We start from the raw sequence: 72,089 nt of genomic DNA, 5'->3' as shown, positions 1-72,089 counted from the left end.
TGTGCACCGCAACCAAGAGTAGCCCCTGCTCGCCACAACTAGGGAAAGACCGCACGCAGCAGTGAAGACTCAATGTAGCCAAAAATAAAATCAATTAATTTAAAAAATTGTTTAAAATTCTTTTTAAAAATTAATGCTAAATACAGTATAACTGCATTTAAAGAATTATTCAATAAACTAATTTCATTATAACTTAAGGATGCTTAAATAAAGCTAAATATCATAATTTGAGGATTAAATTCTTCCAGAACAATGAGCTTAATTTTCATGACTTTTGGAAATCAATTGCCTCAATTAAATTGGAGATATAATCAAATGACTAAGGCACAATTGAAAGAGCTGCCATTTTTACCTTTCCTGAGCAGGTGTCATTAATTCCTTTACTTATAGCACACCTTTAAGGAGAGAATCATTTGATCAAATGTTCATTTACCATCCAGTTTAGGTATCTGTATGTATAAAATTTTGTGATCAATGAAGAAATAAAATGTGATTCATCCCAGCTTTGTTGGTTTTTTTTTAATCATTCAAGAAGAAGCCACAATTTCAAAAATTGTTAGATACACTACAACTTACTCTTTTGAGGCTTCAAAAAGAATCTACACTTCCAGACAAATACATCATTTGTTTCCTCATAGTATTTACAACTACATTGCTATGTTTCTTGAGGACCCAGATTGCCTTCTTTCCATACACTCTCCTGCATCATGACCAATTTGATTCCTTACTTTTTTTGCGGTACACGGGCCTCTCACTGTGGTGGCCTCTCCCGTTGCGGAGCACAGGCTCCAGACACGCAAGCTGAGCGGCCATGGCTCACGGACCCAGCCACTCCGCGGCATGTGGGATCTTCCCGGACTGGGGTACGAGCCCATGTCCCCTGCATCGGCAGGCAGACTCTCAAACACTGCGCCACCAGGGAAGCCCTGATTCCTTACTTTTGATTCCTCTCTCATCAACCTCTTCCACTTCCTTCTCCTCTTGCACAGAGTGTGAATTTTTCCCTTATTGTTTGCAATCGGTTTATCCTGAAATTTGATTTTCTCAGTATCTGCTACCTAATTGTGGATTCTTCAAAAGCTATATAGGTTTCTGAAACTGGCACCCACAGACATCTGGCTTTGTGAAAACAGAGGGGATTTTCTTAGCTTTCCGCTGAGTGATTCTGATGACCTTGGGGGTATAGACTTCTATGCTTTTTTCCCATTATGATTCTGTTTTGCCTTATTGACTTGGTCTCCAAAGAGTTCAGCAGCTCGTATCAGCTGGGCAGGATTTGAGATTAGATGTGTGGACCCTATTGCTAAAACCCTGGTACTGGTTCATTACTCTCAAATACTGTTGCAGACCCTACCTCAATTGGTGGCTATGGAATTTCTTCTTCTGTGGGAAGGCAGTTTCTATGGCTATCTGACAGTGAAAAGGAGAATGCAGAATTGAGATATTGGCAGAAAGCAACAGATTACTCTTTATAGAGAAAGCCTTTGCCCCAAGTAAGGATCTTATTAGATTATGAATTTTCTTCCAAGATTTGGAGAAATTTTTATTTTGAGACATTTAGATTAAAAAATGCACAGATATAGGAATTCCCTGGCGGTCCAGTGGTTAGGACTCTGTGCTTTCACTGCCATAGGCCCTGGTGTGGCCAGAAAAACCCCACAGATATATTATAAGAATGCAAAGTTTACATTGATTTAGGTATAGAACATACACTTTCAAAGAACTCTTACTTTTGTTGCAGGGCACCCAAATGTATGATTCTAGGTCCTAGCACTAATATGCATTGTTTTCAGTGTCAGTGGAAATATTTAGAAAATTATAGCGATAAGAATATCTTAGATGTGAGGATACTTTGGTGACTTGAACATGCAGTGTTACATTGAGAACATCATAACCCCTCTCTGGTCCTCACATCCTGAACCTGTGAAGTTGTTGGAGAAGGTCATCAAGAGGATGTGACTACTGGTTTACCCACGAGCTGTACCTGGGTAATTGGAGGGTCTTCACCCTTTCCCCATCCTTAGAATGTACATTCAGCCCACTGGTCCCACAGTGGGAGCTGTTCCAAGGATGTAGCCTTGAGAGAGTAAGGTATTGTTGAGACCATCTGGACTGAATATGTGATTAAACCCAGTTAAGGCCTCTCTATAAACTTTTTTTTTTTTTTTTTGCGGTACGCGGGTCTCTCACTGCTGTGGCCTCTCTTGTTGCGGAGCACAGGCTCCGGACGCGCAGGCTCAGCGGCCATGGCTCACGGGCCCAGCCGCTCCGCGGCATGTGGGATCTTCCCGGACCGGGGCACGAACCCGTGTCCCCTGCATCGGCAGGCAGACTCTCAACCACTGCGCCACCAGGGAAGCCCCTCTCTATAAACTTTTAAGATTCTGGCAGGCAGGTGCAGAGAACTACTTGTCTTACAGCTGCCCAGGATAAGCCTGGTATGTAATTAAACCTGCCACCTACTGTCTGCAGTGGTGTCTGCCTCTTTCTTTGTTCTCTCTTTGCCCTCTATATACAGGGGCCAGTTTCAGATTTTACCCGGGCAGCTCCTGAGGATGTAAACCAACAGAAATGAGTAGCACAGCGTAACTTCTCAGCTTGATTCCAGCTCTGACAGCCTCTAGATATACTTCTGTTACAGTGGTGACATGGGACAGAAAATCTTACCAGCGAAAAGAATGGGCCTTGGGACATCTGGAATAAGATAGCTTCAGACAATCTGATGAGTAGATAACTGTGCTGCTTAATTTTATGTGTCAACTTGACTGAGCCATGGTGCCGAGATATTTGGTCAAACATTATTTTGGATGTTTCTGTGAGGTTGGTTTTGGATGAGATTCATATTTAAATCAGTGGACTTCGATTAAAGCAAACTATTCTCCAAAATGAGTGGGCCTCTCATCCAATCAGTTGAAAACCTAAGTAGAACAAAAGGCTGACCTTTCCCAACAAGAGGGAACTCTGCCAGCAGATGGCCTTCAGAGTTCACCTGTGAAATCAGTCCTGCCAGCCTCCTCCATCAGATTTTAGACTCTGATATGTGTGTGTATATATATGTATATATATGTATATATACACACACATTTTATTGGTTATGTTTTTCTGGAGAACACTGACTAATACAATAAACCAATTTCAGTTCTCCATCAGGGTTGAGATTATGTGCAAACTGTTCACTAAGCTAGGATACAATGAAACAAAACAAAAACAGAAGTGTTACGTGGATTGAGTGAGTGGTTTGGAAGAAATGCTGACTCTCAAAGTCTAGAGAAGTCTAGAGAAGCCACATATCAAGAAATGTGTGAGTCTTGGGCTTATTGTGACCCAGTCAGGTCCTGGAGCTTGTGCCTATAGACCCTTGGCTAACCCTAACCAAGGCAAGACACTCTTGGAGGGGTAGCCTAACCTGAGTCTAACCATGAGGAGACATCAAACACACTTAAATTGGGGGACATTCTACAAAATAACTGGCATGTAATCTTGAAAGGTATCAGGGTCCAGAAAACTAAGGAAAAAAAGGAAACAGGAGGCTAAAAGAAACATGAAGGAGTTATATGCAATGCATGGTTTGAAATTGATTCATTTTCTTATAAAAATGACATCATTGGAACAACTGAAAAAATTTGAATGATGTCTGAGGAAGAAATGTTAGCAATGATTCATTGTTGAGTTCATATTTTTGAAAGCTAAACTGAGAAGATATAATGAAAAGTTCTTTTTTGTAGGAAAATACATTAAAGTATTTAGTTCTAATGAGACATCATGTGGGTAGCCTATAATCAAATGGTTCATTTAACTTTTGCCATTTACCAATGGTACCTGCAACTTTTCAGTGTTTTTAGTTGCTTAACAAAATAATTTTATTCTAAAAGAGAAACATATTTATAATACCATGAGACATAAAGAAAAATAAATAAAAAACTTTAACACTCCAAGATAGAAAGCATCTGCCCAACATCATGGAGTTCTAAACTAACTTTAAATAAATAGCTGAGTTCCCTCAGGTTAAACTCTTGGCCCATGCATTGCCGCCTGATGTAAAGAGAAACTATTTCTTCATGAAGAATTTCTGAACTTCCCTCTGACTGAATCTAATCATGTAGATAACATTTCAAAATGTAATTTCTACTGATTATTTGGTTATTTTTATGACATAGCTTTCCTCTAGTAAAATCTGGGTCGTAGAGTTTAAGGTTTAACAATGTACCCCTGAGTCCCTGTCAAATGCATTTTTTTCATGGGAAAAATAGAAAATGGCACCAAGCACAGATCATTTAACCATTCAATTATTTTTGAAAGCACACATATAGTATATGGTTACAGAACAACAAATAACAAGAGTCCCTTCCCTGTAGTATCCTACATTCAGTATATTAGAGAGATTTATATGCAGAGAAGTGAAAAGTGCCATAATGGAGATGGGTGAAACATGCAAGGACAGCTGAAAGTAGAAACCGTAAATCTACCTGGTGAAAGAAATTAAAAGGTGGAGATATATGAGCTAGGTATTAAATGAGGATTCATCTGTAGATCTGAGAAACCTGAGTTCAGATTTCACCTCTGTACTTACTACTTACCTCATCTTAGAAAATTAATTTTATCTCACCGAAGCTCAGTCTAATTACTTGCAACACAAGGTTGAAGACCAATTACAATTGTTTTGAAGAATTTCTGAAATCATGCCTATGAGGGTTCCTAACACAATATAGCCACCAAATTGATTATATCTTAATTTGAGGCTCCTGTGGAGGTGGGGGGAATGAAGCTTTTGCAAAGTGTAAAGCTTGGAAAGAATATAGGTAAAGCAGAAAGCATTTACATAGCTGTCCTTAAACTAATGTAAATAGCTATCTCTGTTGCAGATACTTGTACATATCTGAAGTCTTGATAATGAGCCACATCTCTAGACACTGTAATTTCCTAGATGCGGGTCTGAATTTTCAAAAATTTCCCACAGGTAATTCTGATGTATAGTGATAATAATAGCTACATTTAAAAAAAAATCTACTTTATGCTAGAGGCTTTGCATGCATTATTAATAATTCTTACACTCATCCTATAAAATAGGCATATTTATCTCTATTTAAAACATAAAAAATACAGGGTCTCCAGGAGGTTAAGCATTTGTCCTTGGTCAGACAGATACTGAAAAGCCGCGGTTTCATTCTAGTTCTGCGTAACCACAAACACTGTGCCAATTTTAATTCCACCTAACGCTTTCCAGCGATTAAATTTAACACAGAATCCACAGAGAGGATTATAAAGTTAAGCAGAATGGGAAGCAGAAAATAAATACTGACATTTCAGTGAATACAAAATATTGATTATTAAAGATCTCATTGTGTGCTTTCAGATGAGCTGTTATTTATGCCAACAGATGTTTCCTCTTCACAAACCACATCAAAGAAACTGAAGATAATATATGCTAATTTCTCTAGTCTCTTATTTCACAGTTTCTGAAGGTGGTCTTGTTAGTAAAACCCACAATATATTTGTTTTTAAGTATATGATTTAAGAAATTATATTCAAATTAAGGTTTTTATGTACTAAAAAGAAAGTCACATCTTAGATGCTGTAAAAATTGTTATTTGCTTACATGTAAGTTTAAATATTTTCAGTACTCTGAAAATTTTATACTTGAAATTTTAGTCGAAGCCATCAATAATATGTGGGTTGTCATTAATGTTTATACAAAATATATGGAATTTATTTCTCTCTCATCATGGTTATGTCATTGAGTTTCCAAGCAGAATTTAATAAATATTTAGTTTAAAAAATATTTTCTCTATATTCCACAATAAACTTATTTTTTTTGGTTTACATCTTAAAAAGTGATTAATTTTCTAAATTCTGTAGTGCCCCCCCATTCATTGTCGTAAACAGAAAAAAGCAACACAAAAGTACAAGCATCCAGTAGTGTGACACTGCCACCCCTGGTTGAGAACTGTCACCTCAGAGGTGGACAGGTAAGGGTCTCTGTTTCATTCCCTGCCTCAAGGGAGCCCCATGTCTTGTATCTCCAATCCTTATACCTTTGAAAACTCAAGTATTTTAGGTCTAAAGATAGAAATTCACCCTCAGTGTAGCTAGGTTAGCACCCACTGATCCCCTTGCTATTCAGTTATCTCTCATATTTTGGGAGCTTAGGTATTTCTGTTCTTTTCTTGCAAACTCAGGCATGCATTGAAATGAATGTTTTATATTTTATCCAGCTTTTCAATTGTATTGCTCTGGAAGCGTTTACAGATTATCTGGTCTGTCACCATGTTAAAACGGAAGTACCCTTTTCAGAATGAATCTCTTCTATATGTATGTACTTTCTCTAACATCTACATTCCGTGTTTCCCAATGGACTGAAACCTCCAAGCAAGCAGTGTCTTCTCCACAGACATTCATTTATTCTTTCTATATTTTGTGTGATACTTTGCAAAGGTTGATCTGAAGCACATGTTTACATGGAGGCAGTGTGGCACAGTGGAAAGAACATGTATTTTCTACATGGGAAAGAAAAGTGTTCAAATCCTAGATAAGTTGGTATGGTTTTCAGTAAGTTATTAACATGCTTGCAGGCTTATTTGAAAATCTAGAGATGATATATTTTTAAGTGCCTCACAAAGACATAGTAGGTGCCTGATAAACAAGGTGAACTTACTCCCCAGTTTATCTGAAAGAGATTGAGATTTTGCTGTCTTGGTAGAAATTTAACTATACTTTCATATGTGTCCCAGGTAGGTGATAAATTACAAGACTACTAATTTATTATAAGACTACTGATAAAAGACATCATTTATTTTAATTGTGTTTGTTGAATTCAACCAACATAATTTCTAGGGAAAAATATATTTTGAAGGAGCCTGTGGTACGATTGCTGTCAACTTGTAGTGCAGTGACCTCAGGGTTTGCCTTTTCACAGCTTATCTCATCAGAAACAATGACTGGCAATTCAGTGTGTGAACTAATTTATTAATAGTTATGCAAGAAATTGTTGTGATAAAACGTCATCAATTATACTTCTGTACTCTGAAAAAAAGCACCATGTCTTAAAAATACACGAGTAAATTTTCAGGCAAATACACATTAGTATGTTCCTGTAAACCAGTTTGTTAAAGATCCTCTATCTTTGATTGCATATTATTTAGAGTAAGAATAAGTTGCTACTCTGCGGAATGTACAGAACACCATGGAGAATCTGGACTCTTTGGTAGAAGATAATAATGGAACCAGAGAATCCATGGTAAAAAGAGCAAGGCCATTACCAGATCTTTCAAACTCTGGTGTTCGTATTTCTAAAAATGAGATATCAAGGTCAGTAAAGAAAAGACATGTTGTTGTCCTAGCATTAAACAGAAAATAATTCATCCAATACATCATATTGACATAGGACATCTCAGATCAGGAGCAGTGTGTCTCCTGGAAAGAAATTGGGGGATAAATGTGTGTTATGCTCAAATGATGTAATTTGATGGTGACTTTATCTTATTCTTCAGTCATCCCAGAATTATGATACAATGATTTTGGAATACTAATATTTCATTTCATTAGCCATTTTAGGAGCCGTGTAGTATTAGGGACCAATACTGTCAAATAAGAAACTGCCCTTCAGGTGTATGGAAATGATCTAATACTTTCACTATCTTTATTGAGAATCACTAACCTTCTGCCACCTTCAGGTAAAGTGACATCTTTAAGGGTATTGGCTACTTAATATAAATCTATCTTAGATACTTTATTAACTGTATATCAGAACCTCTTGGAGAGAAAAGTATAACTATCATTATAGATGAAGAAATTGTGTCTGTGAGCTGTAAAATAATTTTTCTCCGTTTACATATCCAGTGAGGCAAAGCCAGATTTCCAATCCACGTTAATAAAAACTCTATCCATTAATTTATACTCTTTGGAATATCTCTGGTCAGGAGGGAAGTGTGATTTATAATCCCTCAAGGAAATTAAAAACAAAGTACCTCAGAGTGAAAATGTTCAGATCTGTGTTGTAATGCTCTCATCACCTGCAAGAGTTGGGTTTGGAGTGACAGGATGGCGGACTCCAATCTAGTTGGATAAGTATTGCAATGATAAATGAGATTTTTACAACATCTGAGAGGTTATAAAGAGTTGTGATTTTTTATATCCACAACACACATATGGTTTCTGGACTTGATTATTCTACTATTTTATTATTCTACTATTTTATAGCTGAGAAACCTGAGTACAGAGGCTAATTGATTTCTCCAGAGACAAATAGTAGTTGTTTAAAGTTAGAATTTGAATGCCCATCTGTCTTCCACAGAAGTCCCTGGATTGTCACTATTTATAAATGCAAACAAATATTTTTCAAGCCCTTAATTTGTGTAGGTAATGGCATAGACACTAGGAATGCAGCAGTTTGATAAGAACGCCTACCCTCATATGTCCTCACTCTTGGGGGAAATGGAAAATATAAATAAGTAAAGTAGGAGGTAGGTTAAATGGAGAGACACTGAGTATTGGGGATAGAAGGGTGAGCATGGGGATGAGTTCTGAGCAGAGAGAGCACCAAGTACAGAGACTTTTGGGCTGGGGAATATCTGCTATGCTTGAAAAATGACAGAGAGTCTGGAGCTATGGTGAGCGAAAGGTCAAAGAAGAAGCACTGACCAATCCTTGTGGGGACATGTAGCCTATTGCAATGATATTGTGGTTTACTGAAAAATGGGAGACCATTGGAAGGTTTGAGGTGAGAGTGACAGGATCTGACTTACGTTTTGAAAAAGGCACAGTAGAAGTTATGGCTAAAGTGAAGGAAAGGCAAATGTATACGACCAGTTAACAAGTTATTCCAGTTATTCTATTGAGAGATGATAATGGCCTGGACCAAGGTGATGACAGTATGTGACCACCATGAGAATGCGCCTCTCAGATCTCTGACCACTGGGAGCATTCTGAAATCCATCAATATGTTCTGGTACAGGCCATTTTCCCCATGGGCTACCCAGCCAACCAGTAAGCAAGGCAGGGATTCTACGACAGGCTCATTTCTGGATGATGCAGAAATCCTCTCACAGGTGACTTTGGCCTAAGGACTCTCCAATGGCCTTGCCAGACTCTCCTTAGAATTGTTCTGCTGTCAAAGCCCCTTACACCCAACTTCCTGTCTTCCTTTTCTCCTTCACTTGGAGTCAGACCTGAGTTTCATTCTGACTGTTCTGAGTCTTCAGACCCCAACCTTATTTTGTCTCATGGGCTCTTTTCCTAATGCATTTGCATATTTAATCCTATCTTGGCATTCGATTCTCAGAAATCCCAGACTTACACATAAAGAATGTGAGTACTAGTGGAATACTGGATGTATTTTGTAAATGTTGACTCTAGGTGGAGTGGCAGAAAACAGAGGAGTCAAAGACAAATCCAATGTTTTTTTCTTTGAATTAAGTATCTGGAAAGATGGAGTTGACACAACCAAGATGGTAAAGAATAAAAGGGAGTATATTTGGGAGGGAGTGATTGGAATGAAAAGAGGCATATGTTAATGGTTTGAAATGACTACTAAAATGTTAAGTGGGAATGCTAGCTAGTTGGAGATAAAGTCTGGAGTCTGGACAATGGATCCAAAATTAAGAGAAGGAGAGGGAGGGAGGAGGGGAGGGAAGGAGGGAGAGAGAGAGAGTTTAAATGAGTTTCCAAAGCTAAGCACTGGAGCTATCCAAAATTTAGCATTCAGAAATGTTAAGATCTAGCAAAGGAAATTAAAAAGGAGTGGCAGAGAGGTAGGAGGAAAACAAGAGAATATGGAGAAGGTGGGTATTGGAAGCAGTGAGTTTATTTCCCAGTCCAACACACTGGGATCTAAAAGTGTACAGATTTAGAATATTCTCCAGAGCAGTTCTAGGTTTAAAAATCTGTATGTATCTAACTGCCTACACCTGAGAATTTTTCTTCCCAGTAGTCAAAGATTTGAATTGTAGTGATGGATTTGCACAAGTTACTTAATCTCCCTAGGACTCAGTCTCTTTATCTATATGATAGAGGTAAAAAGTCACTACTGATTTGGAGAGATTGAAGAAAAGATGAGATTGTGACTATATAGTGCTTAGCACAAAGACAATAAATGATAGGTATTATTACTATTAAAATAAATATTAATTTACTTTACATGTTATATCATTTAATTCTCCCCAAAGCAACACTGAATGAATATTATTAGTTTTATTTTCAGTACTCAAAAGATGTTGAGTAACTTGAAAAGAGCTTTATGTAAAAGATAGGAGATTTAGATTGAACCCAAATGTCAATGGCCCATTCATTGCTGAACTTATTCAATATGTATTCATGTATCGTTGAGCAGGTATTCTATGCCATGGGATACCTGCTGAGAAACGTTTTGTGTGCTGGGTTTAACCACTAGCTGACTTCCAGCATAGTTCTAGGAAGCCTGTAGCCTTAGAATCCCTGGTATAGAGGTACACTTATCAGTTATGGCTATTGCTATTTTTAGATTTGAGCATACAAACCATTAAAAGATCAATTATATATGTAAATATTTGAGAAATATTTTGGCATGTGGCTATATATGTGCTTTGTAGATGAGGATCAATAACAGATGTCTTGCATTTTAATAACAAATAAAAATCAAACATGAAATTCTAAGAAACCATCTTGAAAAAAATTTTTTTATTAAAAATGCTTTGATAGTGAGATAAGAGGAAAATCCTAGAAAACAGAATGGCAAAAATCAGTAACGTAGGCATTTATCTAACATGCACGTATGCATCTTGTATCGGCCCATGGAAAATAACATACACAAAAATGAGCATTCTGCTTAAATTCCAGAAGTCTATAGGTACACTAATCAGGACATTATTTTGCCATTTGACAAACTTCTCTAAATATAATTGTTAGGCCCTGGGCTTACTCTCTGTGGTTCTTGGTTCTTGGTTCTCATTCCCTCTATACTCTTGGTTCTGCACCCTAACTTTTTTTTTTAAAAAAAATAAGAAATGACATTAATTGGCAGTGCATAGCTTTCTCTGACAGCTTTCTGCCTATATAGAGTTTAAGGTCTAAAGACCTCTTTACATACTTTGTTTTCAGTCCTTTTCATCCCATGCTGTTGGGGGTTTTACTTGTACAATTACCTTACAAATTTTGTGATGACTTTTATGAATCACTTTGGAATTTACTCCATTAGACAAAATATCACAGTGACAAGTCTTTTTAAGAGATGTTCTCTGTATCTTGGGTTCCCTTAGATTCTTACAATCTCTATTTTAACAGAGATGGTCTATGAGGAACGTATAGGATATGGTATGAACATAAAGTAGCACAATCATTTTGGAAAACAAGTTAGCATCTTCTACTAAATTTAAACATACAGTTGGTCCTCCATATCCATGGGTTCCACATCTGCAGATTCAGCCAACCACAAATTAGAAGCATTTGAAATCAATGGAGAAGACAATGACTTAGTTCTGCATAAGAACCATGTCTTGTTACTTGTTACTGTGCTTTTCCTGGTAACCTTCCAGTAACAGGTCTTGCCTCTGCCCCCAGCATCTTTTTTTTTTTTTTTTCCATTAGATGAAGATGGTATTTAAGGTGGCGACTTGAAACATTTTGAGAAGTTACTCAGTTTTCCTGGGTATCTGCCATGTATATTTGGAGGTAGACATGTCATTAAACTTCTGTATAGTTTTCTCCCGTTAATTTTTTATTATAGAGAGGAGTCTCAGCCAAGAACATATAAGGGCAGAGAAAATCATTTTGCCTCCCCTACCTGTGTATAGTATGTTTATAATTTTATATGTTTTGTTATTGGTATTCCTAAACCCTCAAAAATAAAAACCCACCCTTTAATTTCGGCTAGACTTCAAATAGAATTGAATCCTTAGCTTATAATTTTATGTCTTGTAATTGGACAACTTTCTACAGACCAGTTTCTGGCTCCATATGTCTTTAATTGTGTTTCTCTTCCACTGCCCACAACACAGTTGTGGTATTAGGCAATGCATCTTATATTTATATTATGATAAAACCTCTAGTCTTGGGCTTCCCTGGTGGCGCAGTGGTTGAGAGTCCGCCTGCCATTGCAGGGGACATGGGTTCGTGCCCCAGTCCGGGAAGATCCCACATGCCACGGAGCGGCTGGGCCCGTGAGCCATGGCCACTGAGCCTGCGCGTCCAGAACCTGTGCTCCGCAATGGGAGAGGCCACAACAGTGAGAGGCCTGCGTACCGAAAAAAAAAAAAAATTAGCAATGGCATTTTCTACGGAACTAGAACAAAAAAATCTTAAAATTTGTATGGAGACACAAAAGCGTCCGAATAGCCAAAGCAGTCTTGAGGGAAAAAAACGGAGCTGGAGGAATCAGACTCCCTGAATTCAGACTATATTACAAAGCTACAGTAATCAGGACAATATGCTGCTGGGACAAAAACAGAAACAGAGGTCAATGGAACAAGATAGAAAGCACAGAGGTAAACCCACGGACCTATGGTCCACTAATCTATGACAAAGGAGGCAAGGATATACAATGGAGAAAAGACAGTCTCTTCAATAAGTGGTGCCGGGAAAACTGGACAGCTATATGTAAAAGAATGAAATTAGACCACTACCTAACACCATACACAAAAATAAACTCAAAATGCATTACAGACCTATTGTAAGGTGACTGGACACTATAAAACTCTTAGAGGAAAACATAGGAAGAACACTCTTTGACATAAATCACAGCAAGATCTTTTATGATCCACCTTCTAGAGTAATGGAAATAAAAACAAAAATAAACAAATGGGACCTAATGAAACTTCAAAGCTTTTGCACAGCAAAGAAAACCATAAACAAGGCGAAAAGACACCCATCACAATGGGAGAAAATATTTACAAATGAATCAACAAAGGATTAATCTCCAAAATATATAAACAGCTTATGCAGCTCAATATTAAAAAAACAAACAACCCAATCCAAAAATGGGCAGAAGACCTAAATAGACATTTCTCCAAAGAAGATATACAGATTGCCAGCAAACACATGAAAGGATGCTCAACATCACTAATCATTAGAGAAATGCAAATCAAAACTACAGTGAGGTATCACATCACACCAGTTAGAATGGCTTCATCAGAAAATCTACAAACAACAAATGCTGGAGATGGGGGGGAGGAAAGGGAACCCTCTTGCACTGTTGGTGGGAATGTAAGCTGATACAGACACTATGGAGAACAATATGGAAGTTCCTTAAAAAACTAAATATACAATTACCATATGATCAAGCAGTCCCACTGCTGGGATTATACCCAGTAGTGGGACTGCTTGATCATATGGTATACCCAGAGAAAACCACAATTCAAAAAGATACATGAACCCCAGTGTTCATTGAAGCACTATTTACAATAAGCAGGTCATGGAAACAATGTAAATGCCCATTGACAGACAAATGGATAAAGAAGATGTGGTACATATATATAATGGAATATTAATCAGCCATAGAAAGGAACGAAATTGGGTCATTTGTTGAGATGTGGATGGATCTAGATACTGTCATACAGAGTGAAGTAAGTCAGGAAGAGAAAAACAAATATCGTATATTTACACATATATGTGGAACCTAGAAAAAATGGTACAGATTAACTGGTTTGCAGGGCAGAAATTGAGACACAGATGTAGAGAAAAAACGTATGGACACCATGGGGGGAAAGCCGTGTGGGGTTGGGGGTGGTGGTGTGGTAAATTGGGTGATTGGGATTGACATGTATACACTGATGTGTATAAAACTGATGATTAACAAGAACCTGCTGTTTAAAAAAAAAAAAAACGTTTCCCCCTGAAAACCAACAGGGACGATCGTTCAGTATATAAAAGGATTTAAAGGGGGGGGGGGAAAGAATGATTATTGAATGAATAAATAAATAGCCTGTCTTGAAAAAAAAATTAAAAAAAAGAGGGGCAGTTACTTTTATTGAATAAGTTTTGCACAAATGAGAAATTATATCATGACGCTAATGAAAAAAAAATCACTTATAAAAATTCATTCAATCTTATCTAGCTTAAACATACATAAAATTCCTTTCCCAGGATTCTTTCCTATAAAACTTCTAGAATTTTTGTTTTTGTCCTTTATTTCCGCCTTTCCCATTTTGAAGTACCAGCTGTATTTTAGGACAAAATTACAGTGTTTTTTTTTTTTGATTAACAAAAATGTAACTTTGGATTTTTATTTTTTTTAATTTATTTTTAATTTTTTTAACATCTTTATTGGAGTATAATTGCGTTACAACAGTGTGTTAGTTTCTGCTTTATAACAAAGTGAATCAGTTATACATACACATATGTCCCCATATCTCTTCCCTCTTGCAACTCCCTCCCTCCAACACTCCGTATCCCACCCCTCTAGGTGGTCACAAAGCACCGGGCTGATCTTCCTGTGCTATGCAGCTGCTTCCCACTAGCTATCTATTTTATGTTTGGTAGTGTATATTTGTCCATGCCACTCTCTCACTTTGTCCCAGCTTACCCTTCCCCCTTCCCCATATCTGCAAGTCCATTCTCTAGTAGGTCTGCATCTTTATTCCCATCTTGCCCCTAGGATCTTTTGACCATTTTTTTTCTTTTTTTTTTTTTAATTCCATATATATATATATATGTGTGTGTGTGTGTTAGCATACAGTATTTGTTTTTCTCCTCCTGACTTACTCTGTATGACAGTCTCTAGGTCCAACCACCTCACTACAAATAACTCAGTTTCATTCCTTTTTATGGCTGAGTAATATTCCATTGTATATATCTTCTTTATCCATTCATCTGTTGATGGACATTAAGGTTGCTTCCATGTCCTGCCAGTGAATATTTTGGTACATGACTCTTTTTGAGCTGTGGTTTTCTCAATGTATATGCCCAGTAGTGGGATTGCTGGGTCGTATGGCATATCTATTTTTAGTTTTTAAGGAACCTCCATACTGTTCTCCATAGTGCCAGTATCAATTACATTCCCACCAACAGTGCAAGAGGATTTCCTTTTCTCCACACCCTCTCCAGCATTTATTGTTTGCCAATTTTTTGATGATGGCCATTCTGACTGGTGTGAGGTGACACCTCATTGTAGTTTTGATTTGCATTTCTCTACTGAATAATGATGTTGAGCATTCTTTCATGTGTTTGTTGGCAATCTGTATACCTTCTTTGGAGAAATTCCTATTTAGGTCTTCTGCCCATTTTTGGATTGGGTTGTTTGTTTTTTTGATACTGAGCTGCATGTGTTGCTTGTATGTTTTGGAGATTAATCCTTTGTCAGTTCCTTCATTTGCAAATATTTTCTCCCATTCTGAGGGTTCTCTTTTCGTCTTGTTTATGGTTTCCTTTGCTGTTCAAAAGGTTTTAAGTTTCATTAGGTCCCATTTGTTTACTTTTTTTAAATTTCTCTTTCTCTAGGAGGTGGGCCCAAAAGGATCTTGCTGTCATTTATGTCATAAGAGTGTTCTGCCTATGTTTTCCTCTAAGAGTTTGATGGTGTCTGGCCTTACATTTAGGTTTTTAATCCATTTTGAGTATATTTTTGTGTACGGTGTTAGGGAGTGTTCTGATTTCATTCTTTTACATGTAGCTATCCAGTTTTCCCAGCACCGCTTATTGAAGAGGCTGTCTTTTCTCCACTGTATATTCTTGCCTCCTTTATCAAACATAATGTGACCGTATGTGCATGGGTTTACCTCAGGGCTTTCTATCCTTTTCCATTGATCTATATTTCTGTTTTTGTTCCAGTACCATACTGTCTTGATTACTGTAGCTTTGTAGTATAGTCTGAAGTCAGGGAGTCTGACTCTTCCAGCTCCGTTTTTCTTGCTCAAGATTGCTTTGGCTATTTGGGGTCTTTTGTGTTTCCATACAGATTGTGCAATGTTTTGTTCTAGTTCCATGAAAAATGCCAGTGGTAGTTTGATAGGGATTGCATTGAATCTGTAGATTGCCTTGGGTAGTAGAGTCATTTTCACAGTGTTGATTCTTCCAATCCAAGAACATGGTATATCTCTCCATCTATTTATATCATCTTTAATTTCTTTCATCAGTGTCTTATAATTTTCTGCATACAGGTCTTTTGTCTCTTTAGGTAGGTTTATTCCTAGATATTTTATTCTTTTTGTTGCAATGGTAAATAGGAGTGTTTTCTTAATTTCACTTTCAGATTTTTCATCATTAGTGTATAGAAATGCAAGAGACTTCTGTGCATTAATTTTGTATCGTGCTACTTTACCAAATTCATTGATTACCTCTAGTAGCTTTCCGGGAGCATCTTTAGGATTCTCTATGTATAGTATAATGTTATCTGCAAACAGTGAGAGCTTTACTTCTTCTTTTCCGATTTAGATTCCTTTTATTTCTTTTTCTTTTCTGCTTGCTGTGGCTAAAACATCCAACGCTATGTTGAATAATAGTGGTGAGAGTGGGCAACCTTGTCTTGTTCCTGATGTTATTGGAAATGGTTTCAGTTTTTCACCATTGAGGATGATGTTTGCTGTGGGTTTGTCGTATAAGGTCTTTATTATGTTGAGGAAAGTTCCCTCTATGCCTACTTTCTGGAGGGTTTTTATCATAAATGGGTGTTGAATTTTGTCAAAAGCTTTCTCTGCATCTATTGAGGTGATCATATGGTTTTTCTCCTTCAATTTGTTAATAATGGTGTATCACATTGACTGATTTGCATATATTGAAGAATCCTTGCATTCCTGTGATAAACCCCACTTGATCATACTGTATGATCCTTTTAATGTGATGTTGGATTCTGTTTGCTAGTATTTTGTTGAGGATTTTTGCATCTATGTTCATCAGTGATATTGGCCTGTAGTTTTCTTTCTTTGTGACACCTTTGTCCGGTTTTGGTATCAGAGTGATTGTGGCCTCGTAGAATGAGTTTGGGAGTGTTCCTCCCTCTGGTATATTTTGGAAGAGTTTGAGAAGGATACATGTTAGCTCTTCTGTAAATGTTTGCTAGAATTCGCCTGTGAATCCATCTGGTCCTGGGCTTTTGTTCGTTGGAAGATTTTTAATCACAGTTTCAATTTCAGTGCTTGTGATTGGTCTGTTCATATTTTCTATTTCTTCCTGGTTCAGTATCGGCAGGTTGTGCATTTCTAAGAATTTGTCCATTTCTTCCAAGTTGTCCAGTTTATTGGCATACAGTTGCTTGTAGTAATCTCTCATGATCCTTTGTATTTCTGGAGTGTCAGTTGTTACTTCTCCTTTTTCAGTTCTAATTCTCTTGATTTGAGTCTTCTCCCTTTTTTCTTGATAAGTCTGGCTAATGGTTTATCAATTTTGTTTATCTTCTCAAAGAACCAGCTTTTAGTTTTATTGATCTTTGCTATCATTTCCTTCGTTTATTTTTCATTTATTTCTGATCTGATCTTTATGATTTCTTTCCTTCTGCTAACTTTGGAGTTTTTTGTTCTTCTTTCTGTAATTGCTTTAGGTGTAAAGTTAGGTTGTTTATTTGAGATGTTTGTTGTTTTTTAAGGTAGGATTGTATTGCTATAAACTTCCCTCTTAGAAGTGCTTTTGCTGCATCCCATATGTTTTGGTTTGTTGTGTTTTCATTGTCATTTGCTTCTAGGTATTTTTTGATATCCTCTTTGATTTCTTCAGTGATCTCTTGGTTATTAAGTAGTGTGTTGTTTAGCCTACATGTGTTTGTATTTTTTACAGATTTTTTCCTGTAATTGATATCTAGTCTCATAGCGTTGTGGTCGGAAAAGATACTTGATACGATTTCAATTTTCTTAAATTTACCAAGGCGTGATTTGTGACCCAAGATATGATCTATCCTGGAGAATGTTCCATGATCACTTGAGAAGAAAGTGTATTCTGTTGTTTGGGGATGGAATGTCCTATAAATATCAGTTAATTCCATCTTGTTTAATGCATCATTTAAAGCTTGTTTTTCCTTATTTATTTTTAGTCTGGATGATCTGTCCATTGGTGAAAGTGGGTGTTAAAGTCCCCTACTATGATTGTGTTACTGTCGATTTCCCCTCTATGGCTGTTAGTATTTGCCTTATGTATTGAGGTGCTTCTATGTTGGGTGCATAAATATTTACAATTGTTATATATTCTTCTTGGGTTGATCCCTTGATCATTATGTAGTTTCCTTCTTTGTCTCTTGTAAGAGTCTTTGTTTTAAAGTCGATTTTGTCTGATATGAGAATTGCTACTCCAGCTTTCTTTTGATTTCCATTTGCATGGAATATCTTTTTCCAACCCCTCACTTTCAGTCTGTATGTGTCCCTAGGTCTGAAGTGGGTCTCTTGTAGACAGCATATAGATGGGTCTTGTTTTTGTATCCAGTCAGCCAGTCTATGTCTTTTGTTTGGAGCATTTAATCCATTTACATTTAAGGTAATTATCGATATGTATGTTCCTATTACCATTTTCTTAATTGTTTGGGGTTTATTATTGTAGGTCTTTTCCTTCTCTTGTGTGTCCTGCCTAGAGAAGTTCCTTTAGCATTTGTTGTAAAGCTGGTTTGGTGGTGCTGAATTCTCTTAGCTTTTGCTTGTCTGTAAAGGTTTTAATTTCTCTGTTAAATCTGAATGAGATCCTTGCTGGTTAGAGTAATCTTGGTTGTTGGGTTTTCTCCTTCATCACTTTAAATATGTCCTGCCACACGCTTCTGGCTTGCAGAGTTTCTGCTGAAAGATCAGCTGTTAACCTTATGGGGATTCCCTTATTTGTTATTTTTTTCTTGCTGCTGTTAATATTTTTTTGTGTATTTTGTTTGATAGTTTTATTAGTATGCATCTTGTTGTGTTTCTCCTTGGATTTATCCTGCATGGGACTCTCTGTGCCTCCTGACTTGAATAACTATTAACTTTCCCATATTAGGGAAGTTTTCAACTATAATCTCTTCAAATATTTCTCAGCCCCTTTCTTTTTCTCTTCTTCTTCTGGTACCCCTATAATTCGAATGTTGGTGCGTTTAATGTTGTCACAGAGGTCTCTGAGACTGTCCTCAATTCTTTTCATTCTTTTTTCTTTATTCTGCTCTGAAGTAGTTATTTCTACTATTTTATCTTCCACGTCACTTATCCATTCTTCTGCCTCAGTTATTCTGCTATTGATCCCTTCTAGAGAATTTTTAATTTCATTTATTGTGTTGTTCATCACTGTTTGTTTGCTCTTGTTCTTCTTGTTAAATGTTTCTTGTATTTTCTCCATTGTATTTCCACGATTTTGCATCATGTTTACTATCATTATTCTGAATTCTTTTTCAGGTAGACTGCCTATTTCCTATTCTTTTTTTAGGTTTGGTGGGTTTTTTCCGTGCTCCTTCGTCTGCTCTGTGTTTCTCTGTCTTCTCATTTTGCTTAACTTACTGTGTTTGGGGTGTTATTTTCGCAGGCTGCAGGTTCATAGTTCCCGTTGCTTTTGGTGTCTGTCCCCAGCGGCTAAGGTTGGTTCAGCGGATTGTGTAGGCTTCCTGGTGGAGGGACTAGTGCCTGTGTTCTGGTGGATGAGTCTGGATCTTGTATTTCTGGTGGGCAGGTCTATGTCTGGTGGTGTGTTTTGGGGTGTCTGTGGCATTATTATGATTTCAGGCAGCCTCTCTGCTAATGGATGGGGTTGTGTTCCTGTCTTGCTAGTTGTTTGGCATAGCTTGTCCAGCACTGTAGCTTGCTGGTCGTTGAGTGAAGCTGGGTGTTGGTGTTGAGATGGAGATCTCTGGGAGATTTTCGCCTTTTGATATTACGTGGAGTTGGGAGGTTTCTTGTGGATCAGTGTTCTGAACTTGGCTCTCCTACTTCAGTGGCACAGCCCTGACGCCTGGCTGGAGCACCAAGAGCCTGTCTTCCACACGGCTCAGAATAAAAGGGGGAATAGAAAGAAAGAAAGAAGAAGATAAAATAAAATAAAGTTATTTAAATAAATGTTAAGAAAAAAAAATTTTTTAAGTAAAAAAAAAAAAAAACTGGACAGACAGAACCCTAGGACAAATGGTAAAAGCAAAGCTATACAGACAAAATCACACACCGAAGCATACACATTCACAGTCAAAAAACGAGAAGAAGGGGAAAAATATATCGTTGTGCCCAAGTCCACCTCCTCAATTTGGGATGATTCGTTACGTATTCAGGTATTCCACAGATGCAGGTTGCATCAAGTTGATTGTGGAGATTTAATCTGCTGCTTCTGAGGCTGCTGGGAGAGACTTCCCTCTCTTCTTTGTTCGCACAGCTCCTGGGGTTCAGCTTTGGATTTGGACCCGCCTTTGCATGTAGGTCACCTGAGGGCGTCTGTTCTTCGCTCAGACAGGATGGGGTTAAAGGAGCCGCTCATTCGGGGGCTCTGGCTCACTGATGCCGGGGATGGGGAGGGAGGGCTACGGATGCGGGCCGAGGCTGCGGCGGCAGAGGCTGGCATAATGTTGCAGCAGCCTGAATTGTGCTGCGCGTTCTCCCGTGGAAGTTGTCCCTGGATCCCAGGACCCTGGCAGTGGCGGCTGCACAGGTTCCCGGGAGAGGAGGTGTGGACAGTGACCTGTGCTCGCACACAGGCTTCTTGGTGGTGGTAGCAGAAGCCTTAGCGTCTCATGCCCGTCTCTGCGGTCTGCGCTGATAGCCGTGGCTCGTGCCCGTCTCTGGAGCTCCTTTAAACAGCGCTCTTAATCCCCTCTCCTCACGCACCATGAAACAAAGAGGCAAGAAAAAGTCTCTTGTCTCTTCGGCAGCTCCAGACTTTTTTCCGGACTCCCTCCCAGCTAGCCGTGGCGCACTAACCCCTGTAGGCTGTGTTCACGTCGCCAACCCCAGTCCTCTCCCTGGGATCCCACCGAAGCCCGATTCCCCGCCCACCCCGGCGGGTGAGCAGACAAGCCTCTCGGGCTGGTGAGTGCCGGTCGGCACCGATCCTCTGTGCGGGAATCTCTCCGCTTGGCCCTCCACACCCCTGTTGCTGCGCTCTCCTCCGCGGCTCCGAAGCTTCCCCCTCCACCACCCGCAGTCTCCGCCCGCGAAGGGGCTTCTGGTGTGTGGAAACCTTTCCTCCTTCACGGCTCCCTCCCACTGGTGCAGGTCCCATCCCTATTCTTTTGTCTCTGTTGTTTCTATTTTCTTTTGCCCTACCCAGGTACGAGGGGAGTTTCTTGCCTTTTGGGAGGTCTGAGGTCTTCTGCCAGCGTTCAGTAGGTGTTCTGTAGGAGTTGTTCCACATGTAGATGTTTTTCTGCTGTATTTGTGGGGAGGAAGGTGATCTCTGCGTCTTACTCTTCCACCACTTTGAAGCTCCTGACTTTGTATTTTCTTATCCAAAAACATATCCTACTATTTTGCATACAGAGTTGTTTTTCCTTATTAATTCTAGGAGCTTTAATTACATACATTAATTAGAATTCTTAACCCTTAGAAGCCTAAACTTCCAGTGAAAACTAAGAAATGAAAAACTGTGAAATGTCTGACATACCAGCATTTGTTTAAGATTTACAAATTTATCAGTACATTTCATAATTTCTAGAAACATACATTTTTCATAGTATGAATTGTTGAAGTGGCACATGTTTACCAATAGCCCAAACATCTCTAGTTTCTCTGTAAAGAAACCCAAAATGAAATAGACTCATTCAGTAACCATTGTTTTATCATATTTGAATATAATCTAGATATTTAATACATTTTCATCATTTAATTTAACTCTAAGTGTGTAAGTTACCAAAGAGGTTTGGGAAGCTATTTAAGTAGACATCATAAAAAATTGTTGTCATTAGCAATCATAAAAATAATCATTGCTAAAAAGTTTACCAACTTATCTTACATCTATTTAATTTCTTTGCTCTTTAATGATATTTAGATTACTTTTGAAGATTTCATGAGGCATTAAAGCAGTTAGCAATTATCAATGATGATGATGAGGATGAGGATGAGGATGATTTTGCTGAAAAACTTTGCAACAGAGACAACATGAACTTATCTGATACAGGTGGAACAAAAGTTATTTATCTGCATTATATTTAATGCTGATAACTCTGAAGTCACACCTGTATTAGTTGAACCAACAAACATAAAATTAGCTTTTATTTACCAGAGATTATTCAAAATCTTGTGACCTGAAAAAATATTGGGTTAGTTTTTACTATATCTCTGAAGTTTAGAAATACTTAATTTGTAAGCACTTATTTGTAAGCCAATTAAACAGAGCTCTTTTAATGATTTAATTTTAGCAATACCACTTTAAGTTAGATAAATACCGTATCCATAACGTACACACATAGATGTACATACATACAGATAGGCAGAGAGACCCCATAGTTTTTATTTTAAAGTTTTAGTCATGAATTAGGTACAATACAAAACTCACCAGTTTATACATAAATAAGCTATTTATTTGGAATAAGCTAAGTTTTTCTGCTCAGATGGCTAATGCTTCTTTGCTATTTGTGGAAAAGTCTTTTAAGGTTTATATTTGTTCCTAAAAGTAATCTTAAGGAGGTTATGGTCTAGAGTTTTGTTATGGTCAAGAGAGACCTTTGTGTAGTTTATATTTAAAAAGCTTTACTTCCTCTTTTTTATCTTTCAGTTTTAGGCTCTACAGGTTGAGCTAGCTGGGCTCAGTCTCTGGTGATTGTGGGCTTTTAGCTCTTGGAGTATTTACATTTTAAAGGCACAATAAAATTTATAACTTCCAATGACAGAGAAAGAATATGAAGTTTTTCCCTAGGAGTTTCAGGGAAATTGCTGTATAAAATTTTCCTTCCTTTTTAAAAGTAGAGGACAGTGTTGTTTTTAATATCTTGATCTTTTAGAATATCCTTAAGCATTTTGAGAGGAACAGGAGAAACACTGGTACTGGTAAAGCTAGGTGGGCTTTGACTTGCTTCTAGAGTTGTATTTGTGGTGTGTAGAAACGTGCAAGATAAAGACAACTGTTTTTATTAGCCCTTGGATATTGGCCTCCAGCTGATTCATTTCCTGACTGTTTGTAGAAAGGCCTGGATTTTGACTTTTGTTCAAATTTCTATCCTTCCATATTATTAAAGGAGTCTTAATGGCTAGTCATTATATCACTATGCGAGCTCTCTATTTATTTTTTCTTTATTTTCTATTTAGAAGTTTTTCCAATTCACAGGACCCTTTGCCTGGCCATTGACAATTAGGGTCTATAAATCTCAACAGCAGCTCAAACCAATAAGCTATTTTATGGCTTAACCAAGGATGCAAGAGGTCTCACACAGAGAGTGCAAAAAAAAAACCCCAAAATGCAGCCCCCACGAGATCCAGAAAGTTCACTCTCTGAGTTAGCATAAGGAAGGAAAAGTGGTAACTGCTAGGGTAGGGTAACTAGTAGGGTAACTACTGTTTTAAACAGCTTTTCTGAAACACAGGGAATCACGTTTTCCTCCCCTTATAAACAGAATAGTGTGACTTACAAAGTCAGAAGTTTATATTTTTGTTTGTTTGTTTTTAAGGTTTCCTAAACTCAGGTCCACAGCCTACTCACCAGATGCATATGCATCCTCCAGCTGGCAGAGAACAGCGAGAATATTTTCATTAGTCATAAAGAGTAAAAAGACGAGAGGAAAAAGATAAAGTCAAATGTACTCTACCATATTTATTTGAGTCACTATGTCCCAAGGAAATAATCCCACAAATATTTTTTCCTGCTAATCTAAATTTAGAAAGAGAAAAAGGACTCTTACGATTCTCACTTCCTATAGACCCTCAGGCAGAGATTCAGGAGACTGAGATGGTAAGAATTCTTACCGTCTTCTGGCACTTATCAGATGTCCTAACATCTCTCAGCTGCAGGAACCTCAGAGGGTCAGAGTCCAGCCAGGGAAGTTTGTCCCTTTGTGGTCACCAATTGTTGGGGAGGAAGTAAATTTCCTCTGCCCTCCTAAGTTCTTCTGACTGCTCAAAGAATTAGATTGATGTGAGACAGATTAACAGGAGAAAAATTTAATTTCATATAATGGGAGATCATGAAAATCATGCTGAGAGAGTGACCAAAAGCAGGCAGATTTTATATCTTTTTACATAGAGAAATAATAAACTGATGAGGATTTGACAAGACAAGAAGCTTAGGTTTGGCTGCTTAATTAATAAGGAGTTTTAGCAAAGTCTGGGCTTGAGTAGTTTATTAGTAAAGAAGTAACAAGATTTTTTTCATGCAGGTTTCTGGGCCATGAATTCTCTATCCTCATAAACATTTCTCTCATTAGCATCCTGGTACTGGGAGGATATGGCATTTATTTCCTGCCTTCAGGGAGACAAGGGAGAGTCAACGTGTCCTTCCTGTACTGGCTGAATTTTCAAGCAACTAAATTCAAAATAATCAATATGTCATTGAGATATATTTTGGGGTAGGCTTCCCTGAGCTCCAAGAGAACTTAGTTTCATTCAGAGAAGATTATCAGCCATAACTATGGAAACATCTGACCAGCTATGTTCAAGTCTCTGGTGATCTGGACTCACCACCTTGGCTATGTCCTTAGGCCAGTGACTCTTAGCAGTATGACAAAATGACAAAATTAGGACCCGTTACAGAATGTTCAAAGCACATGAGGAAAGTTAATGTCCATTTCCCAGGAAAATGGACATACACGTAAAGTTTAACATAAAAAGTATGTTGGAGCCCCCTGCCCAAGCCCATTATTTAAAATAGGGTTCAAGGACCTTTAATCAAGAACTTCTGCTTTAATGTTGAGGGTAGAAAAATAAATAAATAAAAAGAGATAAGGTAGTCCACTAGACGGATTCTTCCCTAGATAAAGTAGTGGGTTTTCAGATGAAGCTGTTTTTTTTTAAACATTGCAACTACAACCAGGAAAATGAAAGGAAGTACAATTACTCATAATTTACTAAATTATTTTCTATCATAGTCTTTGCCCTATTATCCCTGTCAACAGATATAAGATAAATATTTCATAATTGATTTTCAGTTGCAGTAAGTTTTCTTACTTATGTCAACAATTCTCTTACTTTTATGGGTGAACCTTGTAACTGGCTTCCTTTATTTTGCTTTATTTTTTTTTAAGAAAAGCTTCTTAAGATATCTATCAGAAATCTAAAGAAAGTGGTCTTACTATTAAGTTTTTCCCCTAAATATAAGGCAAACATTTTAAAGGTGGTAAAATTTAGAAAAAAGAAAAAGAAACACGTATGATCTCATCTTCCTAAAGTATCAGCTGGTTTCATTTTTAAGAAGTTTTCAGGACCACAGTAAGTTGTCATAGGGTCAACATTCCCCTTGCCAGTTAATGAGGTAGGAAAGGTTATTGGTTTATTTGTTTTTTTGGTGTCAAAATGAGGCACACAGAAGAAATCCTCTTTCTTTTCTTTTCTTTTTCTTTCTCTCTCTTTTCTTTCTTTTTTTTTTTTTTTTAATTCTTCTGGATGTTGTGTCTTCACTTGATACCTGGAATTGCTATAGGCTTCTTTATGCCATGAAGTGAATTCACTTGAGGGAGAATATGTGGAAAATGGCAGAGCAGAAAAATAAAACGAACCCAAGTATTGATGATTTCACTGACTCACCCAATTAACCAGTCCTGGAAGTACTCTACCTCTGATATTGTTGAAATAAGAAATATTTAGTCGTCATTTCAATTTAAGTCATTTTGGAGTTGAATTTTCTTTTATGTATTGCTGAAGGCATCATAACTAATGTCTCTTTACTGCTTCCCCAGGAAGGCAGAAAGTTCACAGGATGACAAATGGAACTTTACTGATTTGATAATAGTTAATGGTTGCTCTTTCTTGGTGGTTTATATACTTGGCTGAATTGACTCCCAGCTCAATAGCTGAGAAGATGAAATGACTTTCCTTGAAGCCAAAAAGTGATATCAAAGACATTACCACCTACTATGACATTTTTTATGGCCTTCATTTTTCTCAGCAGCAACTGGTGAAAAATCTTTTCTGAAGGAGATAATCATGGCCAAAATGCATTGCAATTCCAATGTCTGAATTGTCCAATGATTTGTACAAAAAGTTGCAGCAAAATGATCCTTCTTGTATCTTAAGGAGGACAAAGTTTCAAACAGCTCCATTATGAGGGGTTTAATGCATACTTGATTCAGGTCTCCCATTGGTAAATAAACGTTTCAGGATAAAAGTGAATATTAAGCCCCCCAAATGTGCAATATGTCCAAAAATGTATTCTGCATAATAAGGTATTTTAAGATCACGGGCTTCTAGTCTAGATTTTCCCACTTTGTAGAAAATGATTATCTTTTTGAGCCTCAGTACTTGCTAATATAATGTGAGGACTTTTCTAATTCATCTCAAAGTCTTGCATACCTTTCCAAAAAAATTGTTATCACTTGACATTTTCTACTATAATACTTTATAATATATTGTGCCAGCTAAATGGCTTTCTAAAGATAACTCCATCTTATCAAATCATGCTGTGTATATTTGCTAATACCTTTTTGAAATCTCCATAAAATTAACTTATACTTCTTTGCCGTTGTAAAGACTTCAAAGTCATACTTATTTGAAAATCTCATTTTTATGCTCTTTCATTTCTATGCTATCATGAGGAAACATTTGTCCTGATAGTTTTTTTTCCCTTCTTTTCTTAAGATACAATGTACTTTATTCTTTCTTTCTCTTTTTCATCTTCTGCTCTGACACTGAGTGGCTATCGATTATTTCTTATTGCCATTAATATCCATCAATGTGTTTCTTATCTGTTTTTAGTTTTTATGGAATTAGAAAACAAAAATTGTGGCTGGTTAAAATCATGTAAAATGATGTAAAATGAGCATTTTATCATTAAAAAAGATAAAGTTCAGCAAAGGCTTTCCAGCAGCATTTCTGATACACTACTGCTTCACCATACGGGCAGGTATGTGACCTCTGGGTCAGTTTCTGCAGCTTTCATTTAGGTATCATGAAGCATATTAGAACTTACTTTTATGTTATTAGCTATACATTTTCTTTAAAACTTCATTGATGCTATAGGATTTTTTAAATTAAAATGTTATCAAGTAATATAACAAAATAAATAATTGTGATTTCATCAGTAGCAAGAGCTTTGCTTATTTTCTGTGTTTGTGGTGGGACTCCTCAGCCTCTATATGTTACACATATTTCATTTAACTTATAACTTCCCACATTTTCCATTGAGTTCTCCAACTGGCAACCTGATTGAATTTATACACCTCACAGCTTATCCAGTATTCTATGATCCAGTTGTTTGATATAATAGGTAGCTTGTAGGGACAACAGTACTGACTACTTCTCCTAAGACCACTGAAAGACTAGGAGTTGGCTGTCTTTAGCTGTTCTTGTCTAACTGAGTTCACTCCTGCATGGTGTACTTTAAAGGGAGGTTATAGTTAATTACATTTGGAACGACTGTTGACTTGATTACTGGTCATCTTTCTGATTTATTAGTGTGTTAAACTCTTCATTCTGCATTTACATTCTGTATTTACCTCTGACTCTACTAAGTAAAATCATAACAGGAATTAGAAAAAACTATATACTAAGTTATTTTTATGCAGGGATTAATAATATAACTTAATGAGGAAAAATTCAGGACAAATCTTAAATTGAATGGGGCTCCAGGAGAAGAAGCATAAATTTGGATTAATCTGGTCAAAACAGACTAATAGTCACTGACTCATGGGAACCTATTCTTTGGGGGGAAAAAGAAAAAAACGTAGAAGGGCAGAGATTTCATGCTTATTGGGGTCAGGCAGAAACTTAGAACCAACTTAGAGTGATCTGAGCAAAGCATATCATTTTCTTTCATAACACTCACTAATCAGGAAGTCATCCCTTTTTATCTGGGAGTACTGAATAAGCCTGAGAGAGTACTGGAAGATTATTTTAACAGAGGACTGTTTCTGTATGTAAACATGAGGAGTGCAGTACAATCCTTCCTCCCCATTATTTTGTGTTGAAAATATTATTAACTCTGTTTACATCTATAGAGAATTACAGTGATGGAATAATTTCACATGTACACATAAATAAAATATGAATGATATGTTAAGATCAGATGGATGTATAGATGCATTATTGTTATAGACACATGTATATCGTACATCTGGTATATATGTGTGTGGTAAGGAATTTGGTCTTTAAAGAGAGGTCTTGTATTTGTCCCAGCTCCTGGTCACCTCTGTATCTTTGGAATTTCCCAAGAGATAGAATGTCTTTGTTATCCATGTGGGTCCCTCAGTCACACCTGACAGTCTTAGTGTGAGGGGACTGGTCATACCACAAAGACCAACCATGTGCTTAGAGATTTGGAGGCTTTAGGCAATGTGAAGTAGTCCAGCCTCCAGAGAGGGGGTTGCTGAAGGTTGGATTCAGCTACATGGGCAATATTTCAATTAGACATGAAGACTTTAGGCATCATAACTGGGGTGAGCTTCCCTGGTTGGCAATACTCTGTGAATATTTTCACACATTGTGGCCAGAAGGAGATATTGTTGTCCGTGACTCCATAGGGAGAGGACTACCGGAAGCTTCAGTTGAGACCCCTACCAATCCTGCCTTATTCCTTCTTCCTTTGGCTGCTTCTAATTTGTATCCTTTGCCTAGAATAAATGCATCTTTTGGTATCATAGCAATCGGGGAGTTCTGTGAGTCTTTCTGGTGAACCATCAAATCTGAGAGTGGTTTGGGGACATCCTTGAACTTGTTGTCACTGTCAGAAATCTTGGGTAGACTTAATCTTCAGGTAGACTATGCCCTTAACCTCAAGTACAGCTAATTCTGGCAATGTAAATATATAAATATATATTTTTGCATATTGTACCTATCTATTGGTATATAATTGATAGACTGTAATGAACACTGTACAGGATGTACTCAGAAGACCCCGTATCCTGGGTCTTATGTATAATTTACCAGCTATATGATCATTTAGCAAAAGACTATTTCTCTGGTCTTAGTTTTCTTCTAAGTAAAATGATGGAGGTGTCGGTGCAGAGAAGCAGCTAGATCTCTGGAGCATATTCCAAATTTAGCATTCTAAGTTCAAATTAAATATATGAAAATCCTATCAAGTATAAGATTTGTGTTTACTAAAATAATAGAGTCATATAAAATTGCATGAGGGTTTACTGTATTCACAAACATATAAGAAGAGTATATTCCCATTAATTGTATTTGTTGGAGACTATTATTTCCTTAAGACATATTTTTGATAAATTGATAAATATTAAGAGCTGGTTCCTTGGCAAAATGTTCCTTCTGCAAACTGGCTTTTCTGAAGTTGGCCTAGTTCCTTAGTGTACTATCTCGCTGCTACTAAAATAATGCAAAAGGGCAATGTCTAACCCTGGTTTAGAGGAAGGGTGGAGAAATCCTAGATGAACCTGATGAAAACAATGCTGAGTTTTAAATAATATTAAAGTATTTACAAAGCACCAAAGATATTTGAAAAATAGTGTCCAAGCCCATAGAAGAGCAAAGTTGGGCCAGATGTGGCACATGCAGGGAACTATCAGAAATTCAGTGACACCTAAGCATCATGTGCAGAGTGGGAGGAAGAAGTTCTCAGAAAGAGAATAGAGTCCAGTATTTGAGGAGCCCAGTATTCCATGCTAAGGTGTTTGGATTTAACCTTGCAAGAAATGGGAAACCATTGCTCCTTATAAAGTTATTTTCATTTTCTTATTACCAACAACATAAAGAAGCAGTCTGCCAGAATGTGTGTGTATGTGTGTGCATGTGCACGGTCACACACACACTTCCAGACATTAAGCCTGGGTAATATTGTTAGGGGGGATTAAAACAAGAATCATAAGGAATCAGAAGTCTAGGTGAGCAAGAACCTAGCCAAACAGCCACAGGAACAGAGCACATTGACATTCAAATTGTTGAATTTGAATTGTCTGTTAGAAAGAATGCAGGTTATGACCCCCATTACATCCATCTCTTAAAAGATGCCCTGCCTTGTTGTTGAACAAGGAACTCTGTTCTTTAAAATGTAGTAGGCACCCACCTTATCTAGTTTTAGAAGACTGGGGGCAGAAAAGAGAGCGGAGCTTCTCTGGCTTTTTATCAGACTCCCATTATTAGTTCCTCTTGAGAAGTAGACCTAAATGCCACAGTGCTTTTAATCATTACCGACTCCATAAGGGATATCATTAAGTTGTTTTTCCATTTCTTTTTTGCAGCCCAGAGAGAAATAATTTATTCTCTTCAAAATGGGTGGAAAAAGTATATGAAATCACACATTTATCCAATTCAATAGTGAAAAAAGTTTAAGTACAGAATATTATTAAATGAGATCAGAAATTTGGTCTCACAATACTTTAGTGTGGTATAGTAGGAAGATAATGTATTGAAGGATAACGTGTCGGAGGAGCCTGGGTATAAAATCCAGTTTGGCTACTCCCTAGCTGTGTCACACTTAAAAGTCATAGGTGTAAGTATCTGTGAAAAATTCCTGCCATGAAGATTGTTGAAAAGTACACTTGTGATGTGCAGACAGCATAATATCTTTAATGCATTAAAATACCTACGTAGTTTTTCTTTTAGGTTGATGATTTCCCCCTCTACTCTTTGCTAGTATATTTACAAAATTCCTGAAATTCCATTTCTTCTCCCATTGTTCCTGGTGAACCCTTGTCTCATTTGATACCTATTTAGACAAAACTTTCTTTACTCCTCTTCTGTAAATAATCACTTCTTGGGAATTCCCTGGTGGGCCAGTGGTTAGGACTTGGTGTTTTTCACTGCCGTGGCCTGGGTTCAATCTTGCAAGCCACATGGCATGGCTAAAAAAAAAAAAAAAATCACTTCTTTTCTGTCTTACTCTGGTAACTTTTACCTATTTCTATTATTTCACTAAATGCACAGTTTTGCAATTGTTTGTTCTATATGTTGCCTTCGTTAGACTATGAGACTTTGTTAGAAAAGGAGACATTGTTGTATGAAAAAGAAACACACAATCTTGGTGGCGAACAAAGATATGTGTTCCTATGTTTAGTTTAGCAGTTCAACTTGTGGACTGCCCAGTATAGTCTGAGCTCTGAGCCTCTCTGCTTCTAGCTGAGGACCCCACTGGTCTGAGCTCCAAACCACGGGTTGTGCTTATGTTAACTTCATGTGTGTTCATCCTGGGTCCAAAATGAAAAGGGTCCCAGCTCTCTGGGGTAGGTTATTCTCATGACAGGTCACTGGAGTTCAACGGGGCAAGCCCAACTTTACAAGATAATTTCAAGCCTCTGCTCTCATCATATACACTGTGACATCCATCACATTAACCAAATACAAGCCTCCCAGCCAAAATCAAAGTCAAGAGGTTGGAAAGTATACTCTTCCCACAAGGGGTGCAAGCAAGCATGTGAATTCATATTCTATGTCAAGGAGTGAGGAATTGTGGTAAATAATTCAATCAACCACAAAGATCCTTTACAGGATTTATTTTTATTACTTTATTGCTATACATAACTGCCCTGTTATTAGGTATGAAGTAATTATAGAGTAATCCACTGAAGACTCCAGAGAACACTGAGAATGCAATGATATCTGCTTCTCTGAACAATGGGGAATAGATTTCCATTCCCCTCTCTAAGCTCAAGTGCTCAGTCCTGCCCAGTAAGGTTTGAAACCATTCCACTATCTGTCACTGATTCTGCCTGTTACTGTGTAAGCACTCAAGATTTTTGTTATTGAAATAGTGGAAAATGCCTTTACCTAGAAGACATTTACATAGTTGCAATCGATGGAAATAATCCTTTTTCTTGTTGCAGATCAGTGAGTGTTATTTTAACATATACAAAAACATCTCTTAGTTTGGTCAAAATGCGTACTGGTATTTTTCCTCTGACCTTTTTAAAAAAAATGTTCTTGGTAAAACTAAACCTAATTCAGAAATTCATTCAGCAGGGACTCACAGAGGTTTCTTTAAAAGGATGAGGAAGGACCTAATATAGTCTAGAAGAAAAAAACCTTGTTTATTTTTATTTTTAATTTAGCTCTAGTTTCAAAATACATAAGTGTAATGTTGAAAGAAATTTAAAAACCTCATAATGCATTCACTCTAGGAGTTACTCACTGGTTCTCAGTGATATTTGGAAGAATAAAGAATAAATGAGACATGATTTATAAAATTCTTTGTTTCCCCGTAGTTTGTGAGAGACATTCTTTCTCCTTCTCCTGCTCATTATTATGATCATTATTACTACCACTGTTTACATTAAAAGAAACATAATAGCAATAAGTATCAGAGAATACTTATTATGCTGAACAATTGATAGCCCCCATCACTCATCATACAACTGAAAACACTGAGGATAGACTGCCCAAATATTTTGGCCAAGGTCAGAGTGAGTTTGTGGCAGCTCAGTGAATTAAAATCAGGCTCTTTTCTACTGTCTAGGGAAAATACTCTCCCCTATACTTGATATCATCTAGAAATAAAAAGGAGGAAAGGTAAGTAAAGTGCTAGGGAATGAAGGATGTCTTGGGAAGCAGTCAGAGGAAGACAAAAAATATGAAAAGAAGGGCTATAATCTTGTTTGTTAGGAAGCAGGATGTCAAAATGTGGATGAGGAGGATGTAGCTAAATTAGAGTCACCTCCTAAGTTCTGCTCACCCTGGAATGTAGATGTGGATGGGTCTAAAAATGTAATCTCTGTGTATTTGAACATGGATGGAAAAGCTCCGTAACACCCATGGAGAAATCCTCCTTTTCAACAGGAAGTAAGGAATGTAGAGTCAGCAGCTTTGTTTCCCAGGGTCTCTAGGGCCACATGTTCCTCAGGAGGCAAAGATAATGAATACTAAAAGATAACTTATTTTATGAGCATACAGGCACTGAATTCTTACAAGTAATTTACAGTATTTATTTTGTTAACTTTTATTTATAGCTACTGGTTCTGATCTCATGTTTTCTGATTAAAAAATTTTTTTGCTAATATGCTTTTTTAAAGCAGTTTTAGGTTTTCAGGCAGTTGAGCCAAAAGTACAAAGAATATCCATATACAGGCATGCCTTGGAGATATTGTGGTTTAGGTTCCAGGCCACCACGATAAAGCAAATATTTTAGTAAAGCAATATTTTTGGTTTCCCAGTGCATATAAAAATCATGAAAGAATACTACAAACAATTATATGTCAACAAATTGGACAACCTAGAAGAAAAAGACACATTTCTAGAAATATAAAGCCTGCCAAGAGTGAATCAAGAAGAAAGACAATTTGGACAGACTGATCACTGGTAGTGAAATTGAATTTGTAGTAAGAAAACTCAAAGCAAACAAAAGTCTAGGACCAGACAGCTTCACAGAGGAATTCTACCAAACATATAAAGGAGAACTAATGCTTATCCTTCTCAAACTCTTTCAATTTCATTAAATTATCTGCACTTTTTTTTTTTTTTTGGCATGTGGATGCCCAGTTGTCCAGTTGCTCTAGTACTATTTGTTGAAAGACTATTCTTTCTCCATTGAATTTCCTTAATGCCTGTATTGAATATTTTTATATTGGTTTACTTCTGAGCTCTCTATTTTGTTCCATTGATCAATTTGTATATTGTGTAATTTAATTTTTTTTGTAATATCTTTTTCAGAGAAGAAATTTAGTGAAGTCCCAGTCAGTAGTTTCTTCAGTGATGGATTATGTTTTTGGTGTTGTACCTAAAGTGTCAACACTAAACCCAAGGTCACCTAGATTTTTTCTTATGCCACTTTCTAGAATTTTTATGATTTTGCATTTTACATTCAGATCTGTGATCCGTTTTGAGTGCATTTTTGTGAAAGGCATACGGTCTTTATCTTAACTTTTTTTTTTTGGCATGTGGATGCCCAGTTGTCCTGTTGCTCTAGTACTATTTGTTGAAAGACTACTCTTTCTCCATTGAATTGCCTTAATGCCTTTATTGAATATTTTTGTATTGGTTTACTTCTGAACTCTCTATTTTGTTCCATTGATCAATTTGTATATTCTTGTATGTTCTTTCACCAATACCACAATGCCTCAATTATTTTAGTTTTATACTAAGTCGTAAAGTCGAGTAGTGTCTTTCACTTTGTTTTTTTCACAATATCGTGCTGGCTATTTTGGGCCTTTTGCCTTTTCTATACTTTTAGAATAAATTTGCTAATAACCCAGAAATAATTTGTTGCCATTTTGATTGGTAATTCATTGACTCTAGATCAAGTTGGGAAAAACTGAAATCTTAATAATAGTGTTAACAGTGTTTTTCCCATCTGTGAATGTGGGATATATACAAATTTATTTAGATATTTATTTCCTTCATTGGTAGCTTGAATTTATCCTCATATAGATCTTGTACATATTTTAATAGATTTACACCTAAGTATTTCATTTTTTGGATGCTAATATTAATGATGTGTTTTTACTTTCAAATTCTAATTGTTCATTGCTGGTATATAGGAAAGCAATTGACTTTTGCATTTAACCTTGTATCCTGTAATCTTGCTTTAATCACTTATTGGTTATAGAATATTATTTTTTGGGGGGTGGAGATTTTCTACATAGACAAACATGCTGTATGAGACAGTTTTAATTCTTCCTTCCCAGGATGTATGCCTTTTATTTCCTTTTCTTGTCATACTGCATTAGCTATGACTTCCAGTACAATGATGAATAGTAATAGTGAGATAGTACATTCTTGCTCTGCTCTTAACTATAGAGTAAAAAAAATCAATTTCTCATCATTAAGAATGATGTTGGCTTTGGGTTATTTGTAAGTGTTCTTAAATTTGATAAACTTAAGAAGCTTCCCTCAATTTCTAGTTTGCTAAGAATTTTTATCATGTGTGGATGTTCAGTTTTGTCAGTTTTTTTTCTGCATTTGCCAATATTATCCTATGATTAGTATTCTTAGCTTGTCAATATGGTGACTTATTTTAATTGGTTATTGAATGTTGAACTTGTCTTGCATACTTAAGATAAATTCTACTTAGGTGTGGTGTATAATAATTTTTATACACTGCTGGATTTGATTTACTAATATATTGTTGAGGTTTGTGTTCATGGGAGATATTGGTCTATATTTCTCTTATAATATCCTCATTTAGTTTTGATATTAAAGTAATGCTGGCCTTATATATTAAGTTAGAACATATTCTCTTTATTTCTATTTTTGTGAAGAGATTGTATATAATTGTTATTATACCTTTTAAAATGTTTGATAAGGAAGGCCACTGAAACTACCTTGGCCTGGTTGCTTTCTCTTTTTTATGCTCCATTTCTTGTTCCATATTAAAGTTACTACACTTCTTTCATTTCTGCCAACATTAAAATCTACAGTTTGACCTTAAAGGAATACTAACAATGGAAAACAATTTTATAAGAAATGCATTCTAAGTTGGATTTCTAAGTGTAATTTAAAAGTTTTGACCTCACTATTCTGTGACTACAATATAAAGTTCTATGTTCTTTAATATACATATTACTATGACATCCAGCCTTTATCTGTTTAATTAGGGTTTTACATTTTAAAATACACCAATTTTACTTACATTTGTCTAGGAATTATTCCTTGTTACTGAAGTAGGGACATTTTGAGGAAAAGCATAAACAGGATACCTTGAGGCAGATTTCTGCAAGCATTGGTCTCTGGAATTTTTCTTCACAGCTGGTTATCCTTGTGACACCACTACCTTGTTGTGGCCTGTAGTGAAGTGCAGAATTCCATGCAGAATTCCTACCAGTCCTAGCACAATAAGGTTGGATGGATCACATCACTGCTAGCTCCATTGCATGTTTACCTCTTTAAACTTTCAGAATTGACCTCAACTGGTCATCTAGACCTCTACGGCCCTTACATTTATGAGGAATAACAATCTTTCTTGCAGTGTCATATTGAGTCATGAGTAGCCCACAGAAACTGCTCTGACTCCATTGTAATACTTAGTAGTTAAGTTCTATTATTTCAAATAAAGATAGCCATTGTCCTCAGGCTGCATCCTGAGTTCCAGAATGGCTGAGTCATGAGAAGTAAAATTGTCAGCAGAACAAGTGACCACAATTATAATCCTACTCCAGCTACCTAAGCATGGATGTGAGCCTAAGTCTTGAGCCTAGAACTCAACTTTCCTTATGGTAGCATCTTCCAGGCCAGGATAGTCTGTTCCTGTCACTTGACCTAATGCTGAACCATGCCACACCATCAAGACATATTTTCATACCTTTTAATATCAATGAGATACTTTCTCCATTTTTAGAAAAAGGTTATAAGGGGTGTATTTAATTCAATCAAAATACCTAAGAACAGTTTAATGATTAATTTTGTGTGTCAAGGTGACCAGGCCACACAGTGCCCAGATACTTGGTTAAACATTATTTCTGGGCATGTCTGTGAGGTTGTTTATGGGTGAGATTAGCATTTGAATCCGTAGACTGAGTAAAGCTGGTTGCCTTCCCAATGTGAGTGGGCATGATCCATTCTGTTGAAAAACTGAATAGAACAAAAGGCTGAGTAAGAGAGAATTCACTCTCTCTCTCTGCCTGACTTCTGAGCTGGGACATCAGTTTTCTCCTGCTCTCACATTAGGAGTTACATCATCAGTTCTCCTGGTTCTCAGGCCTTCAAACTCAGACTGGATCTATACCACCAGCAATCCTGGGTCTACAGCTGGCCAACTGCAGATCATGGGGCTTTTCACCCTCCATAACAATGAGAGCCATTTCCTTCTATTAAATCTTTCTCCCTCTCCCTCTCCTCCCCTTCCCTCCTGCTCTCTGTCTCTCTTTCTCCGTCTCTGTCATCTATATCTATATCTATCTATATATATATATATCTGGAGAATCCAACTAATATAGTAAGGCATTCTGATTGTCTACATTTTCTATTATGGTGGAAACTTGAGGATATATTTCCCCAAAGCATTTTGTTTTTCAGACCCATGAATATTAGAGCTGGAGGAGATATGAGAGCTACTTTAGATTGAAGTGAATGAGATCTAGGGATGATTAGAGACTCGTTTAAAGTCACAGGAGTGCTGGTGGTAGACTTTAGACATGAAGTCAGTGTTCTACACTCAGATTTGTGCTGGATATTAAACACTTTTTGCTGCTGGAAACAGTACCACAAATACTGTGCTGAACTGAAAATTCATAGGACAGAATCTGTGTATATCTCAGCTCTTCCAAACTGTTAAAGTAGTTCCATTCGTGAGCCTTCTTTTTGATTTATTAGTTTCCTATTTTGTTCAATGGTCCCCAGTGTTATTTTCAAGTACATTACAGAGGCTTGAGAGAATTTATGTCTGTTGCTTTGGTCTTTTTTCCTTATAGTGGTATATACCAAGTAATGAAATTACTTACTAAAAACAATCCTGGGTTTTTTAATCCATCGTTCACAACTACACTGTATCCTGAGCTTGCCTTAAAGATTTCTTATTTTCCATGATACTGAAAATAAAAAGGTTACTTTGATTTAAAGTTACCCTCTCATTTGCCCATTCCCTCAAGACAAAACTAAACTAAAGCAATCCTATACCAATAGACGTTAAAATGTGTGAAATAATTGGATATTCTTCCTTGTTTAGTTGTCAGCTTCTTTCCATTAGATATGAGTATTATTGGCAGAAACAAGTTAAGGTTCTAAGGAAAGAGCTGATTCAAGAATGCTATCTGCCAACAAAATGCTTCCTGCATGAAAAAAAATGAAATAATGTCTCTTCTTTATGGTTTTAACTCTAAGGCTCATATTAATTGAGAATCATAAGAAATCATAAAAGTTATCACCTGTTCTCTATAAAGTTACTCAACACAGTCATATAACTAGAAAGGGAGTCATTGATTTTCTATCCTAAACCACTTCTTTTCCTCCAGAATTCTGCCCTCTTTTTAATGAAATAAATAAAAACCCTGAGAAAAGTGGAGCAACAGTTGGTCAGAATTGTAGTTAGTTATTACCTATGATCTTGTAAACTATTCTTTGGGACTGTTCCCTGTTCGAGGATTGTACAGACTGCCCTGCGACACCAAATCTGGCGGATGGTTGCATGGTTCCTTTTTCTCCCAGAAGCATTTGGAACCAGTACATGCCAGGTCATGCTGTCTTTCCTCTGACTCTTGGTCATGGAATCAGGTGCTGATATGGAGACACAGAGAGCCTAGGTCCCTTTGAGTAGACTCCACATGCCAAACAGCAACGGTTCAACCTGACCTCAAGCGTTTCGAAAAAGCTTCAAAGGTGATTCTGATGAACATGGTTGTTAACTCACAAGTGTTCAGTTCTCAGGGTTTGCTTTGCTCTTTAACCACATGTGTGTCTTTGCCATGAGGCACTTATTGAACTGTAAGCTGTAGAGGCCTTGCCTTCCATAAAACTTTCCAAAGTTTTCTTAATGGCATTTACATCTTTCTGCCATCTATTATGAACTGCCATCCACACATCCATTTATTTTAGAAAATTCCATGATAGTTGCCACAGGCCTTGCATGTCCAAGAGTTCCAGAAAAATAGATGTGTCATTTTTCTGAGGCAAAGTGGTATTTTTGGGTTGTTTGTTGCCAATAAACATCTTTTCCAGATTGATACAAGAGCAGAGTGGGAAGGATGCATAGTTCCAAAGAGCTGAAGCTTCCATGGAGGTAAACCTGACCTCCTGTTTCTGCCCTGTCGCTAGATGCTCATTAATTAACCTCCGAGACTTTAGTTGCCTCATGTGTAAACCATGTTATTTCTTTGTATGTATATGATGTAGGAATACTGAAGGCATACAGTGAACAAATGTGTGTGAATAAATAAATGTGAATGTCCTTTACAAATCTTTGAAAGTTCTGAGAAAAGTTTTTTTCTTTTTTCATTTTTATGTCTTATAATTTTCAGTAAGAGGTAATTCAATTTGAAGAGACCGTTCCATGCACAATAATTAGTAGGTTACATATAGCATCTCTAATGCTTACAACACCCCTGCTATGTAGATCTTATTGCCATCATTTTACAGATAAGGAAACTTAAGCTTAGTCTCAATGTCAAAATGCTAAGTACTAGATCTGTGAATCAAGGCCAGAATTTTCTGACTCCAAAGCTTATGTTCTCTTTGTTATATTTTCTTCACTCTGTCATGAAGCTTCTCTTAATTCTCCTTTATGTCCTCTGAACATAGGCGTCATACATATTTACAGTTCTAGCAGTGGTACAATGAGTTCCACATGCGTTTTCACTTAACCATCTGATCAACCACACAGGATCAATTCTATTTCCATTTTTACATGGAGGGAGACTGAGGCTCAGATAGTTAAATGTCATTCTAAGGCCGTCCAGCTAATATGTGTCTGATGTAAGGTAGAAATGCAGGATGTGTGGCCTGAAAGCACATCCATTAAGTCATTTCTCATTAGTTTCTTTACCTCTATTTTTTCTGTTTACATCCATGCATGTTCTCCTGCCTTTGCTCCTTATTATTTAGCAGTAATCTTACTTTCCTTTGAGTCCTACTTTCCCTTGAATTGTTTCTCACAGTGTCTTCCCTTTGCTTTGGGACTGTAAGAGCTAAGTGAGCTAGATCTGAGCAGGAGAAGACTGCAGTGGTTGGCAGGCAGCTGCTGACCCCAGATCCCCATGAGCACCCATCAGCCTGCTCTCAGCAGGCTCCACTTCACCCTCCCTTGTACATCCATTAAATGTAGGTAGCGATGTGAATTCTTCCTGTTCTTTGGAAGGGAGGGGGTTATTTCACATACTGTTTAAACGAATCTTTAAAATGCAGTATCCAAAGGCTTATCATACCACGAACACTCTTTTGCTTGAGTATTAGGTCTTTTTTAGGAATTAAAGGTAAAAGAAGAATGATTGACATAGTAGGCACGCAAACATGTCAGGATGGACTCCCAGACATCTATGATGGTGAATTAGGCCTATGAAAAAAACAATAGAATTCTATTTCTCTCTAGAGGATATATTTTTATTACGTACCAGCTTTTATTGTAACCTCAACATTATTATGCTTAGTGTTTTAATTATATTATCACATTTCATCCTTACAACAACCTTGTGGTTTATTATAGTTCCATTTTGCAGATGAAGAAACTGAGAATCGTATTTATAATCTTATGGACATAGTCACTTAAAAGTGATATATTTCTGCATTCTAAAATGTCTGGACATGAGAGAATGAAGGCATTGGATGTATGGAGGATTGTGAAAGGCCAACAGGTTCTTCTAAATTCTACCCTTTTCTAACTCTCTTTCACCTGCTAAGCTATAGGTCTATCAAAAACATAAAACTATAAAACATTTCAAAAGTTTTGTGGGTTGGATTGCACTCTGAGCACAATAGTCTCACAGTGTATTCTTTTTGAATGAGCATCTGTCTCATCACTACTGGAATAAAGACAAGATGTCTGCAGAGCCCACCTCTTCTAAGATGTATTAGCCCCACAGATAAGTTTTCCTCATAGCTTCACAGGATCAGAAACGATTTGGATTTATTTGGCATCGAAGTATTGTAATTAATGACAAAGGATTTCCATAACAATTTCACTACTAATTCATTTGTAAAATCCGTATGTCTTCAGTACACCTAGCAACTACCAGTGGTGATCAAACAATGAACGTCATTTATCTGCAGAATTTGTCTACCATGTATATTTTCAAGAAAGATAATTTACAAATTTTAGCACAACAAAACCACAAGTGTAACACTGTTTTAAAATAGAATTTCTTAACTGCACAAGATACCTTATGTGTCTCCAATCTCCTCTCTCTCTTTCTCTGCCTTTCTCTTTCTCTTTGTTTCAATCTTTTTCTCTCTTTCTCTCTTCCTTTTACCTTACACCACAGCTAGAGACCTATTATAATTTACCTCATCAGTGCATCTCAAATGTAGAACATGGATTGAAACAATAAAATTAAAGTAGCCATCTTTATACCTTACTGAATTTTCTTTACTTTTCAATGAAATTGTCACTACCAAAAAGACCTTGGCAAAGAAATTAAACAAAATGAAGGACAAACATATTTTCACATGGATGTAGTAGTGTAGTGGCTTATTGGGAAAGTAAGGTGGGAAAAGCAGTGGCAATATTGAGGGTTGTATCCTAGCTTGGCTACTAGGTCATTATTTTTCTCAACAGGGTTAGTTCTTTCTGAGCTGTACTTTCTTCTTCTATAAATAAATGAGTTGGAGTAGCAAGGCAGTTTTTCCTAAAGGTCAACAGAGGTTCTTCTAGAGTTCTACAAATTGTGACTTGAGTTTCACTTCTCAATCACATTCGCCTTAAGAAAAAAAAAAACCTGAAAAAGTACATGTTTAAATGTGTTGTAATACAATTTTTATACTTGTGTCCATTGTGGAGCAAATGCTGAGCTAACTCCTTTTTTGAGTGGAACAGAATAAAGACTCTCTGTATTCTTTGTTAATTAAACATTTCTACTGTTCTGAGGACTGAATTGTGCCCTGCGAAAAATCATGTTGAAACCCCAACTCTCAATGTGATGGTGTGTGAAGATGGAGCCTTGGGGAGGTGAGGTCATTAAGGTGTGCCTAGAGATGAGATTAGTGCCCTTGTAAGAAGAGGCATTGGGGAATTCCCTGGTTGTCCAGTGGTTGGGACTCCATGCTTCCATTGCAGGGGGCACGTGTTCAATCCCTGGTGGTCAGGGAACTAAGATCCACTGGCACAAGTAGTAGTTTAATGAAGTTTGAATGGGATAGATAATCTAACTTTTTTCCTTCCTTCCTTCCTTCCTTCCTTCCTTCCTTCCTCCCTTCCTTCCTCCCTTCCTCTTTTTCTTTCTTTCTTTCTATTTTAACATCTTCTGTGGGCTTGTTATTACACTAGGTAATATAAATGCATTGTCTCATTTAATTTTCACATAAAAACTTCAAAATTTATATTATTCACATTTTATGATGGGAATATAAAAGATCTTAGAAAGTAAATAAGATTCCAGGATCAGATGATGATTAGAGTTCAAACACAGATGATTCTGGGGCCTGTGACATGTCCTGAAGACATAAATCAGAACCATAGCTGAATATTTACTGTGGAGGAAACATACCATTTATCACGAGTGTTATGGGGGTCTGAGTGTGAGATGATGAGCCCCTCCCAGGTGATATGAGTTAATACTAATCTCCCTGAGACTCAGCTTCCTCATTTATACATTTCCAGACTAATATTCTCTTTATCTCTCTCCCCTTCCAAACTGCAACCCGCCTAGCTATGTGTTCTCTCCCAGAAATTTCCTAAACCTTTATGATTCTTTATGCTCATGCTTCTTCTTCATCCTGGCCAAACTTTCTCCCTTGGTTCAATTGTCCCCTCCTCTCTGAATGCTTCTCTGGACTATATAGATAGAATAAACTGCTCTTTGCCTTCAGTGTAATTGTTCTGCTATAGCAATCATCACATTTTATTAGAGCTAGTTATGTTTCTATGTATTGACATTTTACTGGAGTTTGAACTATTGACAATAAGCATTTTATACTACATTGAATTCCTGGAAGCTACAGCAGCATATGGCAACTAAGAAAATTTTAATTAAGTTGGTAAGCTGAATAAAGTCATATACGAATAAAATAATACATGCAGTTCTATATTACTCTTGAGTTAGTTAATAGTTATTTTTATAACCAATTCCTTGCTTTTGCTTAGATTTTTTTGTGTCTGAATGCCATAAAAACAAACAGTTAAGTATGCCTGAAATAGTAAAAATTTTAGTTTGTTAAATAGGACAAAAATTGGTGATATTAAAATAGATATAGATTAGGGCTGATGCTCTGAAAGCTATTCTAATGAAGTATGAATAGTTTTAAAGATTTGATATCAAGAAGCAAGAGGACTACTGATTTTCTTATCAAACCAGTGAGCAAATGAAATTTTGTATTTTGTTTCATATGATTGTAAGAAATACTTTCTCAAAGGTATTATTATGCGAAAAAAAAGAATCAGACCTGACTTACTATGAATGCCTACCTGGACTTTTAAATAAGTTAAGGGGACATTTACTGAGCACATACAATCCCCCCTGTGCCAAGACTAGGAGATGAAAGGTCAAAGACGTGATTCCTCTTTTTTGGTGATCAAAGTTGATACATCAACAGAACATTGTAATAAAACATCACAAATGATATAACAGTGGTATTCTATTAATTAGCTCTGTGTCCTTTGGCAAGCCTTGTTATCTGCTTGTTTTAATGTCTTCATCTGTGAAGCAGATTAATTGAATTAGATACATTTAGGGCTTCTTTCAGCTCTGGGCTTATAACACTTCTACAGAAGGATCTTCTAATTTCTTTAATTCCAAACATGTCTCCAAAAGTAGAATAGATACTAGCTTTCTAAATATTTCTAGATATGTGTGTAAATCCACAATTCTAAAACTATGTGTTAAGGCACCCAGAGAACCACTGAGGGACAATTTAAATGTTTTGAGACAAAGGGAGAGATATTCAGTATGTGCTAAGAACTATGCAAACACTAGCTTGAGATACTTCACAGTTTCAACATTGGATTCCATTGCATATCTTTCAATGATGTCATATTTTTGTGAAGCTGAGTTTTCACTGGTTGCTATATAAAGCAAGAAAATCAGTGTGGAATAGGAAATAAAGATGATGGTGTCCAATTTGATTCCAAGGTTTGAGAGGTGGTACAGAGCCTAAAAGGCAAATTCAGTATCAGTAATGGTGATTATTTAAGAATGAAATAATTTTTTTAAGTTTAACATAAATAATTTTTTCAAAACTTCAGTTATTGGGATGTAAATACTTATGAAGTTTTTGAAACTTTTTAATAAATAAATGGAGCTGTTAAGTACATTTTTGGCCCATGTGCCATGAAAAAGGTACTAAGATGTTAAAAGGACCATTTACTAAGAAAGTTTGAAAGCAACTGGTATAAAACATTTCAAATAGATTTCTGTTATATATAAAGTAAGTACAGCATTGCTTATAGTAGCTATGTTGAAGTCAAACTATCATTCAACAGATAAAAATATTTATATTGAGGAAAGATACATTGTTTTTCTAGAGTTAGGTAGCTAGTTAATGGCAGGCTGTTCCTGCCTACATTATCTATACTGATGCTACAAAGGTAGACTAATTGTCATTCTCAAATCCTTTTACAAAATACATATTCCTGTAGAAAGGTTAAATAGAAAAGAAATAACAGCTGCTAAACAACTTCCATAATTATGGAAATTAGGTGTGATCTCCATTCTCTTGGTGAATCGCCAATATGTCCAGCTGGTAGAAACAATTGGTGAGCTAGCATGGAGATGGGCATTGTTGATTTTTACAAAGACTTGGACGTGAAGCTTTTATTATGTGAATAAGGCATTTTTCTATGCATTTATTCTATTGTCCAATTTGTTTTTCATTACCAAAATATTATCTAGTCATTGAAATCAATGTAGAGAACACGGACATGATGAAAAATGATTACAAACAATTTCTAATTTTATCATTTCTATACATTGCTAACATGTTGAAGTGTACCTTTAATTCTTACTACTCTCCCATTAATGAATGTTTTAAAATACTATTGCAAACGCATTGAATGTAAAATTATTATTCTATTCTTCACTATAAGCATTTTCCATATAATGATGTAATCATTATAAAAATTATTTTAATTATGACATGTTGTTCCATTAAGCAGAATTACCATAAATAACTAAGCTACTTTTTTATTATTAAACATTAAGACTTTTTCAAAAATTTTACTATGGTAACTACTGCTGGTATCAGTTAAACATGATGGACACAAAGATGTATTTAGTTGCCTCTCCAGAATCCACCCTAAACTGACAATAAAATAATGAAAAACACATAACCTCAAAGTAAAAGAGAGAATGAGATAGGAGGTGGCAATGGACAAAATATTTTTGGAAAATTTTAGAAATTGTAAGATGAAAGGATGATTTGGGTTACTGATATCAACAATGCCCCCCTCAATAACTGATACATCAAGAAAGAAAATTAACAAATATGTAACTTGGGTTAGGGGCCTAAGCACACTTGTGCTCTTTATAAAGATGAGGAAGACTGTGAGCAGTATTTTTGTGTTCTAAAGAAAAGAGTTTTGCTTTGAGTATTTAATTTGAAGTACTAGACGTACAAGGGAAGTTGATGAGTAGCAGACATATGAATCTGGAACTAAGGGGGTAAATAAGAACTAGAGATACAAAATTTTGAAGTCAGTGGCATGTGTTTACTGTCTTAAGACTGTGTGAGATGACTAAAAATTCTATATAGTTAAAAAGAAGCTAAACGACAGAAGTCAGTGATACTGCAACATCTAGAGATCAGGACGATGTAAGGAGCCAGGAATCACTATGAGGGAGGAGAAAAAATCTGAATATTGAGTTGCTCCAGACTACAAGAGAAGAAAAAAGTCCAAAAGGAAGGCAGGGATTAACTGTTTCAAAAGCTGTTAAAACATAAAAGCTTTAATTTAGCAATTTTCTATTTGCACAACTGTGTTTTGAGCTAGTGGGGCCCACTACTCAGTGATTCAGGAGAATGAATTTTCCTGTTTTGTTTATAAGGAAATTGTTTGGCATGCTACCATTGTCTTCCCTTTTAAAATTTTCCTGGTTTAGGATTTTATTCGTTTCTTACTTGTGGGTTTTCCTAGGAACTGGTCTCTGAATCCCTCCCATTTAGCTAGTTTGCTACACCTTGTTTCTGCCAAACAAAGCCTCCACTTACCAGGCAACCCATTTTATAGCTCCAATTTTGTTTTACTTAAGAAATAAAGAAAATAATTGTTTGTTTGTTTGTTTTCCCTATAGTGTGCTCCCATTGGTTTAGGTGTGTTTGGAATGTCTAATGCATAGATTAATTTATTTTTATAGCTGAAGTGAACTTCAGAGTCCCACTTTCCCACTTACAGGGAACTGAGTTTTATGTCTCTATTCTTTTATTCAACAAAAAATGATTTAGCCAGTTTAGCCATCATGATATAAGCTAGGCACTAAAAATGAATAAATGTGGTCTACGTTATATGAAGGGGTTGGGGTAAATGCAAGCAATAAGCGATGAGGCACAAAGTGCCATGGTATTATTTGGTATAAACTAGGTACAGAAAAGGCACGAAAGGGTTGGTAAACAGCTTGAATGCAGGGATTTTAGAAGGATCCAGGGAGAAGTATGGTCTCTGTGCTAGGTATCAAATAATGCCTGGAAGTTAGGAAGGTCAACAAAGGGTACGGTTTAAATAATTCCACTCAAAAATTGTTTTTAAACAAATATCCAGAGATATTGCAGGGAGTTTATTAGCACTAGGACATGGTAGAGATGAGGATAAAAGGATGAGCTATTGAGGGAGAAGGAGTTGAGCAACATAGTCTTAGAAGGCTTTGAATGTTATGCAGATTTTTCTATCGTCATTCCATATAGGAGTAAATGAAATAAATGAAGGGGGACATACTGAATACTACATAGCTCTTCCAGAAACAGCGATCAAACTAAGACTTTTTATCTACATTCTCATGGATTTTTCACTGTTCCACAAAAGAACTATTAATGTTTCTGAATGCAAGTTTGTGTGCCCTACACACAGTGAGGCCAAACAATACTGAAACGTTGGAGTTTGAGCAAAAAAAGGGTGTAATTGCAGGGCCATGCAAGGAGAATGGGAGGCTCATGTCCCCAAAGTCCCAGACTCCCAGAAGGGTTTCGGCAAAGCATTGTTAAAGTCAAGGTGAGGGAGGGGCCTGGCTGGTCGTTGCAAACTTCTCGGTATAGAAATCCTTTGTTCTTGCAGCTGACCACTTAGGTTAGGTCACGATGTTCCTGTAAACCTCCAACAAGACAAATGTTATTCTCTGTTCTGCAAAGCAAATTTTATCTCTATATGAATGGAAAGTTTTGCACTCTTAAATGTCAGAGCCTTGAGAATAGGCTATCCTGTATATTTCAGGCTATAAGCAACATTCTTAAAGCAAAAGCAATAGAATACAAAGGTTAAAGTAAAAGAAACAGACCTAATATGAAGTCAGATTTGTTCTTCCCCATTACATTTCATTTGCCAGGAGTCAGAAAGACAGACCACAATTAAAATTTTCAAGTGGGCACGCTTTCTTTTTATGAACTCTGGTCTACAACTCTTACATTCTTTATTCTGACTTTGGACACTTTCCAACCACTGGGGCTTGCATTGAGCTGGACACATTTCTGGGGTTTGAGGAAATAGCCTATTGCTCTACCTGATTGATGGAGGAAATAAACAGAAGGCAATTTGTTCTTTCCTTGGAGAGCCAGACAGTAGCCACTGTAATGTGCAATTTAAGATGAGGGAGATGTCAGGGATAGGACAACAGATGGTGCAAGCCAAAAACTTTCCCAGTGGCAGGAGGGAAATTGTAAAAGCACATTTGCTGTGGAACCAGGAAAGCCATTTTCCCTTCTGCCTTTACGTGAATTTATCCTTTTCAAATAAGGTCTAATACATGTATTAATGATTATGCCATTTGTGTTTTTTTTTCTTCTAGCTAGTGTTTCTATGTTTAATAACATGATCTTTTTAACCTTGTATCCTACATTAAGTTACAATTTTTCACATCCCACAGTTGGGCTACATATTTCAGATAATAAAATTTACTAACAATTATCAACTGTTAACCATGTGTGAGGCACTTTCTAAGCCACTAATGAATTAAATCATTTAATTATCACAACAATTCACTGAAACTCTTACTCTTTAACAGTTTTCGGAAGAGAACACACACAGTCAGCAGGATACCCAGAGCTATTAATTTGCCTAAGGTGGTAATGCCATTATAGGTGTTCTGTCTTTAGAGCTTGTGTGTTTGACTACAAAATCTTGTTGATTTTTAAAAGGCTAAAACTTAAAGATAACTATTAGGACAGGTAGTCTAATAAAAAACATGTTGGTATCTGCAATTTTTAGATAGTCACAAAATTCGTTGGTAGCAAAGCCAGGAATAGAATCCAGGTCTCAATCCTGAGTTGACAGGTTTTTACTCTGTATGGTACTACTGTTGGCCTGATAGGTGCATGCATTCATGAACATACACTCACAAACATGCATTTAATGCAGCTGTTTATAAATGACCTTTACACAGACTGGAAATCTATAGTAGGCATGAAGCTTGATAATTTTTTTCCTTAAGAGAAATGAATATTTAGTGTATTAATTGAGTATTTTGAAAACAAAGAGACAAACATGATAAGATCTGGGAAAAATGGCATTGTATTTGGGGGAAATGCAACTTAGAAAATGATAAATCCCTATTTATGGGCCTTACGAGTGTACTCACACAAACTCACAGATATGTATATACACAGACATACTAACATATGTAAAACCTAGACATATATATGCTCAAGCATCACACACATATGTACCTATTTGCATACATTCATTTTTTAGCTATATTCCATCTTGTGGGAATGTGGGAATATATGTCTGTGTTTGTGTATATTTACGTATGTTTGTGTATGTATATGTATATGTGCATATGTATATGTATATTTAAGTGGTAGTAGATTTATTGAGGATTTACATTCTCATTAGAAACAATGATATTTGCCTACATCTAAGGCATGTGCCATGAGGCAAAAAAGAGCAAAGGTTTTTGTAATTAGAAGGACATACATTCAAGTTCTGATTCTTTAATTATATTACCTTATGAAAGTCATCTAACCAATAAGTCCGTTTTTCTCATCTGTAAAGTGGTGAAATTCATCCCTAAATCATTGTGTTGGTTTTCACTGAAAACTACTCAAGGAGATACATGTCATAGAAAGAAGGAATAGAGTATATAAAATATGTATTACATGTATTTTAAATAATTGAAAACTTATCCCAATCACACCTTTGGAAAAAGATGTTCATTACTTGTTGATTGCTTATCTTTAACTTTAGATACTTGACCTCCAGTTCACTCACACATCCACCTTTTAGAACTATGTTTCTTCTTTTTCAGCATATTCTAAATAAATCATGATAAAAAGAAGACTCCCACACCCATAGTATTTACATTTATACAAGATAAAAATACTTTAAAATAAATGACAGAATCTTAATGATGAAAAGTTAAGCATAATTTAATAACAAACAAGTATTTTGGTTATCTGGGCTTTATGTATCCCCTGAAGATTCCACAGACTCTTCCCTCTAATAAATAGAAGGCTACAGACTCTCAGATTGATACATGAGGGTGATCAAAAAACTCTATGGGAACAGAAGGACGGAGCCCTTTACCCACTTCAGAAACAAGATTATGGAGGTTCAGCAAGGGCTTCTAGAAGGAGTGACCACTTAGGCTAGCCTCATTCAATGCTATATAGACTCTCTTGTCCTGCTCCACTGGCCTGGAAGCCTCTTAGGCTGTGTAAGTGAGGGAGAAGGAAACATTTGTCATGGTGTTGGAGCCATTAGAAAGTATATATTTGGGTTCTATTTTGTTATAGCCATTAGTCTATCCTAGTTTTATTTATTTATTTTTATCTTAATTTAATTTATAACTTTATTTATATCCTAGGTTTTATCCTAACTTTAAGTTAGTATTAAATTACTTTATAAATATATCTACTTATATTGTTTACTTATATAGTATTTATTTAGTTATATAGTATTTTTATTTATTTATAAACACTACTTTCAATATTACTATTAAAGTATTAAATAGTTACATAAATATAAACATATATGTAAATTGCCCTGAGTTACAGCATTTCATTGAATAAATATCTTCTTAAGTAACACTTGTACATGTAACCGCATAGAAATTTTTCAGTAATGTTCTGAGCAGATTTTGGAGGGTAATATATAATTCCTGAAATACCTAAGCATGTCCATGGAAAGGAGAAAATATATATATATTTACATACATATATATGCATTTTGATTCTTTTGTGCTATGATATGTAGAATTCTTTTGTGGAATACAGCATTAAAAAAGAATAAACTAGAACTACTTAAGTCAAGATGGGGGAATTTCACAAACATAAAGTTGAAAACAAAAAAATTAAGTGTAGATATATTAGATCTCTTTTTATTCTAAATTGCAAAAACATTAAAACATTCACATATACAAATACATTCATGTTAATATTTTGTACATATATAACCAAACTATAAGTACAACCAAAGGAATTATTTAAAATTTCAGGCTAATGGTACTATCTGGGCTCTAGTGAGGGGTTCCGTTAAGGAGGGCAGAGGTATTTTAACAATCTTGATGATACTCTTTGTTTAAAAAAAGAGTATTGGTTACATGGGCACTTTTTTAATGCTTTTTATATTGAATACGATTTAAATATTTTCTATCACTGAAATCTTCCACAATAACAGTAAATTTATAATATATGTAAGGTACATACTACAGTGCCTGGCATATAGTAAATTCCCAGTAAAGTTCATTTCTTTAATGAGTTATATTCTGTAAAAGTACAATATTATGAGGAGTCACATCCAAGTGCAATGTGCCACAAAATAGCTTCTTGGACAGCACTAAAGCCATGTAGTCAGAGACCAAGATTCATCATGATGCATTAATGTCTTCAGTACCTTGAACTTGCTTCTGTTAAACCACATGACAATTTGTAGTGTATCTACTTCACCATGTCTTATATTACATTCACCTCTGTGCTTTTCCTTTAGGTCTCTCCAGGGCATAGCACTTTTCTGCATATATAGAACATACTCTGTAAATGCTCATTGAATGAATTCACAAGCCAGCGACTGAATAAAGTTGTATTTTTTCTTTTTTTAACTAGGTCTATTAACTTGAACAAGCTATTCCTTCCCTTTCCGCATTACTTTCTTTATTTCTAAAATTAATAGAATCCATGCCATGGTCTCCAAGATGCTGCCAACATTGAGATTCATCATATTGTTACATTTCCAGGGACTCTCCAAAAGAAATGCCAGTTTATTCTATTATAGCAACAACGTTTTAATTTTTTTTCAAACGTACAGAATTTTTTTTGAATTATACTGAAAGTCGAATCCGTCTTAGCTAATATCACTAATTGCAGGCATCACAATAGCACAGCCCATCCTTAACCTCACATTAGGAGAAAAGGTCTAATGTTCATTACCAGATCCCAAAGCAGGGAATTTATAGCTGGCCTCAGAGGGAAACTCAGCTTACCTTGTGATGCATTTTAATTCAACAGCTGTTTAAGTGGATGTTACATGAAAAGTATTGTAAGAGATAGAAGGGATGATGAGATTTTGTACAGTGAATGCATAGAGCCAGACAGCATCTTTTGAGATCATATAACGAGGGCTCATTTTGCAGAAAAATTTTAAATCGTGCCAGTAGGGCTATACTGGCTTTCCAGAGTCAGCTAGCTGCTTTCTGCGTGGTTATAAATCACTTAGCATTTCTGTTCCTCCACTTCCTTGTAAATTAAAATAAAAACCTGCTCTTGACCTCTAATTTTCCTTTATGAACAGTCTCAGGTTTATCACCTGCAAAACAGAGGAAACAATATGTCTCATACACTAATTGTGAAAATATTCTGTGGAAAGCTCCTGTTACATTGCTGTGCTATAGTTGATAGGTTCACCATGGTTATTGTTGTTATTGTTCTAGTCATTATTTTTAGATAGCTGTGATATTCTCTGTGGTATCCCTTTCCTTGGCACTAGATAGGGTGAAAACAAGATTGTGAACATTCATAAGAGCCTCATTTTCCTCGGAAAACTCAGTATCCATACTCTTGTTATAGCTATCTCTTTGCATGTACGGGCACATATATGCGAACATCTCACAGAAAATCACCACAAAAATCAATAATTCTCCCAAAATCAATAATAATTTCATCCCTAATAGTTTATATACTGTATTATATTGGTAACTCCTCAAAATTCTTGTTTCAGACTCTCCATCTTACCACAAGGCTGAACAAGACTTAGTATCCCCAGCTTTGCTTTAGCACATTATGTTAACATTAGAAATGAGTGTAATGACACCAAAGAAGAAAAAAAATACTTGTTATGAACTGAATGTCTGTATCCCCCCCAAAAGTCCTGTGTTACAATTTAATCCCCAACCTGATGGTATTTGGAGGTGGGGCTTATGGGAAGTGATTAGGTCATGAGGGTGGAATTCTCATGAAGGGGATTAGTGCCCATATAAGAAGAGGCTAAAGAGCTAGCTTGCCATCTTTCTGCCATGTGAAGTTACAATAAGTCAGCCATTCTCACTCTGGAGGAAGGCTCTCACCAGAACCCGACCTTCCTGATACCATGATCTTGGACTCCCAACATCCAGAACTATGAAAAATAAATTTCTGCTGTTGATAACGTACCCAGTTTACAGTAATTTGCTATAAGAGCCTGAGCCAAGACAATGCTTGAACAGAAATCTACAGAATTATTTCCTTGCATACACAATATAATGCTGTGATGGTTCTCTAGCATTTCAGAATTTCCTGTTGTTTCATGAGTGATTCTGACACATTTCTCTAGAGTAGCTTTTCTCTTCTCTGGTGTAACACCTCATTAGTCACTTGGTCATGTTTAAATCACACTCTAATTCCCCAGTTGACAAAGCAGGTCAAAAATAAAATAAATTCACAATCTTGAAAATCCTGATAATTATCAAAAAAATATCACAACAAATCACGGACTTTGTCAAATTTATTCCATATAATATGTATTTTCTCTATTTCACTAAACATTTCTTATTTGGACAAATTCAATAAATAATAAATTATTATCTTATGAAAATAAATGTTTACTATATCTCACCTTAGGGGTCAGTGGCTGAAGGAAGGGCACAATCTTCTTTTTTTTTAATTAACTTTTATTGGAGTATAGTTGCTTTACAACTTTGTGTTTGTTTCTTGCTGTACAGTAAAGTTAATCAATCGTATGTATACATATATATACTCTTTTCTTAGATTTCTTTCCCATCTAGGTAACCACAGAGCGTTGAGTAGAGTTCCCTGTGCTATACGGTAGATTCTCATCAGTTATCTATTTATACTTAGTAGTGTATATATGTCAGTCCCCATCTCCCAGTTCATCCCACCCCCTCTTCCCCCCTTGGTAACCATAAGTTTGTTCTCTATATCTGTGAGTCTATTTCTGCTTTGCAAATAAGTTCATCTCTACCATTTCTCTAGACTCCACATATAAGCAATATTATATGATATTTCTCTTTCTGACTTATTTCCATTGATCTCACTCTTACTAATTTGACATAGCAAAAGACATTGGTCTCTCTAAATTACATCAATTATCCGGAAATAACCAGGCCTTGGACTACTGTCTGCTTAGCCTGGGCCTGACACGAATGACAATAAGAGGAATTTCTTGGAAAAATAGCTAGTTACGCTAGAGAGAAACTTTCATTTAAGGTTTAGGTTAAGGTCCCAAAATTCCAAAAGAGAAATCACCAGCTATCTCTTAGGTGAGAAATACTTCTTCCCATGACTCATGAACCTCAGCAAATCTGCTGCAGAGATTTCAATGATCTATTCAATCCTCCCCTAATAATTTCTTTCACAATTGGTGAGAGTATGAACAGAGTAGAAACTTGACTCTGTGAGGACACATGAAGGTTATATAGTCAATATAGAAATGTGTATTAAAATTTTAAAAATAATGTTACTATTGAGGAATTCTCCCTTCACTAGTTTCATTTTGTCTAATTAGCCTTTTACAAAACCATTTGTGTTTAAGATAAGAATATGCTGTTGGCACAAATTGTGAAGGTAGAAAATAGAAAATAATAATCATCTAGTCATTCACATTAGAATTATGCCTGGTGTAATAGATGGTTGGTTAGGAGGAGAGAGAAATAATAGACACATAAATAGACATAGGAAAGAGAAAAGTAAAGAAGGACTTAAATATTTGAATACTGACTAGATTTTGTTTTAAGGATCATAGTGTAATTTATTTAAATATTTTATGTTTTACTTAACATCGTATAATTAACATTATATATTTAATATTAAGGAATAGAGGCAGATATTATTTCAAAGAAACGCATTTTCATTTTGGTTTTGTGTCTGTTCCTTTTGCACTTTTATTGACTGTGTATTTTTGCTTAGTGATACTGAACATTCACAAAGATTATTTGATTTATATTTTAAATTGTACTGTCTTTAGGATTTAAACCCAAACTAATATTCTTTGGTGGCCTTCAGCTTAGAAAACTTGCCTTAAAACTGTTGTCCAGATTCCTCTGCTGATTCCTGTCCTGGGCTGTTTGTGATATGTGGTTCAGTTTTCTTTGTTCCCACACATGTGTCAGCAGAGTTTCCATGAACTTACTAGGGAACATAATAAAAAATGTAAGCAGTATAAGAATATTAAATGGAATCTTCCAAGTTAACCTAATATAAGAGGCATGTTTTTCCTTGGTGACAGGAAACTATACAGATCATTTTGTCATAGCTATGCTTGTTACATCAACTCCAAAATAAATTATAGACAATAGGATGTGTCAGGTGCTATGTTTTCACTGTGAGTTGAGTAAATCATAATAACACTTAAACTTACATTAATGTTCCCGAACTTATATATTCGCTGTGAAACTTCTGAAGCAATAAACGGAGCCCAAGGACCTAACTTAGACCAGGCATTTATACTTTTAACATTCTGTAGAAACAATATTTATATAATCATTTCTCCTATAGCATTTACAGTTGGGTCATGGGTTTAGGGATTGAAAGATGTGAATCGGGGTTCCCTTCCTAGAACTCACTAGCTGTGTAAATTCTGGAATCTTACTGATTTCTAAGATGTGTAATTACTTCAACTGTAAAATAAGGATCAAAAATTTTACTTTGAAAGATAATTTCCAGGATTAGGAACAATTCATGTAAAGCACATACCTCAGTTCCTGCCTCAAATTATGGGTGATATTATTATGGTATTTTCAGTAATATTAATACTGGTACTAATAAAGCCTAATGATTGTTGGAGAACATAAGATCTATATCACCAGCAAAAAACTGAATCCAAAGTTAGGAAATATCAAATATCATATTTACATGGAGAATTAAACTGTCTTCCTCAAAAATATATACCTGCAATAGAGTTTGAAAGATGAATGGAATTCAACATGTAGAAATAAGAGGGAGAAACTTCTGGTAAATTCAATAATATACTCAAAGAGAAAGATACAAGGGAAAGCTGGGCCATGGTTTGGGAACAACAACAATCCATTATGTCTGAAGATATAATCCATATGTCCAAAGGTAAAAAGAAATAATGGAAGTCTTCCACTTATGGCACTACTGGCAGACTAGAAATTATGGGAAAAGAATCAAACACCTAGAAAGAGTATCTTTTAAATGCATAGATGAATTTACAAAAGTAAATTTAATGGAGGCACAAAGGAATAGGAAACTGAAAAGTCAATATTAAACTATAGGCTGCCTCAGGAATTTACTGGAAACAAATGTTAATTGAGATAGCATCAGGTGACAAAGCTTTGGACCCAATATATGGTTGAGAGTCAGATTCCTAGACACATGTATTAACCCATGTCCCTCAAAATGCTACATACTTAGTGAAAGAATGCCCTAGGATTAATTTCGTTCTTTGGTAAATGTAACAAAGAGTAAATGACTCTCTCTTTAGGATTAAATCTGGCTTAAAATAAACAAAAATCTCTTCTAATAAATTGTAATCATCATACTATCCTCTATTAGTTCAGAATGTGAATCTTTATCTATATCTTATCTATATCCATATCCATAATCCCTATCTATACATACATACATGCATGCATGCATGCATACTTATGTAAGAGGACAGATTTGCTTCCTGATAAGATTAGGAAAGTTAATATCTTCCACTGGAGCTAAGGTTGGGCAAATTCACTGGTAACCCTTTTTAAAAAACTGGAGTTTCCTAAACTCAGTGTTACTCACCTGTATCATAAACCCATTGTATACACAGCATTTACTTAGAACTACCGCCTTATCACCCAATGGGATTTGAGACAGTGAGGGCAACCACTGTTAACATGAAGCTCATCCTACCTTCCATGAGTGCCATGAGTAATAAAGCCCTTTGTCTCTGACATAGGAGTCTCATGTCTTGTGCCACTATCTATGAAATTGTGGCTTCCATGTAATTGTTATGTTACAAGTAGGGTAAAATACAAACTATCTGCAGTTCTTGACAGTATGTATTAGTTGAATTTAGAAGAAGTGACCTTCCTTTTCTAAGATTGTGCTTCCTAATTTGTATTATTTGTGGGTTGAATTATACATAAGATTCCATTCAATGCTGAGATTTTTAAGGTTTGAGTATTCTAATTATTTCAGAGCTAACCCTCAGGATGCCAAGATGGCAGTTGTCATGCCCATACATATTAATTCCCCAGACACCTGGTCAATGGTGTTGTCTATTGGCCAAGCTAGATGACATCACATTTTCAAGATGATTGTTTTAATCAAGAATTAGGAAACATCCCAAATTTTAATGAAGTTTTGTTCTGTGATATTTTCCCAGGTGGAGTGAAGCAAGCAGTAGAATGTTGAAGCCTTCTTTGAATAAGAAAGTAAGAGTTAAGGGAAGCAAAATAGAGAACAGTTTTTTTTTCATGTAGCCTCATTTTCATGAAAGTAACTGTGATGTAATAGCGAGACCTTTTCCTTTCTTGTTATATTAATCAACTGTGTATAAAACCATGTTACAAATAAATGACTGACATTTTTAAGCACTTACTAAGTACTAAACAATGTACCCATAAAATACTTTTAAACCCATTACAAATGTAAATAGAACCTTGCAAAGTAATCATTATCACTGAGGATAAGTGACATGAAATGAAAAATGTAAGGTCACATACCTAATACATGAGGTTTATCCAACTTCTGATTTCTGACAAACATGTGGGCTCCTTAATACTCACCTGGAAAGCCTAATTATTTAGATCATTTCTATATTATAGGGTCTCTTAATTCTTTGGTTTCCTCTTGTTCTTCTCTTTTCCCAGAATGTTTCCAGAACAGGACATATTCTGAAGATCTAGAATTTAGAGCTTTGCAATTTCAGAGCATTATTTTCTTTTCTGTATATATGAAATAGGGAGGGACTCAGTTAACTAAAATTAAAACAAAGCAAAACAAAACAAAGGAAAATCTCACAAGATACTGCTTGAGAGTCAAGGGACCTGGCTTCTTCTACCAGCTTTGCTATTGCTGAAGGACTATTTCTGAGCTTTGCTTGAAATGAGAATAATTACAAAAGAATTGCAACTAGATTCATGCAGAAAAAGTATTAAAATAACCTAGAAAAGGAAACATTATTCTACAAGTAATATTTTAAGATTAATTTCTTGACTGAATTTTTTTTGGACACAGAGGAGATATTCATATGCAGACAAGAATAAAGCTTACACAGTTTCTCATTAATCATGTGAACACCTGGAAAAGATAAGCATCCTAGATTTTAGGACCTATTGTTTTCCACAAGAAGTACTTACTATTAACTTACTATCCTAGGGACTGGGTTTTTAAGATAGTTCCATTTCTCTGCCAGTAGGAGAGAAAGCATACCACAATCGAATCAGTCTTTCTTTAAAATTTTTATCTCTGATGCACCTAACATTTCCTTATAGCTCTTGTAGTAGAAAAAGTGATGAAAAGAGAGTCAGATGACCTAGTGCTAGTATTTGATCTGCTGTTAGCAGGTATAAGACATTAAACAAACCACCTGCTATCTGTGAGCTTTGCACTTTTCATCTGCAAAAATGATCATTAATACCAACAGTAATATATTTATTAAAGTTCCCTGGAAGTCACAAGACACTAAAAATAAATTCTGCGTTTTAAAATAGTTTTTCATAGTAGTTATATATTATATATAATAATTATACTAATTAATATTTCACATAATATATAAAGCATATGTATTGTTTGTAAGAAAATGTTATTCCTCAAGAGCCTACAACTTAAAAAAATCAGTAGGTGAAAGCAAAGCTTAAAGCAAAGCTTAAATGTTTCTATTTAAAAACAGGTGTCTCTAGACTCTTCTTTAACGTTGCCAGCTGCTCACAAGGAACTGCTTTCCAACTTTTGTAAAATGCATGATTAGCAGAGACTGTGAACTTCGTTTTGCTTCCGTATAATTTTGATTTATGTTTCTGGCGATTATCCATATTATATTACTTTTTCACAGATTATTTTTTAAGTCATGACCACTTGTTGCAACTTAACCTAAGTGATTACCTGAAACGCAAAGAGATTTTTTAAGATTTTGTACAAATAATGCATAAAGACATTTCTCTTAGCAATGTTTAGAATAACAAATTAAGTGTGGGGAGGGGCTAAATTGACAATAATAATTAGAGAAATTCAATAAACTATATGTGTATATACATTCTTCACTTGGAATATTGTGCATCCAAAATAACATTGTTTACAAAGAATTTCTAATGATATAAAAGAATACCAAGAGCATGTCGAGTGAAAAACTGATCCCAAGTTATAAGATTTCAAGGAGAGTGAAGTCTACCTAGTTTTTAGGACTATACATATTGAATAGACAAATCTGAATTTGAATCTCAATTCTGCCAATTACTAGTTAAATTATTAGGATGTTAGTATCTCTGATCCCATTTGTCTCATCTGTAAAACAGAAGTAATAATACTTTCTTCAAAAGGATTTTATGAGGATACCTAGCTCAGTGCTTGCTTTAAAAGCATCATTCAAATGAAAGTTAATCATTTTCAGTATTACCATTGTTCTTATTATGTTGAGTACCATGGCAAAAAAAACAAAAAAAACCTACCAGAATAAGAGAAAGAGAAGAGAGTTAGAGAACTAATTCTTGTTTTTCTATAAAAGTATTTTCTTTAGATAATATGTAAAGCCAGTAAGCAAGAAAAATGCATATAAACATTATTTAGAAATATGGGGTAAATGTCAGGATAAATAGCTGAAACCACTGAAAGCTGCTGCTCTTCTGGAAGAACTGTCGGCAGACAGAGGTGGGTCAGGTCATTGCTCTTATCAGCTTTGTAGTTCAATTTGTACCCCATTGCACATCTATCACATGGGTATTAATGAAAATTACATTTGAAAGAGAAATGCATTGGATGGTGGAACCGAAAAATCTAGTTCAGGATCTTAATGCACTAGGACAGTTGTTTAGAGCCTGGAATTGCCAAATTAAAGCAGCTTGATGCTAGAATGCTGTGACATTTTCTGAAAAAACCAAATTGAATCAACTACTTGAATCTTTTTATTATTTAAAATATATATGTACAATATATCTGGACAATATCTCTCCCCACCACTCTTTCCTTCTCTCCCGTCCCTCCCAGAGTTAACCATCAATGGGGAAGTTAGTGTGCCCCCTGCTGTGCAAGCTTTCAGACCTGTCATGCATAAAATATCAATAACACTGTTTCATGCTTTAAAACTTTCTGGAATCTTCCTATACTAACTTTCTGAAGTTTATCAATGTTGATAAACATGGATCCAATTCAGAAACTAAACCAAAGTGTTTATCTATATTGGTGGTAATAATATGAGTGGTAGGTTTCCTTTCCTTACTCTTCTTCATTATCCAAAGTTTTCAAAATGGACACCAGCCCTTACTATGTCTTTTTCCATTTGCTATGGAGATCTCTCTGAAGCAATTCAGCCATGATAAGGAAAGTGAGGAAACCAGGAGGTCATGTATTAGTTCGTGGAATGTCAGTTAGAGAAGACAATCTTAAGCCTGAAGTTTTCTATTTAGCTTTGATGACATAATTACCATCTCATTAGCCAGAAGTTGTTGGAAGAGACATTCTGCATGGGTGAAAACCATGTCAATATTTAGCTGGCATTAGTTGATTCTCTTCACCCTGAGGGCTGTACTCTTCCAGAATCATTCATTAGAAGCCTAGCCAAGCCAGCACCATTCATTAACTGTCTCTTTACTGAATAGGAAAAATGAATGGAGCCCTTCAATCTGACGTTAATAAATTGCAACCATTTGGGAAAATATTCAAATGGAAAATGTTGAGGTTCATCATTAAAATTATATTTGATGACTTGGGCTTGTTCTGGCTCATTTAAAGATACAATTTTCACAGGATTTTATGCCTGATGGTGGGTAATAATAGGTACTCTAACCAAATCATAGGGTGAGTTTAAGCAAGACTCGGTGGGACCAAGAGGCACATTCATAGAATAAATATGAAAGCTGAAAGTACCCCTGTGGAACATCTAAGGGAAGAATTTCTCAGACTTCTAAGAGTTAATCTGTTTTTTCTTTTAAAAAAAAGTAGAATTAAACAAATATGCAACTGTAGTGGCCCCTATTCACCTCATTTTACAGATGGGAAAGTTAAAGATCAAAGAGAAAAAGCAAGGAAGTTACTACAATTCTTCCTTCAGAGTTCAATGATAGTCTGTCAGAAAGAATTACTTACGTTTCAAGTCCTTTGGTAGCATTTAGAAACACTTTCTTTATAAGTAAGTAAGTACAGAGAGACAGTAATATATTACTTTTACTTTGTATTTCTGTAATAAAGTGGTTTGCAATATGTGCAATGTGTATGTCATTTAGATGAGGATTAGAGACAGATGTTTTGCAAATAAGGTGACACTCGAAGTGGGCTTTGAAAGATGAGTGTATATTGCATCCAAATGTGTTATTTCTTTTTGCATCTTTTATTTCAACAAGTTTGTGACCTTCCTGAGGAAAGAGACTGAGCTTTATTCATATTGGTACATATAGTGCTTGAATGATATCTAGAGCAGAGTATGTAAATATGGCTTGCCTGTCTCAATTCAAGTTGAATTTGAGTATGCACACTGACAAATCTGAATGTAATTGAGAAACATCCTATGTGTTTGGCTTCATAAATTTCCCATTTTTTTTCCTTAGTATTTATTGGCTGCTAGACGAATTTTGCCTACACTGTGGCTATTTTTGATTGGATGATTTTTGTTAAGAGTCTCTGCAAATCACAAATATATGTGAAAATAAAAAGCTGCATGGCAGTAGTATTCACAGAACTCAAAACAGTAGGAAATGTCTGTGTAAACATCTAGAAGATTCATATTAAATATCAGCAGATTTCCTTGAAAAAACATAAAATAGCCAGCCATTTGTTCATTCATTCATTTATCAAATATAAACTAAGAGCCTACTCTATGCCAAGAAGAGGTGTGTAAATATCAAAAATGGCCAGTATCCTTTCATGATACTTTTCTCATCTCCCCATAAACAATGTTGTTATTATTCATACACTTTAGGCAAGAGGACTGAAGTACATGTCAGCTTTCTATTGTCTTCCAGTTTTCTCTCCACACACAAATCAGAACCTTAAGAGGTTGCTGTTGCTACTGCTGTTATGTTCCTTAAACACTGAGAGTAATTGAAATGGCATCCCCATACCATTTTTGGGTACTCAATGATTTTTTGCTAACACGAGCTCATTCTTCTAGAACATACTGCAGTAGGAACTGTTCATGCTATATACATGCAACTATGTGTCAGAAATTGTGGCAATATACTAGGTAAGCAAAAATAAATAAGACACAGCTGTTGTCCATAAGAGGTTCAGAGGCTAACAGGGGAGGGCAGGTATAAAATTTCCAAGAAAAAATTTGCTAGATATGTTGATAGAGGTAAGGACTGGTTAAAATGTTGCACAAAAGGCAATGATCATGTTTCCTTAGGATTTTGAGCATCTAGCTTGACTAACTGAAAGCTCAAATTCAACCAGCAATCCCTGTAGGCAAAGGAAGCATAATTGGTGATTGACTTGAAGTTCCTGAACATGGTGTTAAAGGATTTCCAGCATCTGACTTCAAACAGTGCTTCAGCCTCATCTTCAGTTCCTCCCTGTCACACGCCCTGCACTCTAGTCCTAAGAATTACCAGAATTCTTCAGACATTCCATTGACTTCTATAATATTTTATACTCTTGCTCCTTCACTGCCCACTAATGTCTCACATACAGTTACATTGAAGAAAGTTTACTCATGCGTCACTGCTCATTTCAAATGTGCCTGTTAGTAAAATATGCAGTACCAACTTCTATCCTCAAGCACACATATAAATACACACAACATATTTCTATATAATATCAAAATTTAATATCCTCTATTCATAAGAACCTGTATTTTGTCCATTATCTAATAAGTCCCACGGCATTATAATTAGAAGCACAATTATTTTTGTTAAAACCATAATTGGGAAAAACATTCCTCATTGTTCCAAAAAATGCAGTGATTTCAGTTTTCTTTTTGATTTTCTTAGAGAGCTAGCACTAAAAATTCCATAGAAAATCAATGTAAAAATGTGTTGCTGTTGGACTTCCCTGCCAGTCCAGTGGTTAAGACTCTGCATTTCCACCACAGGGGTGTGGGTTAAATCCCTTGTCATGGAAGTTCCACGTGCCTCGCGGTATGGCCAAAAAAAATGTGTTGTTGTTGGAAACTGACACACAAACTAAACACAATTATATGAAGCATTAGCTTTGTGTCTTCATTTTAGAGCATAAATGATATTATAAGGCTAAGCATTTTCCAGAGATCCCAAATGAGATAGGAAATTTTAAAATCAAGTACTTGTATGATTATTACATATTCTTGTATGAATACATCCAAGACATTAAATAAAAAAAATTAAACACATGCATTTTTCTATCTGAAATATATCAGGTTATATCACCTCTGTCTTTTTAGTTTGAGGAGTGTTTTTTGCCAATTATTTGAAAATTTTCTATATAGATAATAATGTTATCTTTGAACAAAGAACATTTCAGTGCTTTCTTCTCAATCCTTAAACCTTGTTTTTACTTTTCTTATGGTATTTCACTAACTATTACTTCCAGCACAGTGTTGAATAGGAACAGTGAGAGGCGACATTCCTGCCTTGTTCTCAGTGGGAAAACATTTAATTTCTCACCATTAGTTATGATGGCTGTTATAGGTTTATTGTATCAATAGATGTTCTTTATTACAGTAAGACCTTTCCCCTCTATTCCCAGTTTACTGAGATTTTGTGTGTGCACACGTGTGAGAAGGGATTTTCGACTGCATGAAATGATTTTTACATATCAATTCATATAATTATATGACTTTTTCCTCTTCAGCCTATTGGCATGATGGATTACACTGATTGAGCTTCAAATGGTAAACTAGCCTTGTATATCTGGGATAAATATCACTTGGTTGTTGTGTATAATTCTTTTTTTTATTGTTAAATTTGATTTGTGAATATTTTGTTGGAACATACAACTTTTTCACTTTATTTTTAACATATGGAAAATGTTAGAATTTAAAAATTTAGTTGATCTATGTAAACTTACTTTGATAAGAAACAGGATAATTAAAATAATTTTTTTATCTGATATTTATTGAGAATTTTTTTGTCATACATTGTGCTCAAGTGCTTCAAAAGTGTTATCTACTTGTCACATAAGTCCTTAAGTTTAGAGTAAATTTTATTTATATTTTACAGATCAAGGCTATGGGGTTTAAATAGTCAAGTGACATGATCTATGTAGTAGTGTTAGTATCCAAAATCAAATGTCTCTTCTTTAATTTATGGTCTTTTGTTCTACCATATTATCCAGTTTATTCAGTAAAGAGCATCTCTCTTTCTCTCTGTATCTGTCTATCTATCTATATCTATATATATAGATATCTTCTGCTCTATAACCCATGTTTCTTACTCTTAAGTGCATGTCCTTGTGCCTGTACCTGTGGGAGGTTGGATAGTTGACTAGTCATATCTTTATCAAGAATTCTAGGCAAGTAGGATACAGGAGGTTCTTGGATCAAACCAAGAAAATATACTAGAAGCACCCATATGTAGATGTCAATATCTCACATACATTAGTACCAACTGAATTAGTTTGTAAACTGACTTAAAGATAGAATTCTGTGACAGGGTCATTGACCAAGGAAATATTTACTACCATGTATTTCTCTCACTATGAGTGAATATATACATATATAAATATATTCATATATGTATTTATATCACCACCAAATTTTTTCATTAAAAAAATACAGACCTCAATAGGAATTAGCCAGATTTTATATTTTCTTTTTTAAACTGTTTATTTTGAAGAGTTTATATTTTGAAGAGTTTTAATTACTTTATATATGTTGTACAGTGTGCTTTTCAAATCATGTTATTGTACACAAAAATCTTTGAGCAGTACAATATAATGGACAAAACCATGGACTCTGGATCAACAGTCCAGGATTTGAATTTTATGATCTTAAGCAAATTACTTCAGTTCTCTGTCCCTCAATATCTTCATCTGTTGAATATGATTAATAATTGCACTCACTCGTATAATTTCTTTGATGATTAATTTAGTTAATATCAAATTTCATTAGGTCTAAGAGACCATTAATTAAAGGATAAACCACTATGTTTGGTACCACTATGAATAAAAATTAATGTGCTTCCAATATTTATGATAATATGCACTCAGTTTTAGGAGACACCTGATTTCAATGATGTTCATATGAAGAAAAGTAGTTTAGAGTTGATAATGCACATTGTTTATATTATTAAGGAAAATGTTTTTGCTCATTTGACAAATGAGGAAACTTTTATAAAAGGGAGTAAAATAATTTCAGACCAGACAGCCAATCTAATTCAGGAATATAGTTAAGGGGTCTAGATTGCTACGTTGGTGTAATTTCCAGTTTCCATCCTTCAGAAATAGGAATTATTTATAGGAGAAATAACAAGTTGAAAAGTACATCTCCTATTTGATACAAGACATGCTAGTTTTAGTAGCAAAACTCATTTAATGTACAAAATTTATTCTAAATTAGTTGTATTTTGCTTTACAAATGTGATTTAGTTGATATGTTGGGATTAAAGCCTTATCCTCAACAGAATTTTTGTAAATGAGGCATCCTTAAAAGAAATGTATTGTTTTTCAATTTTAGCACATAAAAATAATATAATTACACTTAACTGAAATAAAATGAAAATGTAAAATGCAAAAATACAGATACACAAAATAACATCTTAACTTGTACTCAATATTTTACCAGTGAGGAAACACAGATGCAGAGAAGTTATGCCACTGGCCAATTATTCAAATAAAATTTGAAATTGACATAAAATTTTCTGTGTATCTTGAATGCATTACTGTCATTTCCCCCACACTGGGTTTCTATGATCTTTCTTTTCCATTTGCAGTCAATCTACCTCTTAGGAGCCAAGTTAATTCTGCTAAACTTCTCTGCTTTGTTCTATCATTTAGATATATTTTACAGTCCTCAAACTATTAAAAGAAAATACTCTGTTTTTCAGGTCAACTCAATTTTATGAGTACATAATTTTACTAGAAATGTTATTCCACTGATATAATGAGACAGGAATCCTGCTACAGTCTGTCATTACTCAGTGGGCAAGTCTGGCCTGAGCCAGTTGACAGTCACTTAGCCTTGCATTAGTGTGTTAGACAACTTATTGACTGTAATGATTATTCGATGAGACAAGCTATTAAAATGGATTCTGCAAAGATGAAGAATAGTGGAAAACTCTCATTTATTTTAATTTTTGTTCCTATTTCCAACTGCTGAGATAAGCCTGCTAACACTTTGATCAGCCAGTATAAGAACAGATATGTTGGCCTGAGGGTCCTGTGAGTGAATGAAAGAGAAAGAAGGGAAAAGGGGCTAGTTTGTGCCAGGCACTACTTAAGTGAATTTTAGTAGATCATCTGGTTTAAAACTCTTAACAACTTAAAGAGTTAAATTTCCTAGTTGAGGACACTGATGGTCTGAAAAATAAAATTACTTATCCAAGCTCACATAGGTGGTAAGCAAACAGTACGGCATTCCAGAGTCTAATTTGAGTGTCTATGATCCTTTCTGCCATATAACAATACAGTGATTTTATTATGGGTATATTATTCTTAAGGTTTTAACCATATTTTTTAGTATAGCTGGCATAGTGAGACAATTTATGTCTTTGTAGATAGCTCTTGCAAATGTCGTGAAGATTCTAAATACCTATTCAAGGGTTGAGGTTGGAACTAAAGGGACCCAGTGAACTGAGCTGGAATCATGAAACAGGATACACCATATTCTCCAGACCAGAGTTATGAAATCAGAATATTCCCAGAGACCTCAGAAATCTTTAATGCATGGTTTTGAATTGCTAATTTGAGGCATCAAATTGTTCATTGGCTTGTGTGCATCCCCTACATCCATTGACTTCCAAACATATGATCAGATATTGGGAGTCTTTGCGAGCATTGATATTTGATGACATGGAGTTATATAAGCTTTCACGAGACTTGTCTGAGATCTCTCTATTAGAGCATAAGTTAGTAATATAAATTCTCCATGGAAGGGTAATCACACCAATGCATACATGGTGGACTTGGGAAGAACACAATACAATCTTTTCTTATGTCTATATAGTTCAAAGAAACCAGAAATACTACAAATTCCCTACTGCAATGTAGTAGGCTTTGAAAGGGGCAAGGGCGGCTGGTGTATTTCTAAAAACATTTTCTTCGTCCTTTTCAATTTCTTTTCTAGTTTTTTCTAAATAAGAGTCTTTTTAGATGGGAGTGATACCTCAGACAGACCACAGAACACTAAACCTGTTTGAGGCACTTACATAAATTTTGTGATATCCAATAGCTAGGTTGATCTGTCTCATAGTAAAATTAATATAATTATATCTTTTCTTCTTTAAAAAAAGCCAATAAATTGTAAGTAGTTCTCTTGTGTGCAGACAAGTATTTTGAATTAAGTTTTAACTTAATGGAAACTTTATCAAATTAGGATAAATGAGGCAAAGAGTTTTCATGCCATAACTTGAATTAAAGTTATTAAAGTTATAGTCAGCAATATATATTAAAACTATAATTAACTTTAAGAAATCAAATGGAAAAACAAAACAAAAAAATGTGTCCTCTAAATGTATGGCCTAGAGTTTATTTTGGATTCAAACTACATCTTTAAAACAGTAATTTCAGGATCACAAATCACTTTGAAATGTCATAAAAAATGTTCCAAGTTTGTAGTTCAAGGACCTTAGAGGTCCTATTTGAAGTTCGGTACTTTCTTTGTTCAGTGATCCACTTGCAGGTTATTCTGACCTTACTTGGGAAAAAAATGAAAACAGGATGGCATTTTGGAAATGATCCTTCATTCTGAAACCACTGTGAGTGATGAATTAGGCAAGGTATTCTTAAGATGAAGATGCCTTTGCCATAGGAGCCAGTCTCTCTGGTCAAAGTTTATGTGCATATTTATTGGCAGATTTTTACTTTCTACTTTTGCTAAAATCCTAAAATATAGAGTATCCACAGATATAGGATCTAAAAATGCATAGTAGAGATTTAATACATATTAAAAACCTGAAAGATAGTAAGATGGGAATTCTAACAGATTCCTTATGGCGGGAAAATATTGTTAGAAAAAAATGGAAAAAAATATGATCTCAGATAGAGTAGGATTATATTTTGTTTCATTACTGTTAACTAGGTTATAAATGATTTATTGTCAAAATTCACAAAACTTTCATATGTTACCCAGAGGATTACCTGCTGACCTGGCATTGATTTGGGAGACTCTAGATTAGATAACCTTGTGTTAAAAAAAAAAAAAAGCTAGTGTAAAAGAGAGACATTAGAATTATATTACTGACCATTTGCTAAGAAACTGTTGTGCTGGATGGAAACATAAAGATTGTCTAGTCATATGTCCACAATTTTCCCCTAATGTCACTACAAGAACAGAAAAAAAAAAACCAAAAAAAAAAACCCAAGTATTTTCACTTATAAAAGTTTATAAAAATATAAAAAGTTTAAAAATTAAAGAAATTATATATATGACATTTTCAGTGAGAACACATATTTATATAGATAATGCTATCTATTCATAGAAATCTCTAAAACCATTTTTTCAAAATAAGAATGTAGGAAACAAGAACCTGATCTTTATATTTTCCTAGATAGTTTTAATGTATCCTATCCAAATATCAAGATACACTGATAACTGACCATTCTAAAATTAGATAACACTGACCATTCTAAGCATCTTACATTTATTTAGATAATAGTAAAAAGGTTGAAGCTGTACTTATGAAAAATACAGAAACAAATACAATTCATACTATTCTCTAAAGAAATAAACCGTATATAATTAATTCTTTCTCTCAGCTTATATGGAGCACCATATCTGTGTAAGGTGTTGGCAAGGTGTTTGAATATACAAAGATGCAATGTACATTCAGTATTCATGAAGATTATGAAAACATGCAGATAACGCATGTAAATATAGGCTGAAGTTTTCAAAATTAATCATTATATAAGAGAAATAGAGATTCAAAACATTGTAATAAAATGTTCAGGTGTTCAGATAAGAAGGTATAGACCCATTTCTCCTTGCTTCCCCTCACTAAACACAAACATAAACATTGGAAATGGTGCAGGAGACAAGTAAAGAACAACCCTGAAAGGTGATAAGCGTAAGGAGAACTGGTGTAGAACTCTAGGATTTGAGCAATAACACAACATCAAGATGTTTTGTGTCTTCCCCTGTGACAGAGAAAGGCCATTCATACCTGGTATTTTCTCACCTATGACAGAGCAGCAAAAGGTGGACCAGGTAGACTTATTATTGTCCCAGATAACAGTAGTCCAAATAACACCAGATAAGCCTGAAACAGGCTTAACCACCTGACTTAAGACTCCTCTTTTCTGCCAGGAGATACTTAGGCTGACAGGCAGAGCTGACAGGAGAGTCTCAGCCAGCTAAGCAGAAAATCTGGTAGGAAATGGAAGACATACATGACTAAGACCTACAGGACTAAGATTTTTTTCAGTCCAGCAGCCAACTGGTAACAGCAAAATGATCCAAATACCGTCCTCCCCCACAGTGGAGAAACCCTTTCTGTCCCCTCAGGCAGCATCCACAGAGACCAGGTGGAGCTGGAGCAGCGCCAGATTAGCCAAGGACAATGAAGTAACACTGTAAAGGCTGAAAATCACACTGCCATTGCAATCATAGCTTACACAAGTAAGACTAGACTCTCATGCTAAACCAAAGCAGTACGAATGTCTGCTAACATAAAAACATAAGTCATTACCTAAAGATAAAACAATCAATCCACCAACTTCATGTAACAATTCTAAATGTGTACAGACCAAAGAGTAGATTTACAAAAATACATGAAACAAAAACTGATAAGTTTGAGAGGATAAATTCACAATTATAGTTGGAGACTCCTGCACTGCCATTACAACAACTGATAGAACTGTTAGACAGAAAATCAGCATGGATTGACTATCTGAACAATACAGTTGACTCTTGAACAACACAGGATTGAACTGTGTGAGTACACTTATACATGGATTTTCCAATAAATCTCTATTTCAGTACTACATGATCTGTGGTTGGTTGAGTCCACAGATGCAGAACCACAGATATGGAGTACCAACTATAAATTTATACACAAATTTTTTATTGTGCAGAGTGTCAGGGTCCCTAACTGCCACATTGTTCAAAGGTCAACTATACATTCAACCAAAAGGATCTAATTGACAAATATAGGATACTCCATCTAATGGTAACAAAATGGACAGTTTTTTTTCAGGCCTCCATGGAGCAATCACCAAGACAGACCATACTGTGGGCCATAAAACAAGCCTCAAAGAATTGAAATGATATAAACTGTGTTGTCTAACCATGATAAGATCAAACTAGAAGCAACAGAACAGAAACAACACTAACAGAACAAGAGGAGTCTCTAAACACAGGAAACAACACATGTCTAAGTAAGCGTTGGGTCAGAGGAAGTCTCAAAAGGATTTCAAAATGGTGCTACTGAATACTACTAAAAGAATACATAGAACTGACAAAAATACAACCTATCAGAACGTGTGGGATGCAGCCAAAAGAGTGCTCAGAGGAAAATTTATAGCAGTGCATGCTTATGTTTGAAATGAGAAAATGTCTCAAATCAATAACTTAAGTTTCTAGCTAAGGAAACTAGAATGATAAAAGCAAAATAAGCCCAAAGCAGGCAGAGGGAAAAAGTGTAATAAATATCAGCAGATATCAATTAAACTGAAAATATTCTTATAATAGAAAAAAAAACAAATCAATGAAACCAAAATTTGTTTCTTTGAAAAAATCAATAAAATTGATACATTTATTTTAAAAATTAGACAAAAATACATTAATCACCCATATTGGGAGTAAAATAAGGATTATCGTCTAGATCCTGCAGCCATTAAAAAGATAAGGAGATCGTCATGCAAACAACTTTATTCTCATGAATTCAACAACTTAAGGGACCAATTCTTTGAAAACAAAAAACTACCAAAAATTCACCGAGATAAAGTAGACAATCTAAATAGCTCTTGAATAGTTTAAAGCTTTTGAAAAATAAATCTCCAGGGCCATATAATTTCACTAAAAAATATTAATAAACATTTAAAGAAGAACTAATACCAGTTCTACCAGAAAATATAAAAAGAGTGAACACTACCCAGCTCTTTTTACGAGGCCATTATTACAGTGCTACCCAAACCAAAAGATAAAAAAATGAGGGAAACTACAAATTGTACAAATTGGTATCACTCATGAATATAGACATAAAAATCTTAACAAGCTTGTGTAAAATAAAATTTAGAAATATAAGAAAGGAATTAGGGCTTCCCTGGTGGCGCAGTGGTTGAGAGTCTGCCTGCCGATGCAGGGGACACGGGTTCGTGCCCCGGTCCGGGAAGATCCCACATGCCACGGAGCGGCTAGGCCCGTGAGCCATGGCCGCTGAGCGTGCGTGTCCGGAACATGTGCTCTGCAACGGGAGGGGTCACAACAGTGAGAGGCCCGTGTACCGCAAAAAAAAAATAAAATAAATAGAATTATATAGTGACTAAGTGAGGTTTATTTCAGTAAATTCAAGTATAGTTCAATATCACAAAATTAATCATTATAATCAACAATAGCAACAGAATAAAGAAGAAAAATCACATATATCATTTAATGCATAAAAACAGTTGGACAAAAATCAACACCTATTTATGATATGAACTCTCAGAAAATTAGGAATAGAAAACTTCCTCAAACTGATAAAGGACATTTACAAAATACCTACAGCTCATGTTATATTTAATGATGAAAGACTAAATGCTAAGATAGGGAAGAAGTCAAGGATGAATGCTCTCACTGCTCTTTTTCAAAATAGTGCTGGAAATTGTAACCAGTGCAATAAAGAAAGGAAAGAAAATAAAGGCATACGGATGAGAAAGGAAAAATTAAAATTATCCTATATGTACAACATAATAATAATCTGTATATAAAATCCCAAGGAAACTACAAAAAATCAGATAAAACTAATAAGTGATTCCAGCAAGGTCACAGGATATATGATAAATGTACAACAATCACTTTGTCTTTCTGTATATGAGTGATGAACATTTGAACACGGAAATTAAAAATGCAATATCATTTATGGCACTCAAAAACAAAATATTTAAGTATAAATCTAATGAAGCGGTATAAGACTTTTATGTTGAAAACTACACCATGTTGATGAAAGAACAAAAGATCTAAATAAATGAAAAGCTATACAGTGTTTATAGATTAGGAGATGCCAATAGTAATGATGTTAAAGTTCTCTAAATTGATATACAGATTTAACATAATTCCTATCCAAATACCAGAATGTTTTGGAAGTTACAAGATTATTCTAAAATTTATATAGAAATTAAAAAAAACTAACCTAGCTAAAATAATTTTGAAAACAAAGAAAAATGTTGGATGAATTAGTGTACCTGATTTCAAGACATTATATAGGTACATTAATAAAAATTGTATAACTTTAGCACTAGAATAGACAAATAAGTCAGTGGAATAGGACTGAAAACCCAGAAACAGACCCAACAAATATGCCCAACTGATTTTTGACAAAGTTGCAAAGCAACTAAATGGCAGAAAATTAGCCTTTTTAACAAATGGTTTTGGAGCAATCAGATATTCATAGGCTAAAAAAAGAAAAATAATCTCGACTTAAACTTCACAAATTATACAAGAATTAAATTTAAGTGAATTATAGACTTAAATGCAAAACTATAAAGCTCATTTTAAAATATAGGAAAAAATCTTTAGAATCTAGGACCAGTCCACAATTTTTCAGATTTGACAGCAAAAGCACAATACATAAGAGGAAATGATTTTGCTCAGTTGAAGCCTATGTGAAGACGATAAAAGACGAGGTACATATTGGGGGAAGGTATTTAAAACTACATATCTGACAAAGAACTAATATCTAGAAC

Source organism: Grampus griseus (assembly GCF_964374135.1).
Source record: "Grampus griseus genome assembly, chromosome: 15".
NCBI lineage: Eukaryota > Metazoa > Chordata > Mammalia > Artiodactyla > Delphinidae > Grampus > Grampus griseus.
This window is presented reverse-complemented; position numbering follows the sequence as displayed.